Raw genomic sequence first — 72089 nt, 5'->3', positions numbered from 1 at the left:
TTTGGAGGTCCCAAAAAATCAAGGCAAGTGTAAGAAAGCGAGGTTTAAGGGCCCAAATGTGGGCTAAGACTAGAGGTGCATGCCGATGGGAGTTGGACTAGTGGTCTAGGGGTTTGAGGTATTTTCCATGTAGGAAGTTATGGGGATGTGAAACTCCCCTGAAGTTAGATATAACACACAACATTCACATATCATGCCAAGGGCGAAACTTGTGGAGCCATAGGCTAGGTGACATGGAAGGTTCCATGTGGACCCATTCTATGGAAAAGTTGGCACTTGGGGGTTATGCTGCACCACCTAAGAGGGATAGGGTCATCACGCAGGTGCAACATGAATGCCGCATAACAGTTCCTTTCCTATGTGGTGGGGTTTAAATGGTGAAACTTTAAATGGCCATAAATTTTTATCCAGGTATCAGATTCTGATAAAATTTATAGGCTCTCAACAAGATTAATGTGATTGTATTGTCCTATTGTGGTAAAAACACAACACCCCCATTATTCACTTAATTCTCATTATGGGGACCCTTTGATTAAATGGTTAGTCATATTACTATCTGATTTTGAGAATTTAGATTGCTTCAATGTTTTCAATCTGTTACTGTCTTCCTATCACAAAATTTTAATTTCATTTGGTTGTTTGCTTTGTAAATGGTGCCTAATTGAAGTTTGGATATTTTTCACTGCATTGGCTTATTAAAATGTATAAATTGTAAATTAATTTTGTTTTATAAATTTACTTTTTTCGTAAATATTAATTTATATTTTATACATAGCCCCGAGACCAAGATTGATATAATTAAGTGGCTTTAGGTTAGGCCTTAACCATTAAAAAAGTGGTTCTTTTTAAAAATAATCAGAAATATTCAAATTCAGACATCAGAGTAATCCTTTTAGAATTCCCCGATGTAAAAACCTCGATCTATATTATAAGTGGCATGTAGAACATATTAAATTCGAAATATATATGTGGCAAACCCATTTTATGAACTTCAAAGTATTAAAACAAACATATCATTGTTGTGAAGGAAAATCCCCTCTACAGACATAGGCAATCCCTCTAGCCCAATGAGTGGGTCTAGTAACAAACTAAACAATCTAACATATAGTTTCCTAGCTTATGTTTGAAAAATACAGAGAGAAGGAGAAACCTATCTCACTCTGATGCTAATCACTTGATCCTTGGAGATGACTTTGAATCTTTCACTCAAGGCCTCGCTCCTTAGTTGTTCTTCACATCCAGGTAATTGCAAGGAAGTTCAAAGTAATATGAAAGATACAAGAGCATATATATCATACATCAAACATAAACTACTTAACATATCAAGGAACATTAAGCCAATAGCATAAACATTTACACAATTATGGAAAGTGAACATGAGATGTATATATTAAGAAGCTAAAAAGGGAATCATACACCCTATGCCTTGATATTGGAGACCTCCTTTTGGTGGATTTCCAAGTCCAAGCAAAGAATCTTCAAGAACTCCTTCTCCAAGCTAGAATGGGTGGCATGTAAGCATAATATGAGCATAGGGATGCATAAATGAATGACCAACCATTTGGGAATGGAAGGGAGTGAATTTATAGGAAGCGATAGGGAGTTAGGGATCCAAAAAAGAGGGAGGAAGGTCCAAATATCAAGGGGAAAGACCATGATGATAATATCAAGACATACAAATGAGAGAGCTCGACGATATCAAAAACAACCAATATCTAGCTCATTGTTCCTGAAGGTTCTAGTGAGCGAAGATTCTCCTCCAGTTTGGGAAACCTGCCAGAAGAGGTTCAATGCAGGTTTTCATAGGAACCATGCATGTATAACTAGGCAACCTGCCATCAAAATGGGCAGGAAGTGGAACAAAATGCATTGATGCCAAAAATTAGGTTTCTAGGCAACCTTCTCCAGAATGGATTTGGGGCAGTTTTTCTTTGATTCTTCAGGGAGGTTTTGGTCTCTATATCATGATGGATATGTTGCACATTGGTCAATGTTTTGGCACTTCGAGATATGGAATGGGAAGTGAATAGGAGATATGACAAAATATTGTGTAACAGATGCCCCCTAAAGCATGAAGGTAGAATAGGGAGTGATGGCTTAGATGCTTTACAAGTTATTACAAGGATGAGAACAACACTATCAAGATCAAGCATATCCATATACATATACATATCTAACATCTTTGATTATCTTGCCTAATGATACATGGATATGAATACAATAATACATGAATCTGTGGTATGGATGTAGCCATCTGAATAAAAGAGATCATGTGCAAAGATCCTTGGTATGGTCGTAACCATCCAAATAGAAAGGATCATGAATATGGACCCACAGTATGGTCATAGCCATCCATCTAGAGGAACCACGTGTACAATCATGAATGAATCATAACTGCAAGTAACCTAGATTTTATCAGATAAAATCCAATGTCTTTGCACTCCTATCTCAACCTGATCAATGTATGAATTATAATCATGCAAATAGATGTGTTGAAGTCGAACACGATAGAAAACCACCTAATTACTGGTCAATGATATAAACCATTAACAAGAATGAGAGAAACCACCAATAATGACAATGGATCTCAAGGTACAATCAACATAATCCACTAATGTGAATAATGAAGCTGAAGTCAAACACCCGTGGAACTATCCGATCAAAGGTTAATGATGTAAACCTATCATCAAATGCGAAGAACTTACCATTGAGGTTCATAAGATCTAAGGTACTGGAAGGGAGTTTCTAGATCATCTTCCCAGATAATGAGTTGAAGTTGAAAGGAAGTGATCTGTCGAAGGAGGGCCATAATGAATCCCACATCATCGACATGAAACAAAATGATGTAGTAGAGTAGATAAGTGTGATCCATGATTTTGGCAGAAAGTCAGACAATGTATAGGTGGTAAAGAACTGTAGATAGGACATCTCTTGAACATATCGGTGATAAGACTCTGGTGTTTGGAAGCATTTGACTCAACATAGGATCAAAGGTCATGATGTTGAAATAGTATGATCAGATGAGAGGAAAAATCGATTTCCCAAACCTAGGAAGGAAAGTGACCAAGTGAGGATGTCCCAAACCCAACACGAGTAACAGATGAGTGTCATGTTCAAGAGTGACATAGTTCCTTTACAGAATACAAGAGATGAGGGCTTTCACTTATCCCCCCACCATTTCTGCCGAGTACCCCATATATTATTTATTGCAACCTTGAATGGGATAGCATATGATTTCCATATAAGTTCACCCTTTAGATGAATCCATCCTAGTAAGTTTTACGATCCCTAGGAAGGAGGAAATCGGTCTTGTCATGGTGACAAGTCTAGTGTCATTCAAGTTTTACGAGTTCGACAGAGGTAAAACTATACATCTTTTTCATGTTTAGAGAGTTTGAAAAAGAATTGAAAAAGAAAACTCTAAAGGTCCTTTTTCGTAAATCGTCACTTGAACCTGAAAAGGTAGAAACCAATTTCAAGATAACCTCTTAGCCATGTTAGACTAAGGTATTCCTTTTTTTGTACAATAGTCTAGCTCAGTGTTGGGTAGCAGAGGGCCCGCGTAACAGTTTTTGGGCTCAAAGCCCAAAATTTTGGGAAAGGTATGGTAAGGACTCCGCTAAGTGCACAGAGTGCAAAGTGTAATGAATAAAGTCAAAGGGTTGTCTGCCTAGAAATAATGTAAAGTAATAGGAAGAGAGTCGACCCACCCATGGTCCAGAGACCATGGAAATGTATAAATAGACTAAGGCTCTAGAGTTAGGAGTCAATTTTTATGTATGTACTTTTGGATCTGGAATGTAATGGGTTTTTGAAGAAAGAAGTCTTGAAGTGTCTGTAACTTCAAGTCAAAGGTGTTGGTGGGTAGATAGAGGCTCTACAACTGGGTGCGTAGAGGCCTAGTAGAGTCCACAGCTGTGTGTGCGGACTCCTATAGCTGAGTGTGTAGGGTGGATCTGGATGTATTGGCAAAAGAATTGAATAAAGATGAGTTGGTTCTCAATTACTGTGTAAAATCTGAAATATTGTGGATTTGATTAATTTATGGTTGATATATCTGTTTGATCTGTGCGCTTATGATTATGTTATAAGTTTATGAAAATTTGTAACTTTTCTGGGTGCACGAACTGGTTATCCCTATTAAATGTTTGCTTAGAGGGCGTAAAAGTTAGATCTGATCTATAACAGCTCATTAATAAATAAGTAGTAAGGAATTGCCTCGGTCTCGATCTACATGGAAGCAGAGTAACACAAGGACATAGAACGGTGCGTGAACCTTCCATACCACATCAAGACATCCCAAGGGTGCAGAAACCTAGTTCCAGCACCCTCCCCTGCTACCTCGGGTGAGACCTTAGTTCGCGCTCCGCAGGCTATTGCCGAAAGGGTCGGTAGTTGTAGGATTTGTTTGGCTACATAACTCTTCTGAACCTAGGTCAGGCACCTATAAGCCAACAAATGGTTCTGTTGCCAGGACCAAGATCTACCTAAGGGACGTCTGATGTCAGAACACTAAAATCCTACAAAGAAAGAGCTTGAAGATTGGTTGGATCAGAAGCTTCACGAGTTCATGGTTTAGGAAAACAGAATCCTGTAGATATCGTAGGAAGGGTGGTTGGATTGTTACATATACACAGAGATCTTCTTCATGAAATTCCCAATATAGTTGTATGAGTTGATTGCAAGGTTAGTTGATAGTGTGGGAAAGTGCAGACTAGATCAATCTATTGTGTGGACTCCATAATTGGTGCGCAGGTTAAAAGCATCCGAAGATAAAATCACCTGCGCCGTATGTTATCACTGAAAATGCTGTGGAGCCAAAATTTTTTTAGCCTAGCTTAAAGACAGGGTGTTTTCGCAACGCTACATGTTTAGGCGGTTTCGTAGCGCGCTACGAAATTGGGGATTGGCTTGAGCTTTCAGCAGAAGGTTCATATACCTAAATTGTGATGATAAGGTTCCTGCCCGAATGGTGCTTACTACTATTGACACTGCAGTGTTTAGAGCCACACCAGAGCCTTTTTGGTCCATCACAAACAGTTGTTCAGTTGCAGCTCATTAAGATTAATCTTCAAGAGGAATCATGTTTAATAACTACTTCTTTTGTGGCTGAGGGCATTATGATGACTGATATAGGTGAAAATGTCGTGAATCTTATTAAGCACGTTGGTTCATTATTAATGCACATATTGAAGACATGAAAGTGAATTGTAAGGGAATATCTGCGCTAGTATGAAGGGAATTTTAATTGGTGTTAGTTAGTAACATGGATTTTGGAACCAGAGAGTAGATGTCAGAGTGGTATGTGATGATCTATCATTGCAAAACCTGTGTACTAGTTTTTTCTGGTTCGATATCTGTGGCCTGGCGCAGTTATCATTTTCAGTGATTGCGGGAAAATGAGCTAGTTACAGGATGAGATCATGTATGATCCTCGGGGGCGAATTGAAATTGCCTAGAGTCATGTTTTCTACAGGCTTTCACTCCTAAGACAATTTCTGCAACGACAAAGGCATTGGATCCTGAATCTAAGGAAGTGCATATGTCATCTTCAGGTGTACATGATTGTGGGATCGCGTACGTGTCAGTCATGAGTTTTGACAAACGAAACGTTGAAGATGTGGCAAACGATATTAGCTGTTCGTTCATTAGCTCTGCCACCGAAAAAAGACAGAGACACATGGTCGAAATTAGCTTATCGTTGCCAGAAAGGTGTTCATATTATTTAAGGTAATTCCGCCTTGATCGGATTGTCGCAGCATGATCTAGAATTACTACTCCAAATACAAACTGGTAACTGTTAGTGTGTTCGAGACCTATTGTGCATATCTGGAACGAGAAGTTGCTTTGGGAGGAGGTTATAAAATTGAGAAAATGCAGATATCAGCAATGGTAATGGCGATTCGTGGAGTGATCCCGTCAAAACTCAAGCATTCAGTGTTTGCATGTGTAGTGCTCTTGACATTATGCCATCTATGTCTGGCGGCACCGTCATCAGAATTGGTGCTCCTAAAGGTGGAACGCCGGATTGACTTGACATCACCCATTATACGGGTTGTTACATTCTTGAAGGTTGAAAATACTGGTTTGGGCACGACTTCAGAAGTTTTCTTGCCTTTCCTCCTGACCAGGTTGAAAATCTGGCGTATCTGAAAGCAGCTGCCCGTAAAGGAAAGGGTAAAAATAAGGTTTCTGTTTCACTTATAGTGAGCCCTTCTCAATCAGAGGACGCACCTGGTGGTATAGTTTTATTTTCAAGCTCTTTGGTGATGGCATTAAAAAGGGTGACACTGTAACTATAGAAGTGCTTTCAGTCTTTACACATTCAGTGAAGAAGATCCCTTAGGCACAAATTCAGCTTGTTCTTTATCGTGACAGTGCCTACTTTCTTTCTCCTTATCTAGTTAAAGTGCAAACTACAGCCATCAAGACCAAATGCTAGAGGCGCATCATCTTTTAAGAGTCTAGTGGCAAGACTGCCACCTCAAGCACATTCGGTTTATTACCGAGATGAAATTGGGAATATTTCTACTTCACATCTGAACGCCGACTTAGAAAAAACAGAACTGGAAATTGAACCTCTACATCTTATGGTTGGAGGCTGTTGCAAGCATGATTGAAAAGGCTATAATGGCAAATCCTACATATACAGAAGCTTATAATAATCTAGGGATTTTGCACCGGGAGTAGCAGAGATAGTTGTGAATATGTTGGGGTTTCTCATTCCCTGTTTACTGCATTTGGGTATCCCAGGTTCAGCGAGATAATAAGTGGGTATATGTACCTTGGCACAGCGTTCACAAGTAAGCCATTGTCTTAACGTTCTAGGATGGGCCCCTTGTGAATGAATTCAAAGAGGATATGGCACGGAGACTGGAATTGCTGTTGATTAGCAAACACTGGTTAATATGCTGAATGTCAGAAACAGAGGAGATACATTACAGATTGAATGCGCTGTTTTGCTAGCTAACACTAGTAATCATATGACAAACAGTACTGCAGAGACAGTCATCTCCCATTTGAATGGACATCAAATTTATCTTCGTGATGCCTTTGGAACTTATCATCTGTTGAGCTGGAAGATTTTGCCATCTTCGAATAGGTCATGGTTCCAGCAAGCAACATGGTTTAGTGCTCTTTGGTGTTGCTGCAGGTGCAACAGTAATTGCCTCAGTTTTGTTAATATGTTGGTATTGTTAGAGATAAAAGCAAGAAGTACTTGGAAAATACACAGGGTGCAATGTTAGAAGGTTCTGTTTCTACTAATGAACTTCCTGTTGGTCCACTAGATTCTGGTAAAATTGTCATTACCTGCAGTAATGGTAAACCAAACAGTACACAAGCAAAGGTTACAGCAAGGAATGCAGAGCTATTTGTTATTACAGTAGAAATTGAAGGATGGCAATGAACTTTGTTTTAACCTCTTATGTCAGGCAACTATTGAAACTAATCTCTCAAAGCAGTGAACACTTTAGTGGACCTTACGAGGAGGGTTTTGTTTTCATGGCCAATGATTGGCATACATTTCTTCTTTCAGATTTTGAAGTGGAACTGAAGAATAGCAAACAGTAGCTATTCAATTTTGTGAAGAGTTTAGAGGTAGACTGTGTTTTTTTTAAAATCACACAACAGTTTCGTAGCGCGCTACGAAACTGCTGTAGGTGGTGATTTTAAACGCAGAGCAGCTATTGTGATACTGTGAGCGGGATTTGTGGAAAAGAGACACCTGTCTATCAATATCACCTACAGCACATCAGAAACATGGCAGCATTCCATACCTGGGGTTATTAAAGAGCTGGGACAAGCTTGCTGAACTTTCGAAGGATGGTAGGAGACAGGGACCTTAAAAATAGGTGTTTTGATCTTGATGATAAATGATCCATCAGCGCTAACAGGTATCCTAAGTCAGCGTTCCTTGCATCTTTATCTCAGTCATCTCAGCCTAACGGAAGGAGGACAGCTGTCAAAGATCCAAGAAGAATCAAGCATACGAGGAGAATGGAATTAGTGTTTTAGTTTGATTAGGATTTTGTGTTATTACAGCTCAGCATGTTTGTAATTAATGAATTAGTTAAATAGCATGTAGGAGTAGTTAATAGGGCCTTCGAGCTCGCTCTAGAGAGGGAAGAAGGTATTCCTATAAAGGGATCAAATTAGGATGTAATAGGGGTTGGAGATTTTATAAAAAAACAGAGTTTTTATCAGCTTGTGTAAGAAGACTTTGACAGTAATACAAGAGTTACTTTTTCTTCCCAAGATTCATTATATGTTTATGGCTCAGAACATGTGTGGTTTTGTCATTATCTTTTATGTATTTTACAACTCACTAAATATGCAATCACTCTGAATTCACCTAGTGCTCAGACTTCCTGTGCTTATTTATGAGTTGAGTTTTTTGGAGAAATGTTTTGAGTGTTAAACGTTATATGCCTTGGCTTCTATGATTAAGTGATCAATAGTTTACTGCAGAAGTGAATGACTCCATGAGCCCAATGGAAGAAGTGTTGTTTTGTGTTTCGAACCAGCTTTATTTTCATAAAAGTGTGAAGAGTTAGCCATCTGTTGTTGTGATTGATTCTTATCAAAAGTCTGTGAGAGAGCCCTCTCTGACTAAGGAGGCTAATCCTTAGTCTAAAGTCTGGTTGAAAGAGTTACATAAAATCTTGCTTGGTTGCAGCCCTTAGTACTGATTTTGTGATAACATTTTGGTGCGTCTGCCGGGAGCCTGAAGCTTACTCTCTCCCGAAATTTGAAGATTGGATTTCTGAAGGTAGCAGGAGTTCAAAATGATTTTCGAGGCTGCAAAACTACCTTGGCGACTCCATTGTTGAAGAATTCAAGGTTTATACATTCATGGTGATTCCACTGGAGTTATGAAGGACCCAGAAGCTGCCATTCTTTGTTCAAGGTATGCATGCATAGATTTCTCAGGAATTCATGGTTTCCCAAATCATTTTCCCAAGGATGCATATTTTCTAAGGAATGGTCCCAAATACAACGGAGAAGATTTGAGTTTAACCTTGAATCATATATCAGATTTTTGTGAATTTTTAGAGCTTCTGAGAGTTAAACATGAGGATGTTTGTATAAGGTTATTCTATGATTCACTTCAAGGGAAGTGCAAACAGTGGGTTGAATGCTTTCCTGCCAAGTCCATTAAGTCATTTCAAGACCTTTGGCTCATGTTTTTGGAGGAATGGATAGATAGGTCAGAGTTGGTGGCAGACTCTCCCTCAGTTGAAGGTTTCAAACAATGGAATGATGATCATAGTAAAGAAGAAACAAATGAATCTTTTTCTTTGTCATTATCCTCATATATAAAATCTTTTGACTGCAAGGCAGAGGATAGGATGAGATTTTTGGATGAATTTGCTGAGGACCTTGAAAAAGAAATTGAAGGTTTAGAAGGACAAATTCAGGCATATAGTTTTCATGATCATGATCATTATTCTCAGAAGTTTTCTATGGCAGAACGCAAGGAGACTATGCTGGTTCCTTTCTCTTTCACGATGGAGGAACTAAACACTGTGGTTGAAGATCAGTTTGCACAGCTGGAAAGTTACAACGAAAATCAAGCTGATCATGTATTCTGGGATCCTGTAGCTGATTACATGGAAGAGTTTTACTTTTCAGTATTTCAGTTTTTCAAGGAAGATCAGAGGCAAATTTAGTGGCAGCGGTCATCAGATTATCATATTAGCTCTGAACTCCGATGCGGTCAAAGGACTCAAATGTCAGATAAGACAAATGATTGGCTGTATTGGAAATTTCATATTGATTGAGCTGAGGGAAGTTTGAATTGTTAGGGTAGGTAGGTAGGAAATTGCAAATAAGCTCAAGGTTGACTGAGCATTTATTTTTTAGTAGATGTAGTTTTATTTCTCCTTCAGTCATCATCAAGCTTAAGCCCGAGGTGAAGGCCCCAGAAGCTTGAAGGGGATGATTGTCGAGAAAATTTCAGTTTGTCAAAATGGATAAGGCACTGGAACTGCAGGTTCTTAGTGTACCACAAGGGCACACTATCCCAAGTGGAGCCACTGTTATCACTGAAAATGCTGTGGAGCCAAAATTTTTTTAGCCTAGCTTAAAGACAGGGTGTTTTCGCAACGCTACATGTTTAGGCGGTTTCGTAGCGCGCTACGAAATTGGGGATTGGCTTGAGCTTTCAGCAGAAGGTTCATATACCTAAATTGTGATGATAAGGTTCCTGCCCGAATGGTGCTTACTACTATTGACACTGCAGTGTTTAGAGCCACACCAGAGCCTTTTTGGTCCATCACAAACAGTTGTTCAGTTGCAGCTCATTAAGATTAATCTTCAAGAGGAAGCATGTTTAATAACTACTTCTTTTGTGGCTGAGGGCATTATGATGACTGATATAGGTGAAAATGTCGTGAATCTTATTAAGCACGTTGGTTCATTATTAATGCACATATTGAAGACATGAAAGTGAATTGTAAGGGAATATCTGCGCTAGTATGAAGGGAATTTTAATTGGTGTTAGTTAGTAACATGGATTTTGGAACCAGAGAGTAGATGTCAGAGTGGTATGTGATGATCTATCATTGCAAAACCTGTGTACTAGTTTTTTCTGGTTCGATATCTGTGGCCTGGCGCAGTTATCATTTTCAGTGATTGCGGGAAAATGAGCTAGTTACAGGATGAGATCATGTATGATCCTCAGGAGCGAATTGAAATTGCCTAGAGTCATGTTTTCTACAGGCTTTCACTCCTAAGACAATTTCTGCAACGACAAAGGCATTGGATCCTGAATCTAAGGAAGTGCATATGTCATTTTCAGGTGTACATGATTGTGGGATCGCGTACGTGTCAGTCATGAGTTTTGACAAACGAAACGTTGAAGATGTGGCAAACGATATTAGCTGTTCGTTCATTAGCTCTGCCACCGACAAAAGACAGAGACACATGGTCGAAATTAGCTTATCGTTGCCAGAAAGGTGTTCATATTATTTAAGGTAATTCCGCCTTGATCAGATTGTCGCAGCATGATCCAGAATTACTACTCCAAATACAAACTGGTAACTATTAGTGTGTTCGAGACCTATTGTGCATATCTGGAACGAGAAGTTGCTTTGGGAGGAGGCTATAAAATTGAGAAAATGCAGATATCAGCAATGGTAATGGCGATTCGTGGAGTGATCCCGTCAAAACTCAAGCATTCAGTGTTTGCATGTGTAGTGCTCTTGACATTATGCCATCTATGTCTGGCGGCACCGTCATCAGAATTGGTGCTCCTAAAGGTGGAGCGCCGGATTGACTTGACATCACCCATTATACGGGTTGTTACATTCTTGAAGGTTGAAAATACTGGTTTGGGCACGACTTCAGAAGTTTTCTTGCCTTTCCTCCTGACCAGGTTGAAAATCTGGCGTATCTGAAAGCAGCTGCCCGTAAAGGAAAGGGTAAAAATAAGGTTTCTGTTTCACTTATAGTGAGCCCTTCTCAATCAGAGGACGCACCTGGTGGTATAGTTTTATTTTCAAGCTCTTTGGTGACGGCATTAAAAAGGGTGACACTGTAACTATAGAAGTGCTTTCAGTCTTTACACATTCAGTGAAGAAGATCCCTTAGGCACAAATTCAGCTTGTTCTTTATCGTGACAGTGCCTACTTTCTTTCTCCTTATCTAGTTAAAGTGCAAACTACAGCCATCAAGACCAAATGCTAGAGGCACATCATCTTTTAAGAGTCTAGTGGCAAGACTGCCACCTCAAGCACATTCGGTTTATTACCGAGATGAAATTGGGAATATTTCTACTTCACATCTGAACGCCGACTTAGAAAAAACAGAACTGGAAATTGAACCTCTACATCTTATGGTTGGAGGCTGTTGCAAGCATGATTGAAAAGGCTATAATGGCAAATCCCGCATATACAGAAGCTTATAATAATCTAGGGATTTTGCACCGGGAGTAGCAGAGATAGTTGTGAATATGTTGGGGTTTCTCATTCCCGGTTTACTGCATTTGGGTATCCCAGGTTCAGCGAGATAATAAGTGGGTATATGTACCTTGGCACAGCGTTCACAAGTAAGCCATTGTCTTAACGTTCTAGGATGGGCCCCTTGTGAATGAATTCAAAGAGGATATGGCACGGAGACTGGAATTGCTGTTGATTAGCAAACACTGGTTAATATGCTGAATGTCAGAAACAGAGGAGATACATTACAGATTGAATGCGTTGTTTTGCTAGCTAACACTAGTAATCATATGACAAACAGTACTGCAGAGACAGTCATCTCCCATTTGAATGGACATCAAATTTATCTTCGTGATGCCTTTGGAACTTATCATCTGTTGAGCTGGAAGATTTTGCCATCTTCGAATAGGTCATGGTTCTAGCAAGCAACATGGTTTAGTGCTCTTTGGTGTTGCTGCAGGTGCAACAGTAATTGCCTCAGTTTTGTTAATATGTTGGTATTGTTAGAGATAAAAGCAAGAAGTACTTGGAAAATACACAGGGTGCAATGTTAGAAGGTTCTGTTTCTACTAATGAACTTCCTGTTGGTCCACTAGATTCTGGTAAAATTGTCACTACCTGCGGTAATGGTAAACCAACCAGTACACAAGCAAAGGTTACAACAAGGAATGCAGAGCTATTTGTTATTACAGCAGAAATTGAAGGATGGCAATGAACTTTGTTTTAACCTCTTATGTCAGGCAACTATTGAAACTAATCTCTCAAAGCAGTGAACACTTTAGTGGACCTTACGAGGAGGGTTTTGTTTTCATGGCCAATGATTGGCATACATTTCTTCTTTCAGATTTTGAAGTGGAACTGAAGAATAGCAAACAGTAGCTATTCAATTTTGTGAAGAGTTTAGAGGTAGACTGTGTTTTTTTTAAAATCACACAGCAGTTTCGTAGCGCGCTACGAAACTGCTGTAGGTGGTGATTTTAAACGCAGAGCAGCTATTGTGATACGGTGAGCGGGATTTGTGGAAAAGAGACACCTGTCTATCAATATCACCTACAGCACATCAGAAACATGGCAACATTCCATACCTGGGGTTATTAAAGAGCTGGGACAAGCTTGCTGAACTTTCGAAGGATGGTAGGATACAAGGACCTTAAAAATAGGTGTTTTGATCTTGATGATAAATGATCCATCAGCGCTAACAGGTATCCTAAGTCAGCGTTCCTTGCATCTTTAGCTCAGTCATCTCAGCCTAATGGAAGGAGGACAGCTGTCAAAGATCCAAGAAGAATCAAGCATACGAGGAGAATGAAATTAGTGTTTTAGTTTGATTAGGATTTTGTGTTATTACAGCTCAGCATGTTTGTAATTAATGAATTAGTTAAATAGCATGTAGGAGTAGTTAATAGGGCCTTCGAGCTCGCTCTAGAGAGGGAAGAAGGTATTCCTATAAAGGGATCAAATTAGGATGTAATAGGGGTTGGAGATTTTATAAAAAAAACAGAGTTTTTATCAGCTTGTGTAAGAAGACTTTGACAGTAATACAAGAGTTACTTTTTCTTCCCAAGATTCATTATATGTTTATGGCTCAGAACATGTGTGGTTTTGTCATTATCTTTTATGTATTTTACAGCTCACTAAATATGCAATCACTCTGAATTCACCTAGTGCCCAGACTTCCTGTGCCTATTTATGAGTTGAGTTTTTTGGAGAAATGTTTTGAGTGTTAAACGTTATATGCCTTGGCTTCTATGATTAAGTGATCAATAGTTTACTGCAGAAGTGAATGACTCCATGAGCCCAATGGAAGAAGTGTTGTTTTGTGTTTCGAACCAGCTTTATTTTCATAAAAGTGTGAAGAGTTAGCCATCTGTTGTTGTGATTGATTCTTATCAAAAGTCTGTGAGAGAGCCCTCTCTGACTAAGGAGGCTAATCCTTAGTCTAAAGTCTGGTTGAAAGAGTTACATAAAATCTTGCTTGGTTGTAGCCCTTAGTACTGATTTTGTGATAACACCGTAGATCACTGGTTGGATTGGGTAATAGGACATTTTATTACTGAGTTCGCGATAGACACAACTGTGAGTTATAGTGAATGAAGTGAAAAAAGTTCCTTCTACAAATTAATTACTCCACAAGTCTTGGAATATCAAGATATCCATGAGGATACAAATATTATATATTATTATGTCTGAATAAGAATGAATGATAATGATTTACAAATGAGAACGAGAGGCTTGCTTATATATCAGGCAAGTGTCTCTTCATGAAGAGTCATGTTTCATTTAGACATGCCTCTTCAACCTAACTACTAATTAACTAATCGTTATTTATGATTATTATTGTTTACATTATTTATATATATTGTTCATTACATTGCCTCCTTCCTCAAAAATCTTTGTCCTCAAAGCTTGTCGATGAAAAAGGCTTAATCTCTTTTTCATCTTTCAATGTCTTTCTCTCTCGGGATAGTCATCCTCGTCGATACAAGTTGATATGATCTTCTTAGTGACAAACAACATTGTCACACTGAGAAGGGATCAAACCATCCCAAATTAATCTTCTGTGGAGTATTCCGATCACTGGAATTGTGTAACAACTTGTTAGCATAAGACTGGAGTGAGATTACATCACTATTATCTGGAATATCATTTTGCTGTTTCTGGTCTGAATGGTACTGATACTTAGCATGGTTGATTGGTCTAATCTCATGATTCGGATGTCGATATGGAGTTTTTAGATTTTCTTCTGGCGAAGATGTTGTTGAATTGGTTATGGAACATTCACTTGGGATGTCCATTTTCTGAACTGCAACATCTAAGTGTGTCATTTCTTCAACTGACTTGTCTTCTTGAGTTGTCATATTCACTGGATCGGTATTTGTTCCCTTATTTTCAACTTGGACTGTTACGACTAGAGATTTCGATGCTTCTTTTTGAGTGAATTGTTCCAACTTATCTTTTAATGCTTTCTTATCATCCTTAAGCTTCTTAATTTTAGTGAGTAGACTCTGATTATGGTTTTTCAGTCGTAAAAGTTCTTTGATTTCTGATTTATCAACCTTATTTTCAGTGTTTTGAATTTTAAGATTTTCATCTTTTAGATCTTTGATTTGTTCTAATAAATTTTTATTAAGGTTCTTTAAACTCAAAGTTTCCTCTTGTTGTTCTGATAAGCGCTTCTTGAGCTCTTTCTTTGTGACCTTAGTCTTCTTCACCTGCGCAAGTAATCTTTCGACGTGGTCCTTGAGACGAGAATTTTCTTCATCCTTTTCCATTATTTCTTTGTGATGCATATCCACAAATTCAACATATTTTCGCTTAAGTATTGTGATTTCTTTTTTTACCTCTCTTTGGAATTGTTTTTGTTCATTACTTAGAAACTCCATTTTTTTCCACTTGTTTTTATCTTTCTCACTTTTCTTTTTTTTGTTATTGATTTAATAATCCTTTTAAGTATATATAAAATTTATATTAAATTAATATATATACTATATATCTCACCTCTTTTGACTTGAATGGAATTTGGACTTTGTATATTAATTATTATTATTTTTTTAAATATTATAAATTTTTATGATGTCACCACACTTAATAAATATAAAGGTCACGTCTTTTCATATGACAAGGTCATGATGTTCGCCAAACCTTTTAAGTAAAAACTAAAACTTACCTTTCACGTAAAGAGATTTTGTATCCTTTTTGTTTTTTTATTTTACTTTTAAAATACCATGGGCAATTACCATGGGTTGTTTCTAAAACCACGAGCTTCTCCACAAAAAAGGTTTTAATTATCACTTGGTATGAGATTTTGTATCCCTTTTGTTTTTTCTTTTAATTTTAAAATACCATGGGTTGTTTCTAAAACCATGGGCTTCTACCAGGTGATTTTAATTTTATTTATTTTTTTCATATAATTTGATTTTTTTATGTTCTTTTTTTTTTTTTTTACTTTTTCCTCTTCTTCATTTTTCTAATTTATTTACTTATATATATTTTTTGGTTAGTTCTTATTATTATTATTATTATTATTATTATTATTATTATTATTTTTTATGGCCAAAGGTCAACTAGTGAATTGGAGACCCTCCAACTAGTGAATTTTCTTTTAATTTTAATTTTAATGGCCAAAGGCCTAGAAAAATGGAGAAAAGGAGAAACTCCCAAATTCTAAGCAAAATTCTTCAATTGTACGGCAACACGGTTGACAAATTTTGATAGCCAAGGACCTAGATCGAAGAACGAGCTCTGTGCACCGTTTAAGCAACCTAGAGGACCGAACTACTCTGATACCAAATGAAGCGAACAAAGTTGCTTCTACAAATTAATTACTCCAAAAGTCTTGGAATATCAAGATATCCATGAGGATACAAATATTATATAGTATTATGTCTGAATAAGAATGAATGATAATTATTTACAAATGAGAATGAGAGGCTTGCGTATATATCAGGCAAGTGTCTCTTCATGAAGAGTCATGTCTCATTTAGACATTCCTTTTCAACCTAACTACTAATTAACTAATCATTATTTATGATTATTATTGTTTACAATATTTTACATTATTTATATATATTTTATTCGTTACAGTGGAGCAGAAAGGCACTTCCTCCAAGGACCACAGGGTAAGTATATTAAATCATTGAATACTTGGATTAAGATGTTGTTGTGTGAGAAATAGATTATGCGCATTTATTGATGTCTGTCATAATGTGGAGTGGAAGAGGCTATCGAGGAATCGAAGGATTAGGGAACAGTCCGCTGATTTCTATTTCATGGGAAAGCGAGGAGGAGCTCGTTAGGTTCTCTCCAAGAAGTTTGATTAAGCAGCGCTTTCCACTGATACCACCTCCATCTACGCCATCACCTACTTCACCGACATCAAATCCATCTTCACTGACTCCACCCCCGCCACCACCGAAGGTTGGGATGGCGAGCGTAGTTAAGTTGCTGGTATTTAAGGGTGTAGAAAAATGAGGAACCAGGTCAGTTCTAGTTTGTGGTAAGGGCTGTATGGGAAGCCCAAGGCATAATGGATGATAACATCAAAAAGGTTACCCTAGTTAGTGCACTACAGGACCGTGTGTTGACGTGGTATATAAAGTACATGAGCAATCATCTGAATGTGGGAATAGTGGCAATCCAGGACACATTAAACAAAGAATTTGGTCGGCCAAAATCAGAGACACAGTCGGTCATTGGGTTCAAGGAGATCGCGATGTTACCTGGAGAAACCCCATGGGATCTAGATCAGAGATTGAAAAGCACAATCTGCAAGGCTAACATGAAATTGACGGATGCACAGAACTGCGCATGGTTTGTGGCATCATTGACACCACATCTGAGGATGACGTTATCACAGCAAAAGATCTCAACCCAAGCTGAAGCATTAGAGATAGCAATGAGTTTGCACGAAACTCCAATACAGGATCCAGGGTTGGGAGTTCAGCAAATCCATGCGCAACTACAAAACCTGAGCTTAGAAATGCAAAGCTTGAAGCAAGAAAGGACGACCCGACCGAAGATGCGTACTGAGGTAGGACGAATTAAAGGCAAAAGTGAGGTACATGACAAGGACTATTGCCCCATCTTCGCGAACTATCTTGTGGGTGGGGGCCTGATGCCATTAAAACTAGAGGTACAAGTAGGGCCAAGTGCAGCACTCACGCTCTGGTGTGCGATTTGTCAAGTGGGTGGAAAGCACGCAACAAAAAACTACCATCTACTGCAAAAGTATACCCAGACCCCGCAACAGTTGTATTGCAACTTTCGTAGCTTAGTGGATCACGATGATCGAACGTGTCAGAGTTACGACTTGATGATGGAAAGGAACCCAGCCTACCGAGTGCAAACTAAAGTGTGAGGTTTTGACCCAGCAATAGGGCCATGCGATGGATTTCAAGGATGCGACCAAGGAAGAGGAATGGGGCCTGGGAGAGGGGCACGAACAACTGATTTGTTATAACTACAGAGGGCCAGGACACTACGCTTGTGACTTCACTAACTCGACGAGGATATCTTGTCCATACTGTGAGAAGTTTGACCATGAAATGGTAGATTGCCCGACGTTAATTGCCTGAATGCATGAAAGAGGAGTATTATAGCCCACTCCAACTCAAAATGTCCAAATGATGAGGTCAAAACCACGTGAATAATACCCCAGCATAAACATGGTACTGAGGAGTGGTGCACCCATGGGAGGAGATGCGCGGAAAGAGTTTGCAGAAGATGCAAAGGGTCGCGATACCCCTACAAGGGAACCTAACTTTGAGGTGGAACAGGGGAAGAAGATGCCTAAGGAAGCTCAGAAGAGCTTCACAGAAGTCTCTACTCCAGGTAGGAGGGACCCAATTGAGCTAGGGATGGATCCCTCTATGCTTACTACCTTTTTAGAGACATGTATGAAGCTATTGTGCGATAGTAAAGTCATGAAAGGACTACAAGAACTGATCACTAAGTGCGTAGGGTCAGGCGAGCCACACGTAGTCCAGAAACTAGGAGGATATGCTCTGTGCACTGGACGAGAGATGTGTATGATAGTGCAAATCAGCGAGTACGAGATGGACCAAGTCATTCTAGATTTAGGGTCGGATGTGAATGTGTTACCTAAGCAAATGTGGGAATGCATGGGTAGGCCCACACTGCAGTGGTCTCCTATTCAACTAAGGATGGACAACCGGCAAAAGATCTTACCAATGGGCTGACTGTAAGGGGTGGTAGTGGACATTGAAGGCATAAGTACGTAGACCGACTTCGAGGTAATAGAAATTGTTGATGACACTAATCCCTACCCTACATTGCTAGGAATTGATGGCCACGGACATGAAAGGGGTCATCAACTTGAAAAGGCATAAAATGATGTTCAAAAAGAAGTCACTACAGGTAATAGTCCCGCTAGACTCGACTGAAGGAGAATGCTACACTAAACCGGTGCGCGATGAGGGAAGTGATGATGAACTAGAGTGCATCTACCAGATAACAACACAAGATCAAGGTCGAGTGAATCCATCAGCAGACATAAGATTCTCATGGGAGCGCGATAGTTCGTTCACATCGAATGTAGATGAGGAGATTGAAAGATGGCAGAATAGATTGCAGGAAGTCATCACACTCAACTGTAATATGATGATTATATCATTGTGGTGCATAACCACTGAAGTAAGGCAATGATCAATAGATAGCGGCACAACCAGTGAGGGGCAGTTCATCAACCCTGACACCTTAATCATCGCTCAGAAACAACATGGTGCATCGGAAGAAGCGTTGTAGACACCAAGGTGGTGTGCACATAAGAAGTTGAGATGGAGAAGGCAGTTCCATGTACGGATTGGAGGATGTGCGTGGCAGCCATGCTGGACTAGGGTGTTCATCCATCTATAATGAAGGGTATGACCGTATGTTGTGCGACCATTACACCAACAGAATTTTCACATAGCAAGGGTTCATTGGGCAAATACGACCGTCCACAAAGCAGGGTATGCCAAAGGAAATCTATCCACGACTGGACGGGCCATTTTCCCTATGGCTCAAGTTGCACCTGAAGACCTGCGTGATGGGATTTGGCAGTTATGGGAAGCCGTTCAGCGTGGCAAAATGAGACTTCACAAGTTAGCGGAAACGGGGGCTAGACTACGAAAGAAAAGTGCGAGGATGGATGAAGAAATTGATAAAATCAAATTAGAAGTCACCCACATGGGTTGCACACGAGAGCTATTGAAGGGACCGGACATGGCCGACTCTCCTACACTATTAGGACAAGTCACGACCCTGCTATCATGGTTGCGCCTACACCCTAGTGCATAGGGGAACATAGACTGCGATACGCTATCAGACCCAAAGGAACACGAATGGTGCTTGCAGCCCGGGCTACTAGGGAAGCGAAAGGCTCACATGACAGGTGTGACCACTTGATTATCCATAGGAGGCCCAGTCCCAGCGCTCCACGTAGTTGGAAGAGGGTGCGGGACTATAAAACATGCTACAGGAAAGCTGCGTAAGTTGGTCGCAGCACGCAAGGACGGTTAAATGCATAGGATGCATCCACATACCAAGGCATGCACTGCCATGGGGATGGGATGGAAGGTGACTGTTGCAGGTACTATTCATGATAATATGTCCCATTTAAGACATGGAGGAGTGGGCGCCAGGCAATTAAGGCGTAAGGATAACAGCCAAAATCGCATTAATGAACCACGAGGAGGGCGAATAACTGACTTTGAATTTGAAATCATATATAACAAGCAAGCAAAGGGGCATACCACAAAGTTTGATCATTCGAAGAATAAGACACCTTGGGTTCAAGCTGAGAAGAGCAAGATGAATGACAAAGTACTGAAGGACAGCCCGTGGTTTTAGGCACTGTCAAAGGAATACCAAGAGTCATTCCTTAGGTCAATAAACCCTACCACGGAGAGTCCACAGAATCCCATATCACAGGCAGCCAAACTCCCTAAATCACCCAGGAAGCCGTGGACCAAAAAGGACCCCAAGATACCAAAACCAGTAAGGTGCTTGCTGTGAAATCTGCGCTTTAGCAAGCTCACAATGGAAGAAAAGAGAAAAACTGTTACAATTGAAAGTGATGAGGAGGAAGAAGGATCCGCGACATACGTCGAAGAAATAGACCCCTGTGAGGAAACTATCCAACTAGTGCAACATCCCAAGTATGTTCCTGCAAGCAAAGGGAGGGCTAAGGTCCCTACTAATCTAGATGATGTTGACAATATCCTCATTACCCCATCTCTTCCGAAAGGGGTTCCGGTTGAAAGCATGGTGACTGGCCATATTTCGACGATGAAATTTGAAGACTGGGACCTTGCAGATACAAAAAAAATTCCCCATTTGGCGACTAGCGAACTGATGGAGCAGAGCATAGAAGGGATGATTATGACACTTCGGCCAAAGGAATGGTTGTGAAAGGTGGAGAAAGCTAGGTTGCTCTGTCTCCTATCCATTCCCCACTTTCTATGGCCCCCTATTACAATATTGGTCATCAGACAGTTGCTCTGTCTGGTACATGATGGATACTTATGGCTTAGCAAACCCATCCACATCACGACAGAACTCATTCATAGGATCTCACTGCTTCCCTGTGAAGGAAGAGACCCCAAGGAAATTATCGATAAGAGTGGCGATGTGACGATGATAGAAACCCTAAAAAAGAAATATAAGCTGGAGAAAGGGAAACAAGGGTACGTTATTGATAGTATCTCGGACAAAGCAATCCGCATTGCTACCCAATTACTGGCAGGGAAATTTATGCGGAAATTCTGCGGCACCGAGGTTCTAGTGATCGTCATTACACTAGCTGAGGAATGCGCAGCTGGAGAACAGTTCAATTGGGTGCAGTTCCTTTGTGAAGAATTCCTTACCAACTATAGGGATGTCCAAGAGGAGGGAAAGACCTTCCACTATGCATGGTTGCTATTGTCCATTGAGCTGGTTATCACTTAACTACCTGAAGATAGTCAGTTTCCCTCCTTAGACCAAGATTGGCCAGAAGCCACCAAATTTGCGTCGCTCTAGGTGACCAAGGATGCTGCAAGAATCCAGGGCATCAAGAGTTTTTGGATACTGACGAACACATATGTTCGACACTGGGTCACCCAAAAACCCTAGTTGTTTAATGAAATCTATGACAGTGTGAAGCACATAGCCGAGTTTAAAGCAAACATGCACTTTGTCTACATCTGGGCGCGCAAGTACCCAGACCAGATGTGGAACACACTCCCTGTCCTTGCCATTGATGAAGCTATTGATGCGGTACTTGATACCTAGCCACCAGAATGGCGTTGACCAGATGTGGTGGAGCACAATGAGGAACTATCCAAAAATGGAAGATTGAAGTTAAGCATGCAACATAGAAAAAGTGGAACGAATAGCATGCTCGAAGGTTCGGGCGGCTTGGGAGGCGGTGCAGAATTCGACCGACAAAGCACCAGGTGGAGTGGCTGCAAAGGATGAGAGCCATTAAAAGGTGCCCATAGAGATGGCCACAGAGATGGGGTTGGAAGAAACACCATCGACCACCACGGGTGCACCCTTAAAACGGCCACTTCCAATAGAATGAATGAAGCTGTGAAAGAAGGCCAAGGCATCTAAATGGGACGGAGAGCTGAACACCTTGACCGAGGGCGACCTAGGTGACATAGGGGACATAGTTCGTGAAGTCACCTGGGACGCAATCGACAAGGCCATGTCAGAGCAACAAATTGTGTTGTGAGAGCTCTACATGCAACTACAAGAACTTGGGACATGGGCAGTGCAGACGGGAACCACTGATACTCATGGGGTTACGAGTATGTCATCCACTGAGCAGCTGCTGAAGGCCCAAATGGCTCATACTATCGCGATTCTAGTAGGATCATTGATAACAGAAAATGTAGAGGACAAATCTATGGTAGGAAGGCTTACGAGGCTAGGACTCAATTTGGCTGCCCTCTCGTGTGAAAGCTTGTACCAGCTCCAAGAGAGTGCCACGATGGAGCTCCGTGCCAAGGAAGGGCACGCGGAACAGGTACTCAGTGAATAGAGAATTAATATAGAACAATTGAGCCTCCAATGGGTTGAAGCCATCACATAGAGTCAACAAGTGAATCAACTTGTAGGGGAATCATGTTCGCATGCCCCTGAGCTGGAGATTGTAACCGATTTACCTGTTGGCATACGAATCCACAAGTTGGCTAGTGGGTTATAGGAAGCAAAGGAGGAGGTCGGGAGGATTCAGTTAGATCTTAGTTTGCAGATTGTATAACTGAAACTATAGGTACAGCCTTCGACGCCACCAGAGGTCATTGAGCAGTGCAAAAGCATCATTAACTCCGGCTGGGAAAAGATCATACGTTCCATGAAGGAATGCATTGACTTGTTGGCTCAATTGCTTATTATTCTCACTTCACTCCAGGAAGATCCTACCCTACAGTGACTGGAAATAGAGGCAAGAGAGCTCCAGCAAGCCTATGATAATGTCAGAGGGACCACGCAGACAATTGTTGTTACACAACGCTTGTCCAAGATGAAGGAGACCCAGGCCCTGAAAATACAAGTTGATACTGCTCGACAGAAAGAAGTAGTGACTAAAGAATGTCTCCATCCATGGCTTGATGAGGCATTCACGATTCCCACTACCATCGATCGAAAGGTAGCACACATGCAGGAAGAATATGCACCCGGGGAAGTAGCTATGACAGAGAGATGTGTCAGCGGAACGTGTTGAATGAGTACAGTAGATGGCAGAAGAGTTTGCCACAAGTACCAGCAAAGCACAAAAATTGTTGACCGACCTCCACGCGAAGATTGTCACACCAGCCGAGTGACTCGGGATGATTCACGATGATTGTGTTGGGGGACTATTGGGTAGTAGAGGGCTTGTAATAGTTTTAGGGCTCAAAGCCCACAATTTTGGGAAAGGTATGGTAAGGACTCCGCGAAGTGCATGGAGCGCAAAGTGTAATGAGTCAAGACAAAAGGTTGTCCACCCAGAAATAATGTAAAATAATAGGAAGAGATTCAGCTCACCCATGGTCCGCGAACCATGGAAATGTATAAATAGACCAAGGCTCTAGTGTTAGGAGTCAGTTTTTATGTATGTACTTTTGGATTTGGAATGTAATGGATTTTTGAAGAAAGAGGTCTTGAAGTGTCTATAAGTCTGAGTCAAGGGTGTTGGTAGGTAGATAGAGGCTCTGCAGTTGGGTGCGCAAAGACCTAGTAGAGTCCACAGTCTTGTGCAAAGACCCCTGCAACTGAGTGTGCAGGGTGGATCTGGATGTATTGGCGGAAGAATTGAATAAATATAAGTTGGTTATGAATTACTGTGTTAAATCTGAAATATTGTGGATCTGGTTAATTTATGGTTGATATATCTATTTGATCTGTGTGCTTATGCTTGTGTTATAAGTTTATGAAAATCTGTAACTTTTCTGGGTGCGCGAACTGGTTATCTCTATTAAATGTTTGCTTGAAGACCATAAAAGGTAGATCTGATCTATAACAACTCATTAATAATAAGTAAGGAATTGCCTCGATCTGGATCTAAGCTGAAGCAGAGTAGCACGAGGCCATAGAATGGCGCGCGAACCTTCTAGACCACATCAAGACATCCCAAGGGTGTGGAAACCTGGTTCCAACAATGTCCCCTGCTACCTCGGGTGAGACCTCAGTCCACGCCCCGCGGGCTGTTGCCGAAAGGGCCGGTAGCTGCGAGATTTGTTTGGCTACATAACTCTTCCAAACCTGGGTTAGGCCCCTATAAACCAACACTTAGTCTGGAAAATAGTTAAACGTATACTGAGTACATATTATTTCATTTACTTTAATGAATTTAAAATGACACGTACTTGACAATGTTTTCATTTTTCGAGAGTCAGAAAAGAGCTTAAAGATGACTCTAGGGTCTCTTTTTCGTTTATTTTTTACGAGTCTGAGAAAGTTATAAAATAAAACTCGTTGAATCAGTCAAGATAAATCACCATCACCAAGAACATATAACCTGTCACCGCACAAGGAAACACACTTTACCGATTTTGAGGATTTTTTTTTTCAAATGAGAGAAATGTGCCCTAATTTGGTAAAAATATTATTTAAAAACTATAAATAGGGAAAAAATTAAGTTACTTTTACCATTTTACAACTTTTCAGTTATGAGAACAATTTTTACCTCATTTTACCTCGATATTTAGGTAAGGAGCATGAACAATCCAGGACACCATTTGCTGAGCCGCTTATTATAGGTAAGAGATATGTCCCTTCCCTTCATTTTCGTAGTCATTTTATGAATTTTCATCCATAGGATAGAATGCAAGGAAGAATTGCAAAACAATTATATTGTGGGTGACCAGCACAAGTTTCACACATCGAATTCTCACTTCTCACCCTGCGGTCAGTTAGGCCCTCACGCTGGTAGTGCGAGAAAATTCCTAAACAGACACACTGGAACCGAGGTAAAAAATTTAAAGTGAAATCTTCCATAGAAAATAGTTAATATTGGATTTGCTCTCCATGGATGCTCATGAAATGTTGGTTTTTTGATTTTTTGTAGGATAACCAATCCAAAATGGTGATTGAATGGAAAGAGAGGTGTCATGAAACAGAAGATCATCAGGCTATGCAGGATCAAGACTATATTGATTCCCTACGAGCATGTGGATTTCTCAAGTTCTTCATGATTCCCGGGATTAGATCAAAACCCAAGTTATTGTAGCACTTAATCAGTTGGTGGGATGTAGATCACCAATTGTTAATGTTCAGGGATCAGGAGCTCGAAATAGAGGTCGTCAACATTTATTTCATCACTGGGTTGCCCAAAAGGGGACAATGGGTACAATTGTCAGGATCACACACTAGAGGAGAGAGCAATGAGAGCACACACTCATTGCGAGGCATTGTTCAGGGGTCAAGAAGACTTACAACGAAAAAATTGACATATAGACCATTACTAATTTCCCACTGTGAACAATCCTACACACTATGGCCCAAATCGCTGTGGTGAAATAATTTCATGAGGAAAGAAAGTCTCATTTCCAGTATGCGATCGAGTGCCTAAATCCCACAATTTTCAATTGGTGCGAAGGTTTCTTGGTGTGCATGAAGCACAAAATTACCAAGTGAAATTCAAGGAATCTGAAAGAATTTGGTTTCATATCTATTTTGGTGACGTTCATCTTGGAACATGTGCCATTGTTTCGCTATCAGTGGTTGGAAGTGGATCCACCAGTGCCCAAAGATCCACAATTACTCAGATGGGGAGAGTTGATTCCGCAACATGGGGGTGGTCAACAAATGTAATTCCCTCTAACATCTTTTGGATGGTTGTGTGAGTAGCTAATCATTGTCGATGATTGGGCGTATGTGGGCATGGATTTCTGAGGAGATATAGATCTTCCACTTCCTCTAGGGCCATAGTGGACAGATTCAGGTAAAAAACTGCGTATCTTAAGTTTTTTAAGTTTTAATTATTTTTTATATATGTGTAATGATATTTGACTTATATTGCCATGTAGATGTTGGACCAGAGAGACCTCCATGGGTTTCTCCAATAGCTAGGTGAATGGCACACCAGATTAAGGAGACTCCTCCATATGTGGAGGGAGTTGATCCTATCATCGAGGTATAGCTTAACCTAGAATTTTTAACGAGGGAGATTCCAGAGTATGCCTCAATCAATGAGGTTCCATTGTGCTACTAGAGGCACACTATAGGGGTTTCCGCCAGACTGTGTCGGCTGTTGGGCCAAGTCATTAGGGTTGTCTTGCACTATCATGAGCACCATGTGGGTGAATATGAAACTTCTAGTTTAATTTCTGCATTGTTGTAGGTTTACAAATCCATGTGTCTCATAACACAATTTTTTTTATTTTGATGTAGAAAAATATTTTGAAAACACTCAATATATATATATATATATATATATATATATATATATATATATATATATAGATATATACACACACACACATACATTTTTTCCTATTTACCATATCTAATATGTGATTCTTTACGATTTATAAGTTTCGCAACTGTCTATACAACACATAGTTAACCAATGCATATGGTAATATGTTCATGTGTCTTGGAATGTGATGATAAGTAATAAAATCAAATTCTTATTCCAATAAATGAACTCACAAATACATTCTAAAAATTTGAGGGTTTCTAACTGAATATTGTCCATTAAGTTGTAGCACAATGAGCTGTGAATCAATTTTTATGATTAACTCTCTAATGCCAATAGCAATAACTTCTGACACAAGCTTGATGACCAAACAATATTCAGCAATGTTATTAGTCATCTGACCTAAACATATAGCTTATAAATTTACTAACTCACTATTAGGGTCATAGATTTCCCATGCAACGGAAGAATCCCAAGAACCAAGCCAAGGGGACTTTGAATACATGTCTAGATGCATCCTAAGAGTAGTATGACTTTCATAAGTAGCCGCCGAATCCAAAACAATAGCTTGATAAGCTTGTTTAGCTGGGATAAGCAAAATGACATCACCAAAATAATCAACCTGATCAGGAGAAGGAACGATCCATGGATCATAAGAACTAGATATCATGTTGACAGAAGCAACATGAGGAGGTGGGAGGGAAAAGGTTCCCATAAGGTCAGAGTATTTAAAAAGACCCACCCCAACGCTCTCATAAGGAATGTCGGTATTTCCCACATATGGGACATTGTCATTCGAATAATCAAAAGAGAAAAATGCTAACTGATCAACGGTGACTATTTTCCCTTCATGAGCAAAATGGAGCACGAGGAACAAAGAAGAAACCACACAAAACATAGCATGAGTCCAACTTCATCCAAATAGAAGGTTATAATTCAAATTTGCATCTACAAGTTCTACCTCTAATTCAATAGTTTTCCCTTCCAGCTTGATGGGAAAACTCATAAGAATACCGTAAGGACAAGATCCTCTACCATCAAAGGCTTCTAAGGTGTTCAGAGACTGGTTGAGAGGCGGAGAGCCTATAGCTTTCCAGCATGAAACAAACATCATGCAGGGGGAAGCACCCTCATCAATGATAGTTCGATGAATCATTTTCCCTTTTATAATGACTTGGATTAAAAATTCAAGTTGATGGGGAAGATGAGGTACATGATTTTCCATGTCAAAAGTAATCAAATTTGGATCCGTAGGGTCAATTCCTCCTATAGTTCATAGTAATGGTTTCCACTGCATTGGACAAGTCTGGAGAACTTCCAAGGCGGACATCACCGAAGGTGCTTGAGCTAAATCTTTGGCAATATTGTAATGATGGGAAGTTCATGCATTCAGATTGTAGGATGATTTCTAAAGGACACCATTGGGAGGTGGTCGAATAACAAACTTATTGCTAGGTTTCTCAATATGAAGAGGACCAGAATTGGGTGGAGTAGAAGTAGATGGTGTGTTGGTAACTTATTTCTCCATAGTCTATTTGGGCGGAGTTTTATAGTCTTTTGACCAGGTGGCAACAAAAATAGGTATTGTTCCACTCATGTAAACTTGAGAACCGAAGATGTAGAAGATTGCGGTTGTTCTACCAATTGGGTTTGCTATGATGGGAAATATTATTTCAGTACAATCGAATTCCCTTGAGTGCATTTTAACAAGTGAATAACTTCCACATGATGGGGACAATTCTTGATATAGTGATCTTCCTCAAAAATGAATCAAGGATATTTGGGCTTACATTTAGACCCATCATTAGCAGATGACTTTGGAGGATCCTATTTTGGGGTATCATATTTTTCTTTTCCTTTACCCTTCTTTTTACCTTTAAAGGCTTTGTTTTCCATGGTCGAATAAACGACAATAACCTTAGAGGCTTTACTAGGATTTGGAGAGGGATTTGAAAGAGGATTGGATGCAGAATTTGAAATGGATTTTTGCTTCAATGAAGCTTTACTAGAAGTTTGAGTCACTAATCTAATAATACCATCAACATGTGGTATACCCAGAGGTTTAGAAGATGATGGATCCATAGATGGTCTCATAGCATTAGGCAAGAGATCATATAATGTGCCAGATTGGGAATACACCAAATATAAATATTGGGCATGGGAAATGGCTTGATCTTCGGTTACACAACCTCCCATAGCTATGTCTGTAGTAATATTGTTGATGAATGATTTGGTAAACCATTCAGTTAACAAATCATCAAGTATATCAAACTTGATAAGGCAATGTCGTCTCCATTCATGGATATGATCAGATATTTGGGTAGAGGTATTCTATTTCAAAGATGTAAGAAAATGGGTACCAGTTTCATAGTGAACCAACAACTGGAAGTGAGTAAGGAAGGCCATTTCCAAAGAATTGAAGTCTTGATAAGCACCTCGAGGCAACTCAATGTACCATTTCACAGTATGACCCATAAGGGTGAGCTGAAAATGAAGTAGATGAATAGAGTCATCAACCAAGTAATTAGATGAACACCAAAAATGGTAAGCCATAACGTGGGCCTTAGGGCCTTCTCCAGATTTTCCTTCGAATTTCGGACAATTGCCAAGAATCTTAGTGGGAACCGGAGGCAAATAAGGCAAATGAAGTATTGGATCATTAGTGAACCTTGACAAATCTAGTAGTTCCAATGTTGCTAGAAATGTCCATTGTGGGTTGAAAGGCATGGGAGGCCTTTGATAAGGCCCAACTTATGGATTCCATCCTTGTTGGTATGGTTTCTACCCCCAAAGTGGCAGATTTTGACAGTAAGGAGCTTGTTATTACCCCCACTGAGGGGTATTCTAACCACACAAAGGTGGATTCTTCGCGTACAAGGGTGGGTTTTGACCAGGGTAAGGTTGATACTCACTCACCATGAGCTGTTGAGAACCATAAGGTGGATAAACAGGTTGCAAGACATATGGATTATAAGGTTGTTGTTGCAACTATTGACCCTGGTGGTAAAATTACTAGACCTGCTACTTGTGCTACAAGGGTTGACCTTATTGATAGAAGGGTTGGTTTTGTTGCTTGCAAAGGTTGTTGGTAAATCCCTTGTTGCACATAAGGTCCTTGTTGTAGAAAAGGTTGTTGTTGTACATAAGGCTACTATTGTTGGAAAGTTCCTTGTGGAATTTGTTGAGTTCTCGGTTGGTACTGATAAGTTCCAACTTGTATTTTACTAGATGCCTTGAATGAGGGATTTGGACCAGGCTGCATTTGGTGGCATGCCTGTTAAGTAAAGGATGGATTTTGAGGCTATTGAGAGGCATATGGAGGGTACGGTTGCTGGTAGGGTATCTGAGCCAAAATAGGTTGTTGATACGGGATCTGGCCTGATCTAGATGGAATTGATGATCCACCAGGACAAGGTACACTTCCAACATTTTTACTAGCTCTGATAGCATGAGTTTGAGGTGCACTCACATAAGCTCCACCCAAAATAGGAGGTACTAAAGGTGGAGGTGGATGTTGCCCCACATGCAGTGGGATAGGTGGTGGCACATATTTTCCACTTAATGGAGGTCTTGAGGAACTTATAGGGACATTAATTTCCCCAACCATAACTGTTGGTTGTACAGGAACTGACGAAACTACAGCTGATATAGGAATTTGAGAGGCCCCGACGAAACAAATAAACTAGAAGTAGGCATGGCACCTGATGACCAAATGGGATTGTGATAAAGTGAAGATGCACTTGGAGTACTTGAAACCAATTGAGACAAAGATGTATAACCAGCTGGAAACAAGGGCTCACTACTTTCAGGGGGTGGTGGAGGTGCAACACTTACCACATATGGATAACCTTAAGGTCAAAAGTCATATTCATAATCATTGTCAACACCAGGAGAATTAGTGGTTGAGACTTCTGGAAGACCTTTAGAAGAGGTTAGAAACTCATCTTCTGAAGCCATGGGTGGAAATAATTGGCAAGGAGGAATCCGAGATGGCCGTGGAGCTAAATCCAAAGGCACACTAGGATTATCATATGAATTATAATGATGTTGAGGAGATATAACCACTAGATCAAAAAGCAGATTCAGAGGGAATAAAACAAACCTCTGTGGAATCTCAGAGATTTCTAGATCAGATTCTTGAGATGATGAGTCTTGAGGTGGAGGACGAGAAGAAAGGGGTTGAATACTTGGGATAATTCCAAGTTCAAGACCTTGGGCTTCCACTGACTGTGAAAACTCAGGATGAACTCCTTTTGATGATCGTTCAATGCCTGATGATGAAGGGGAAATGTAAGGTGAACTTGATGGTTTAGCCACGATGACCTTTTCTCAAAAATAAATAAGGGGTGGTTGATTTGAGCCTACAATTAAAATTTAGTATTAATCAGGTAATATGAGGCCAAGGATAACTACATAGGTAAGGCATGTTATCATGGGCAGTTAAATTCTATAACTTAAAAACAATAAATAAATAGAAAAGAGTGTACTAGGCAAGAGGGTTTACCAAGTATCCGTGAATCATTATATACACCTTAGCTGAAACCAAGGACTTAACGCACGATGATTGATTTCCCCGAATGATGTGTTCAATGTATCATGTTTACAAGGAAGATGACTCGGTTACCTATGGCTAAAGGATAGAAACCTTGTGGGGTCTCCCAATATATACTTAACAGTACGGGGAGCACAAGTTTGTGTTAGCATTGTCTAATGCATAACCATTCAATGAGAGCATTACCATATACTTGCCATACTAGAGTGCCTCCGATATACCCAAGAGTATTGGAGAACCTCCAATATAATTCTGTACTGGAACAATATTTCACCTCTGGGATACAATGTAGGTAGTTAATAAAAGTTGCTAGGTTTATAGACAATGAAACACATCTCTAGCCTAGACCTCTAAATTTTTTCGTTAAGTTCCAAATGCTCCTTAGGTTAATTCAGTAAATTTTAATGTTTTTCTTGAATTAAGTTTCAATTTTTGGGTCAAACAATGTCACCTAAATCCTAGAATGCACCTACATGAGAAAAATGGAAACCTTTCATTTCAATGAATTCTATACTAATGAGGGAAGAGAGCTCAAGAAATTAATGCATAAAACAAAAGAATGAATCAAGAAATATGCCTCCACTAATGTTTCCAAATGAAAAATGCAAGAGAAAAACTAAATTTCACTTTCACTAAGGAATATGTGATCTATCGAAAGAAAAAATGGCCTTAAGTTCAATAAGATGCACTTTACCTATATGATGTTCTCTTTGATTTTCAGATGCTCACATGTAACTAAGCTTCAACTACATAAAAAATAATATTTTTTATTTAAAGTAATCCTAATGCAAACAAGGCATCAATCAAAGTAACACCAAATTCAAAAGAACCCAATGAAAATGTCTTTCAGTTTCTCTTTCAAATAGATAGGAAAATATACTCATTTTAGTTTACAAACCAAACACTGTAATCTATGTTTGATAAATGACAAAGATTAATTTAAAATGAAATATTACCTAGTACATGTGAAAATCAACTTGGCAGAAGACAAACTGAAACCAACATAAGTCAATGTTTCAAGTGATTTTAACAGCTGAACAAACCTAATCATTTAACAAACCAGAGACCCAAAGACACTCACATGTGGGAAGTGACAATAAAATGACCTATAAACCTTAAAATCAATCCAATTGCACTAAAACACTTGAAAGTTCAAAGAAGTAGTAATTTTGTAAGAAATGAGGCAATCAATCAAAACATCAATAAAATCTAGTCATGCAGGACAAAAAAAGACCTCAGGGGCTCAAACACACTAGGGTTTGATAGAGAAACCCTAGGTTTTTGCCAATCTCAGGGATCAACGTGACTGTTATGGCAAAAATGCACTTAAGAGGGGATTGTTGCGATTGTTTTAATGAAAAATGTGCTAGCAGCATGACTATCAGATCAAAAAACGTGCAAGGCGAGGAATGAGGCAAAAAATAAAAATAATTTCACAAACACTTCCAGACTGAGCACTCTAAGTTAGCAACCAGTGATTATGAATACCTATACAAACCCAAACTAATTGAGAACATTATGGTTGGTCAAACTGATCAAGACATCAATTTAGAAAGGAATATGAAAAGGATATAGCTTCCCTAGCAGAGTTGCCATTTTGTTGTGAAGGCAAATCCCCTCTGCGGATAAAGGTGATCCATCTAGCCCAATGAGTGGGTCTAACAACAAAATAAACCTACCTTACTCTGATGCTAATCACTCGATCCTTGGCTTTGAATCTTTCACTCTAGGCCTCGCCCCTTAATTGTTCTTCATGTCTGGGTAACTGCAAGGAAGATCAAATTACTATGCAAGATACAAGAGCATATATATCATACATCAAACATAAACTAATTAATAGATCAAGAAACATTAAGCTAATTGTTACACTAAAAAATGTCACCATGACTATTTACAGTTAGTATGGCTCAATCAACAGTCATGCTATCCTCTTAGGCAAGTCTTATGCCTCTGCTCTCCATGTCAAACTCCAAAAGAGAGAAAGTCTTTTATAAATGTATTTATCTCTGGGGACGCAGGTTCTCTCAACCTTACCTGCGGGGACGCACCCAATGTTCACAAAAGCTGCGTCTTTGGACGCTCTGTATGTAAAGGGGCAGGTGCGTCCCCCTGTAAAGGTTAAAATGCGCAAGTTTCATCTTTAAAAAGTCACTTGTGGTCATTTCTAGAGCATTCTAGAAGGTTGTTCGACGTGTATTGAGCGCCTCCAGATGGTTCATGCACTCCTACCAAAGAGGAACTTATCCCATCAATAAGGGAGCTATCCCATCCAAAGAGGGGATTATCCCATTGATGGTGGACCTGATTAACTTCCTCTTGAGCACTATAAATACAGGCATTGGGCTAGAAGGAGAGGAGGTTAAAAGCTATACATTTCTAAGGGTAAATGCTGCAGGAATTAGGACTCCCATTTAGAAGCTTGTGAGGAGAGATTGCCATCTTTGCTTGTTCTATTTGGAAGTGGGTGAGCTTTGTCAAAGTAAAGGAGAACTCTTGATGGACCCTGGGAGGGACTTGCACAACACCAAGGCTCAGGTTGTATTTGTTCCTTTTGTTACCTATTAATGCAAATGAGTCCATTCTTCTCAATAACTTGTTATTTATGAGTTGTTTCATGTACTCCTTGGTCTATGTGTTAAATGTGTTTTATTCTATGAGATTATCAAGTGCTATTTAATCGTTTGATTGTTAGTGTATGCAGGTTTCAAAGTGAAGGAGGAGCTCATCCGGATCAGAGGAGCTGGACTGCTACAACAGCGTTGGATTACAGGTAGGATCTAAACACTTGATTTCTTATATAGTAAATGCATATTTAGAGAAGGATTGCTCTTGTTTGTCTTGTTTGTCACTAGAGAGTCTTAGGCTCCTAGGGAGGTTGGTTGTGTCCGTACAATCGACTCTTTCCGCCTGACAAATTGGCGACTCCGCTGGGGACTCCATTGATGTGAAAGTCTTTTCCCTCGTATGAACTTTGCTCTGAGAAAATTGGTTTATTTTTCTGGTTTTTGGCTCTGTGACTTTGTCTTTGGGTGGGTTAGCTTAGGGTTAGATTCATTTTGGTTTTTCTTGAATTTTCCAGTAGGACGCACCCTCTAAGTATTGCACAGTGCGTCCCTGGACGCACTGTCGCTGTGTGCACAGAGTAGGCCCGCACCTGTCTTAACGGGTCGCCTGCGTCCCCTGCTAAAATTTAAGAAAATTCCATTTTTTACATTTTTCCTCTTAGATTTTGCTTTTTCTTAGTTTTTACTGCCCAGATCCATTAGTCTCTTGTCAAAGATCTTCACCTAAGCTTGTTTCATTGGCATTCCTGCTTTAAGCTTTCATCAATTGGGTGTTTTGAGTCTCTTTTTTGAGAAATTCTTGATTTGATTTCCTTTGGTCATTACTTGGAGGTTTGTCTCAGTCTTTTCACAATTTTGCATCTTTTTGCTTTTGTTTTTGCAAAAAAATTTCCCCCTCATTCGCCGGGGGGGGGGCTAAATTGTGTATGAGTGTTAATCGCCTTTGAGTGTTTTTATGTTTTGATCTTTGGAACTCTCACCCAATTTTCTCGACTTGCACTTGATTGGTTCTTAGATTACATTAGAATCATCTTGTGTTTGAGAATTCTCTTGCATAGATCACATTTGCATAATTAGAATTCTCATTTTTAGAATATGAATGAAAAATGTGCATAGATTACATCTGCATACTTTTCAAATGAATTGTGCATAGATTACAATTGCATAGTTTACATTCTGAAAAATCAATCGTAGATTTAGGTCAGTTTTCTTTGATTTGAATTTACACAAAAAATAAAAATAAAAAATGGTTTGGGATTGATTTGCATTAGTTTTTCTTGATAAAATTAGTGCATTAGAGAATTTGTTATATTTTCTCTTAGTGATCAATTTTTGCATTGTCGGAAGTGAATGGAAACTCTCTCCTTACTCTAATTAGGATTCATCGAATTGAAAGGATTGCAGTATCATATTCGATTGCATTCAGTTGAGTTGGGTCATAACACCATTGTTTCATATCCATTTACCCATTTGAGTAATAACAGCCTTAATAACACAGCGCTTAATTAAAATTCATCTAGTAATTTTTACATTTCTAGGGCTCTGATACACCAACATAGCTTAGGCTAGTGTCTTGGAGTAGGAGAGTAATTAACTCTCCAAGACAGCAAAACCAAACAAGTAGCTCATCTTGTGGTAGGATAAATCCAATTGTTTCATTTGTACTCTGGGAAAGCTCCTCTTAAAGGAGTAGCACGAGCTCGTGTCCGAACCAGTGAGGGGATCAATCCTCCCTCGTTGGGAATGACGCGAGACACGCACGTATTACAAACGGTAAACCTCGGATTAACCATTGTCGAGGAGCCAGGGGTCACTTGTCGGTAAACCTTGGATTATTGTCAAGGAGCCGGCAAGGGGATTGAGCTTGATACTCTGCCCTTGCGTGCTGTCGGAGTGTAGACTGTTCCCCCAGGTGAATTTGTTGCTGTTGGTAACCTTAGTGACCATTATCTTTAGGATTCTACCCAAGGTGACGGTGGAGGGAAGATCCCACTGTACCTGGAGCAGACGTCGGCTAGACTCACTTGGATTTTCTGGGGGGTTCACTTCACTCGAGACGGTTAAAGTGGAGGAACTTGGTCCAGTCTATTCATTAAGCAGGTTGCCGGGGTAACTGTTCCACCCACCACTTCTGTACTGAATTCGGCGACGTTGGGCTTCATCACCAACTAGTGTTTTTGGTCCGGAAGGCTACTGTTTGTGTATGGTTTGACTCCTAAATTTGATAGCGCGTGTTAATTTGTTTGTTTTTAGTTTTAGAGACCATAGGTATGAATTGTGAATTTTAATTGTTAGGTGTGAATTGTGAATTGTTAATTTTAGTTTTAAATTGTTAATAAAATTCACTGAAGTTGAATATAATGGCAAATGTTCCGGAATTTATCAACCTAGGAACCCCTCCTAATGAGAATCCTAGTACTTTTCCTTACTTTGGAAATGTTGGTCCTCCTTATATGGCTACTTTGTCATTACCTGGATTTACGATAGGATTACCGATATGGTTATTTTCAACTTCGTTGGCCTAAAGTACTCCAATTGTTCCACCTCAACCGGATGCTTCACCTCAATAGAGTTCACCATCTCAACATCACCAACCTTCTGTTGACCCTTTACCTTCTTCGCCTAATTTTTCTTCCTCCATTTCTTCCTCTTCGCCTGGTAAAAGCCTTGATGCTAGTAACCAGGAGGCTAAGAAGAAGAAGAAAGGGAAGAAGAAGAAGAAGAAGCAAGATAAGAAAGAAGTCAACCAGCCAACCATGGCTGTAAGTGTTAGTTGTGTTGAGGAAAATTCCGACATGCATCGTAAACCCAAATACCCTTGCAGGCTTTGTAAGGGTGACCACTTCCTTGTCAATTGTCCTGGTATTCCAAAGGTCTTGGAAGTATGGTCAGAAAAATCTCATCAACTTTCCGTTGATCCATCAACCAGTGATAGTCAGGTTCCTGGGAAAAAGGGTAAAGTTAGGTTTCCTTGTAAGTTATGCAAAGGGAGTCATCAAACTCACATTTGCCCTCACATGGATGAAGCCTCAAAATTGTTGGAAAACCTTACTGTTCCACAGCAAGAATTTCCAACTGGTTACCGTAAACTTTCTCCCAACCTACCGTCAACTGACGGAGTGATTGATCTAAATTCAAGTACAGTCAATCACACTCTTCCATTGGAGAGTGAAACTCATATCACTCAGGTTGATGATCCATTAGTTGATCAAGTGGTCGATTCAATTTCACATTCAATCGATCACACTTTCCCTTTGGAGAGTGAACTTCATACTACTCAGGTTCTTCTTGTTACATTAGATTCTTCTACGCCGGGGGGCATTTCACCTGTTTCTACAGAACCCCCTCCAAGTACTGAGGTCTTTTCCTTTGATTGGAATAGATTGACAGAACCTCGTCTTCCTTCCTCCATCCCTTTCCAAATCATTGTCAAGGCTGGTGGTAGGGACATACATCGTACTCAGGTAGATGAAGGTGCTTCTGTTAGTATTTTATCCTCAACTGTTTGGAAAGCTTTGGGTTCCCCTTAGCTTGAGCCTATTATGAAGAATCTGAAAGCTTTTAACAGAACCATTAGTGAACCTTTAGGGATCCTTCCTAAGTTTTCTATTACCTTGGAAGGTAAAACTGTCTGTATTGATCTTATGGTAGTTCGAGGTCCCTTGGATTTCAATTTACTCCTTGGGCGAGACTATGTTTATGCAATGAAAGCTGTCGTATCGACACTCTTTCACGTGATGTCTTTCCCTCACAATGGCAGTATTGTGACTGTAGACCAGCTTTCATTCCCTAGTCTTGTTTCAACTACCAATAATATGACACCCCTAAATGTTCATGATTCTAAAGTGGTATCTACCTTGCCACGGGTTAATTATGTGGCAACTGGTCCCATGTTTTTAGTTACCGATGTAAGTGAGCCTCTCACTGTTGATTTAAATCCGGTAATTGACATGGAAAACTCTATGGGATTACTTGAACACGATGTTCTTATCCCTTTTGAGTCCCTTGACATGTGTTCCTTCCAGAGAACTATTCTTCCTTCTGATGAAGATCTCTTGGAAGCCATGATCAAGGTGTGTCAATTGACATGTCTTTCTTCCAGTTGGAAGCCATGATCAGTGTGTGCAAGGATAGTTCTTTTCCTGTGCCAACCTCGTTAAAAAATGAAACAGGTGTCCTCGAGGAAAGTTCCTTTTACTGTGTCAACCTCGTTAAAAAATGAAACAGGGTGTTTGAGGATAGTTCCCGTTACTGAGTCAACCTCGTTAAAAAAATGAATCAGGTATGAGGATAGTTCTTTTCTTGTGTCAACCTCCTTAAAAAATGAAACAACTCCCTTTTCAAGTTAAATATTGAAAGTAAACCTTCATTCCATCCATCTGGTTGAATGCAATGAAGCTTGGGGGGCATGTACCTCGTTTTGCATCATTATACTAGGGGCATGCGAACGTCTTGAGCATAGTTCCTTGTCTTGTGTCAAGCTCATTAAAAAATGAAACAAGGGTAGGTTAAGTAGGTAGATTGTAGAGAGTAGTCATGAGCATAGTTCCTTGTCTTGTGTCAAGCTCATTAAAAAATGAATCAAGGATTTTAGAGCACATTTCCTTGTCTTGTGTCAAGCTCGTTAAAAAATGAATCAAGGTTTTTTAGGTATAGTTCCTTGTTAGGTAGATTGTAGAGTAGTTTTGAGCATAGTTCTTTGTCTTGTGTCAAGCTCGTTAAAAAATGAAACAAGGGTAGGTTAAGTAGGTAGATTGTAGAGTAGTTATGAGCATAGTTCCTTGTCTTGTGTCAAGCTCATTAAAAAATGAATCAAGGATTTTAGAGCACAGTTCCTTGTCTTGTGTCAAGCTCGTTAAAAAATGAATCAAGGTTTTTTAGGTATAGTTCCTTGTTAGGTAGATTGTAGAGTAGTTGTGAGCATAGTTCCTTATCTTGTGTCAAGCTCGTTTAAAAAATAAAGCAAGGTTTTGATGATAGTTCTTTTCCTGTGTCAACCTCACTTAAAAATGAAACAACTCCCACAAGTCTTTCCAAGATCTTGAAAGTAAAGCTTCATTCCATCCACCTCATTGAATGCAATGAAGCTTGGGGGGCATGTACCTCGTTTTGCGTCATTATGCTGGGGGCATGTGAACTTATAACAAGCATAGTTTTTCGTTTCAAGCTTGTGTAAACATGAAACTGAATCCGAGCATAGTTCTTTTCCTGTGTCAAGCTCGTTAAAAAATGAAACAAATCCTCCTCTACTTGAGTCGAGAGATTGACTAGACCTCATAGATGTTAAGTATTTAGGTTAGTTATTTCAGTTTTTGCATAATTTTCTTATAGTTTTAGGTCGAGTCTTTCCGATGATCTCGTAACTCAACCTTCATTTCATCCAACTGGTTGAATGAAATGAAGCTGGGGGGGCATACGCTCTAGCAGTTATGCTTAGTGGGCATCAAGCACAGTTTTTTCTCTGTTTCAAGCTTGTGCAAAAATGAAACTACTTTGAAGCATAGTTTTTATCTGTTTCAAGCTTTTGTAAAAATGAAACCTATTTCGAGTCAATTTCAGTTATTTTCAAGACTCGTTAAACTCATGAAAATACCGAGATTATTTTGCTATCTTTCATTCTCATAAAACAAATGAAAATGCCGAGTTCTTTCCGTCTTTTCCTGCTCGTAAATTAAATTGAAAGTCGGCCATACGAGTACATTTTTATCCCTTTTTCGAACTCATTAAAACTTATGAAAAAGTGAAAATCATGAGTACATTTTTATCATTTTTTCGAACTCGTTAAAACTTACGAAAAAGTGACACCTCAGAGTCATCTTTTAAGCCCTTTTCTGACTCCTAAAATATGAAAATATTGTCGAGCGTTTCTTTTACACTCGTTAAAACGGAATTAAAAGACAGTCCCCTTATAGCTCTTTTCTGACCGTAAAATCAGGAAAAGATTGCCGGGTTTTTGTCGTTTCAAACTCGATACTGGAAATAAAACGACGTGTCCTTGATCGCTTTTTACTTTTCAGGTCAGTGACACTAATTATGAAAGTACTCCTTGGTCGCAAGATCAAACGGTTCTCCCAGGTATTATTTTATACTTTTTCGGGCTTGGGGGACACAAATTTACGAAAAAGTTCAACCTGGAGTCTTCTTAAGTTTTTCAGACTCTCTAAAATTGAAAAACGCTGAGTTTCTCCTATACTGGGCTCGTTAAAATTTCACAGTAAAGGACCTGTTCAATTACAAACAGGAACGAACCACTCCTTCCTAGGGTTCGAATCAAAACTAGGTTGGACTCATCCGAAGGATGAGCTTATAATCAAGCATATGTTATCCTCCTCAAGCTTGTTAAAAAATAAAGAGGTACTTGCCAGAAATAGTGGGGGAAGAGAGAGAAGAATGAGCCTATTTGTTATCTTTTGTCTCAGAAGAAACTTTATTACCACTCTTGGACACGACACTTTTCATTCACCTGGGTTGGGAAATCCTTTACCTCACAGTTGATCAAACCACTTTGAAAGTCTTCAGCCGGGTTCCAGGGATAAACTTTGAGTTATTCATCACCAAGCCATCTGTCGTGTCGTTATGTGTTCAAGAGGTCTGCAAGCAAAACTTTCATCTGCAAAATACTTGTCATCCATTTGACCATCCCTGAGTCAGTCCTTACAGCAACATTTCTTCAACTTGAACAATGATTTCGTGTTGCGGGCTTGCCTGCAACGGGTCGCTTTCTATCGACATCAGCACATTATCTAGAGAGATGACTTAGAAATCGTCAGTACCTTGAAGTCTGCATGCATCAATGGCAGGTTTCTTGCCTTTGACGTCAGTTTACATCATTGACTTTCGATCGAAGGATTCCGTGAAATGTTCGACATCAACTCATTCATTCACATCTCATGGATTGTACTGGGTACTTTGAGAACCATTGAGATTACTGGTGGTCTCTCTCATGCTTGTTAACAGTTTACATCATCGACTGGTAATCAAGTGGTTTCTACCATGTTCGACATCAACTCATTTATTCGCATGGCTAGAATCGTACCAATTCGAGAAGTAGAAATGAAGACCCTGGATCTAGTTTCCACCATCCAGGCTGCGAGGAGTTTTGTATTCATTATCTAAGTAGACTAATCATAAACAGATGGCTGTGCCCATACTGTGTCTACAAAAGTCTATGATTATGATGTAATGCAAGATTATTCCTGTATCAGAGTAGTTAGTCTGTTAGTTAAAGTTTTAATTTGAGTATGGGAATGCCTACCTCAGTGATGATATAATCTTATACATGTATTTTGTGTTGAAAATTGCAGGTTCTGACCAGGCTCTCCACGAGATAATCTTTGAAATGATAAAGCGCTTCACCCTTCCTAGATAATACAAAACCCTAATCTATTACAGACTTCGCACTTTAGGGGGCAATCTGTTACACTAAAAAATGTCACCATGACTATTTACAGTTAGTATGGCTCAATCAACAGTCATGCTATCCTCTTAGGCAAGTCTTATGCCTCTGCTCTCCATGTCAAACTCCAAAAGAGAGAAATTCTTTTATAAATGTATTTATCTCTGGGGACGCAGGTTCTCTCAACCTTACCTGCGGGGACGCACCCAATGTTCACAAAAGCTGCGTCTTTGGACGCTCTGTATGTAAAGGGGCAGGTGCGCCCCCCTGTAAAGGTTAAAATGCGCAAGTTTCATCTTTAAAAAGTCACTTGTGGTCATTTCTAGAGCATTCTAGAAGGTTGTTCGACGTGTATTGAGCACCTCCAGATGGTTCATGCACTCCTACCAAAGAGGAACTTATCCCATCAATAAGGGAGCTATCCCATCCAAAGAGGGGATTATCCCATTGATGGTGGACCTGATTAACTTCCTCTTGAGCACTATAAATACAGGCATTGGGCCAGAAGGAGAGGAGGTTAAAAGCTATACATTTCTAAGGGTAAATGCTGCAGGAATTAGGACTCCCATTTAGAAGCTTGTGAGGAGAGATTGCCATCTTTGCTTGTTCTATTTGGAAGTGGGTGAGCTTTGTCAAAGTAAAGGAGAACTCTTGATGGACCCTGGGAGGGACTTGCACAACACCAAGGCTCAGGTTGTATTTGTTCCTTTTGTTACCTATTAATGCAAATGAGTCCATTCTTCTCAATAACTTGTTATTTATGAGTTGTTTCATGTACTCCTTGGTCTATGTGTTAAATATGTTTTATTCTATGAGATTATCAAGTGCTATTTAATCGTTTGATTGTTAGTGTATGTAGGTTTCAAAGTGAAGGAGGAGCTCATCCAGATCAGAGGAGCTGGACTGCTACAACAGCGTTGGATTACAGGTAGGATCTAAACACTTGATTTCTTATATAGTAAATGCATATTTAGAGAAGGATTGCTCTTGTTTGTCTTGTTTGTCACTAGAGAGTCTTAGGCTCCTAGGGAGGTTGGTTGTGTCTGCACAATCGACTCTTTCCACCTGACACTAATAGCATAAACATCTACACAATTATGGAAAGTGAACATCAGATGTATATATTAAGAAGCTAAAAAGGGAAGCATACAACCTATGCCTTGATGTTTGAGACCTCCTTTTGGTGGATGCCCAAGTCCAAGAAAAGACTCTTCAAGCACTCTTTCTCCAAGCTAGAATGGGTAGCATGTAAGCATAATCTTAGCATAGGGATGCAACAATCATTGACCAACCATTTGGGGATGGAAGGGAGTCAATTTATAGGAAGGGAGAGGGAGCTAGGGATCCACAGAAGAGGGAGGAAGGTCCAAATATCAAGGGAAAATCTTATGATGATAAGATCAAGAGGTCCAAAAGAGAGAGCCCAACCATATAAACAAAAACCAATATCCATATCATTGTTCCAGAAGGTTCTAGTGAGTGAATCTTCTCTTGCAATTTGGGAAAACCTGCCAGAAGAGGTTCAATGCAAGTGTATAACTGAGAAATCTGCCATCAGCATGGGTAGACAGTAGATAAAAACATGTTGATGCCAAAAATTAGGTTTTAGGCAACCTTCTCTAGAATGGCTTTAGGGTAGTTTTCCTTGGATCCTTTAGGGAGGTTTTGATCTGTACATCATGATGGATATGCTACATAGTAGACAATGTTTTGGCACTTTGGGATATGGAACAAGAAGTGAACATGAGATATGACAAAATATAGTGTAAAAATAATATAACCAAAGTTTGACCATTATATAAAGGCATTATAATTTATAAGCAGCTGTTAGAGGGCCCACCTGCCACATCATTACTCCCGCTCCCATTAGGGTCAACACTTATTGGAGATTTTCAATTGAGCAAGCTTTTAAAAACTCTGATACAACACTCCCTCCAATCTCCAACTTTTGATAATCACTCCCTCCGATCTCCAACTTCCAATATTCATATCCCTCTGATCTCTGACTTCCGATATCTCCTAGGCTCCAATAAATTAGATTCAGTATGTGTATTAATGATGGTCTAATTAGAATATCACTTTTCCATGTCTATCATAACTTTTAAATGGTAACAATTGTAAAACTATTGATATCAAATCTTCGATACAAGGCTCTGATATAATGGACCCGATAAAGTTATTAAAGGGAGTTGAATAAAATATCACATTCGCTCCATATCAAAGCTGCCCAATATCGCAAGTATTTAATTTTGTCTCATTTTAAAATTTCTGATGAGCTTACCTCCGATACCACTCAGCTCTTGCCACTTGTCATTATTTGGTACAACCTCTTTTTCATTAGGTAAAAAGCCACTTAGTTGTGAAGTTGGGCATAAGAAAATCTAATTTAAATTTTATTTTTAAAATTCATTTTTAGTTGTAAAAACATTATATGCAACTAATTTTGGTTTTGTTTGACAGAGAAGCTTCCAAGGCCAAAGAAGAAATAGGTCTAGTCAATGTTCTCGAAGGAACCTCACCAAGCATCATAATGTTGGATAAGAATAGATAGAGGTGGTTGAAACAACGAGGTTAAGGTTGGACTTCAACGTGAAAAGTGCAATTATATCCTATCATAAGCAAACAAAACTCATCAGAACTTACCAAAGAGGGTGATTTTTCTCAACTATGGCCATCTACATTTCGCTAGATCCCCAACCGAAGGAATCATTTTGTTTCATTTTCTTGTAATTAACTCAGTTGTTTAGAAATAGAGGGGCACTGTTAATATTTCCACTATGTATAAATACCCATATTTGATTCTGAGAAAGGGGATTCAAATCTGAGATAAAAGAGGCAGAGTAATACTAGAGCTTATAACCTATTTGTATAGAAGGAGTTAAGACTCATTTGCAATATTGTAGTGAGATTAGATCCATCTGTGTAGACATGGAATCCATGTAGAGACAACAGAGGACCTGCACTATTGTAATTCTTTGATGTTTTATGTAATTGATTCATTTTTATAATAATATTTATTTCTGAAATCAGAGGTACAACACTATTTCTTTCTCTATTATTGAAAATAAATTCTTCATATTTAAAATTCATTTCTGGATTGAGTATGTATGTGAATTTTCAACACTACTATTGACTATTTACTCAAATGATCATTTAGAATCTAGTTAAGCTATTGTGCAGGGTTAATAAAAAATGAGCTTCAAAACTAGAACTTGGATAAGGACAGACCTTTATCTCCTTGAGTTGTTAGATATATAACATTTTAATCTTATAGAAGTCTTTCTTTCCACATGTCATGTATTTGAACTATTTCAGTATTGTGACATGAATCTTTTTATTCTTTTGCATATTTTTCGTTAGGAATTGGAGATGTTTGTAGTTGGATGTCTGTTAAAAATTTAATGGGCATTTATTTGTATACATTTTCTCGAACAAGGATTAGGTATTGGAACTATTTCCCTAGCCTATTTCCTTTATCTCATTCCAATTTCAATATGCTTCTGTTTCTTTTCCCTTTCTTTTAGCTTTCTCTTGATTGAAATAAGGACTAATCCTTCCTTCAATCAAGATAGGTCTAGTATTAGATGCATCTTAGATTAATCTTTGCATGCATTTGTACTTTCTGCATCCTAGAAGTCCCCTCATACAGGGGAAATCTTTAGAGAGGTTTGGTTGGGCCATAAAGTCAGCTTAAGGATCACTTTCTTTCATAATCAGCAAGAAGAGTCAATCTGATGTCTCTTCTCTATTGGTAGGTGAAAGTCATACTTTAAGCTACTAGAGATACTAGATAGAGGGTAACTAGACCCAATTGAACCAATCAGAACCACCATTTCAAAAGAAAAGGAACTATTTTGAGTTCCCAACCAAGTGGTCTCCCTTAAAATTCGGAAAGGTCATTTTTGTCGCTCAACATTTTTGGCGCTAGGAGGACCTGTTTTAAATTGTTTGCTAAAGCTTGTTGCAGAATTTTAAACTTTGAATTATGGGTTCCTCCAAACAAACTCCTTGGAGATTCTTTAGTTTATCACAATCAAACACTACTCCAATCAAGGGATTTAAAACATCGTCAAAGGTAAAGTTCAATGGTAAGTCTTCTGCCTTCAATCACCTTTTTCAATTCATTTTAAACTCTCAAAAATTTAATATTGATGAGGTTGATCTTGGCAGGATTTTCACTTATACATTGACAGGACAAACAAAATACTAGTGTCTTTCACTTCTAGTTGCCTCAGTACATATCTGGGATGCATTTGCAGTGATGTTCCTTTAGTCTTTTCACTGATACAACTACAAAAGGGTGTGCAAACAACTACTTGAATTGCGTAATCCAGATGGTGAGCCCTTGGATCAATTTTCGGTTAAATTTAAACTGACATTAATGCTCTTTAAGTACAAAGAATTACCTCCTGAACATGAATTAACGGCTTGGTTTAAGTATTTGATTTCTCTTCCTTGTAATTCTATTGAAGAATTGGATACCAAGGAAGACACTTAAAGTTATTTATGAGAATGAAAATATTGAACTTGGTTCTTCTTCATCTTCAAAAACTATTTTAATTGATTCCCAATTCTCAAATGAATTTGTTTTTTAAAGTGAAAAAAGATAACAGTTAAAACACTTCCTCTCATAGTCACAATGATTTCAATGATTATAAATCAACTTCGATTTCTCAATTCTACAATGATAATGTACCTTATTGTAGTTTTAATATTGAGGATAATTATGATTTTAAATTCATAATCACTTGTAAAAAGGAAATATCTGTAAACAAATTTCCACTATGTTGTAACATAATTTGTAACATAGATGTATATTACAAATTACCTTTCTCTCATTCTTTCTAATTTCTTTCCTTTTTCAATTTTATTTTTCATTTTGTGCACATATTACGCTGGCATTATGAAGTTCATAGCATGAGACTCTCATCAAATACATTAGTCATCGTATTTGAAAATCCATTTAAGAAATTCAATCATAAACATTGGCTACTTCTAATTTTGTGGTTCTATTTTATGATTATGAGTGGCCAATTTGTTTCTGATTTTCAAATTATTTTTTCACATATGTTGATATACATAGGCTCACTAACAATGCATTTTGGCGAGCCCTATAATCAATCTAGAAATCTTTTACATTATTGTCCATGATTTATATATTCATTTGAAAGGAATATTTTTAGTCATTGTTTACAACAACCTTTGATATTTAAAGACATACCATTTAACATTGGCTTGTTGTTTCCTCTTTCTTTGAAAATCTTTCAAACATTGATTGAAATACAATCCGAATTCTATGATCATGTAGGAAAATGTTTGTAAGAATTCAGGGAAAGTATTTTGTAAATACGTTTTTGCCAAGTTTAGATGTAAATAGTAGGATGAGTTTTCTTTTCAATGATTTAGTTATAATTTTATTGTTTCTGATATTTGATGTCTTCATATTTGTAGAAATAAAGTTGAGAAGATGGTTTCACTAGAAGTATGATTATACTTAGTCATGCGCCTTCTCAGCCATTAGGATTAGGAATATATTAGATTTATTTTTTTTAACCTTTTCTGATTAAATAAAATTATGATTTTAAACATTCTTAATAAAAACATGGAAGAAGATGAACACCCAATGAGGTAAACTGATTATTAAATTCTTCCAGGTATGCATTTGCAATTTTATTATCATCTGTTTGTGTGTGTGTTTTTTTTTATTCTTAATTTTTCTTTCTTATATTGTGTTATTATTTTTGTAGATTTTAGTTTGATCCCACTTTTGCAAATAAGACATTCGTGATAAAACAAGCATTTTTCAAGACTCACATAGGGAGATTTCCTTAACATTAAATTGTTCTTATCATTTTTGTGATATGTTTTAAAGAAAGATTTGAGTAAGGAAATAAATCTCTGACAAGCTCTCAAATGCAATTGTTAATCACAACTCTTCATTGGATAATTTTTAATAAACTAATGAATAAGAAAATCATTTAACAAGACAACATTTTACTTGACAAATACATAACAAGATCTTAAATTCCTTATGTGAGGATATTTGTTTTATCTTGTTTGAGTAGTTTATATTTCATGATTTTTCTTGTAGTAGTATGATTTTATTTTTTATTTAATTGTATTTTTCTTTTCTCCTATTTTCGGATTTGATTTCATGGCATTTCATTTTGTTTCCCTTTGAAAATCCCCTTGTGTGCTTTTGGTGATATTACCAACCTTTTAGTTGGAGGTTTTTTTCACATCCATCTTTGGTCTGATACATGGGAAATTTTTACTCTTAGTTAATAAAATTCATTTCTAAAAGGAATAATATCACAATAATCATCAAATTGCTATCTTTTGGATTCAGATTTGAAACTCTTATTATTTTGTTAAATTTCTTTATCATTTTGATAATCTCACTTTATAACATAAGAGATAATTATGTTTTTGCAATCAACTTATATTATAAAATAGCTCTTTCTAAAGCAACAAACAAGTTTAGCATTTTTACAATTATTCTAAGTCTTCGCAATCTCTTAAGGAGAAGATTTGTCTCCCAATTTATGATAAAGTATCATAGTGTAAATTAAAAGTTGTGTAGAATAGCTGAAAAATAGGGGGTCTTAGTAATGAGCCAACCATGGAATATTTTAGGGGATAATATTCGCAGGTGGACTATTTCCATGATTTTTCCAAAAAAAAAGATTCGCCAATTTCCATTTTTTATAAAAATGATTTGCCCAAATTTGACAATATAAAATTATTTGACCTTAAAAATCACCAACATTGTAGAGAGAGTATATATTAAATCATTATAAATTTGAATAATTTTATAAATACATCAATAACATTTTTATAGTTTGTATATTAGGGACTAGTGAGATTCGCTAATGTTTTTAAACTTCAAGACAATTTTTCATCCTTAAAATTTTTCCTAGAGCCATCCTACCATTATCATGGGTCTTGATGGTTATGACATTATCGTATCTGGTCACCAAACTAGGATAACAACTTATTTAAATTTGTTGTGATATGAGAGGTCTCATCATGGGCCGACTTGTTCATGACAATTAACACTTGTGAATGACATTGTCAATATCTAGTTATCAAGCTAGGACAAAGGTTTTTAGAGTTATTAATGAATTATGTCTCCTATGAAATATTTAAACATAGATGGGATACTGGCATTTATTTTGGGCTAAGAGGTAACCCTGTCAGGGATATGAATGCCTACTGGCAGTAGTGGCTCTACCTATGACAATGAGAGTTCAACTTTGTTACTAAACAGAATGATAAGCTTTTTTCTTTAAGTTTAAGTTGTTATCAATTAAATAATTGTTGTCAAACATGACTCTTATAATCAATTTTGGAGATATACAAAATGATAAAACTCTATTATTTTTTATTGGGGTTTCATTGAAAATATGAATCCTAGCACTTTGATTGATTTAACCTTATTCCTTTTTCTTAGAATTTCATCATTTTTCTAGAGATAACTGTTTCATTTTAGTGTGTTGTCATTGTTGTGGTAAAAACATGACCCCCCCATTATTCATTTAATTCTCATTATGGGGACCCTTTGATTGCATGGTTAGTCATATTACTATCTGGTTTTGAAAATTTAGATTGCTTCAATGAGTTCAATCTGTTCATATCTTCCTAGCATAACTTTTTGATCTCATTTGGTTGTTCAGTTTGTAAATGGTGCCTAATTGAAGATTGGATATTTTTCACTTCCTTGGCCTATTAAATGTATAAATTGTACATTGCTTTTGTTTTATAAATTTATTTATTTGTAACTAATTAATTTTCAATTGTAAATATTAATTTATATTTTATACATAGGCCCCGCGAGACCATGATTGATATAATTAAGTGGCTTTAGGTTAGGCCTTAACCGTTAAACAAATGGTTCTTTCTTTAAATAATCAAAGATATTGAAATTCTGACATCAGAGGAATCCTTTTAGAATTCCCCGAGTTCAAAACCCGCTCTATATTATAAGTGGCATGGAGAGAATATTAAATTCAAAAGGTATATGTGGAAAACCCTTTTTATAAAATTCTGAGTATTAAAACAAACATATCATACAACCAAAGCCTTACCATTATATAAAGGCACTATAATTTATAAGCAGTTGCCGGAGGGCCCATCTGCCACATCATTTCTCCCGCTCCCATTAGGGTCCACATTTATCTGAGATTTTCAACTGAGCAAGCTTTTAAAAACTCTGATACAACACTCCCTCCGATCTCTAACTCCCAATAATCACTCCCTTTGATCTCCAACTTTTGATATTCATATCCCCCCGATCTCTGATTTCCAATATCTACTAGGTTCCAATAAGTCAGTCCCGATATGCATATTAACAATGGTCTAATTAGAATATCACATCTGCTTGTATATCAGAACTTTTAAATGGTAACAGTTTTGAAACCACCAATATCAAATCTCTGATACAAGGCTCTGATACAATGGAACCGATAAAGTTATTAAAGGGAGTTGAATATGGCATCACATCCACTCCATATTGGAGCCCCCAAATATTGCAACTATTTTGTTTTGTCTCATTTTAAAAGTTCCGATGAGCTTACCTCCGATACCACTCAGCTCTGGTCACTTGTAACTATTCTATACAAGCTCTTTTTAATTAAGTAAAAATCCACTTAGTATGAAGTTAGTCATAAGAAAAGTTAATTTGAATTTTATTTTTATAATTTGATTTTCATTGTTAAAACATTATATGCAACTAATTATGATTTTGTTTGATATAGAAGCTTCTAGGGACAAGGAAGAAATAGATCCAGTCAATATTATCGAAGGAACCCCACCAAGTGGCATAACGTTGCATAATAATAGATAGAGGTGGTTGAAACAATGAGGCTAAGGTTGGAATTCACCATGAAAAGTGCAATTCTATGCTATTACAATGTAAACCAAAATCATCATCATGTACCAAACCAAGTGAATTTTCCCTACTGTGGCCGTCTACATTTATCCATTACCCCAACAGAAGGAATCATTTTCTTTCGTTTTCTTGTGATTAACTCAGTTGTTGAGAAATAGAGGGGGGATGTTGATAATTCCACTATGTATAAATACCCATCTCTGATTGTGAGAAAGGCAATTCGAATTCGAGAGAAAAGAGGCAAAGTAATACTAGAACTTACAACCTATTTGTATAGAAGAAGTTAAGACTCATTTGCACTATTGTAGTGAGATCAGATCCATATGTGCAGATAGGAATCAATTTAGAGACAACAAAGGACCTACACTATTGTAATTCTCTGATGTTTTATGTAATTGATTCATTTTTATAATAAGATTTATTTTTGTAATCAAATGTACAACATTATTCCTTGCTCTATTATTGAAAACACATTATTCATATTTCAAATTCATTTCTCGAGTATGAGTATGTATGTGGCTTTTCATCACTACTATTGACTATTTAATGAAATGCTCATTTAGAATTTGGTCAAGCTATCATGCAGGGTTAATTAGAAATGAGTTTCGAAACTGGAACTTGCATAAGGACAAAACTTTATCTCCTTCAGCTGTTAGATATCTAACAATTTAATCTTTTAGATATCTTTCTTTCCACATGTCATGTATTTGAACTATTTCAATATTGTGACATGAATATTTTTTTTCTTATGCATATGTTTTATTAGGAATTGGAGATGTTTGTAGTTGGATGTCTGTTAACTATTTAATGGGAATTTATTTGTATACATTTTCTCGAACAAGGATTAGGTATTGGAATTATTTCTCTGGCCTATTTCATTTATCTCATTCCAATTTCAATATTCTTCTGTTTATTTTCCATTTCTTTTAGCTTGCTCTTGTTTGATAGAAAGTCTAATCCTTCCTTTAATCAAGATAGGTCTAGTATTAGATGCATTTTAGATTATAATTTGCATGTAGTTCTACTTTCTGCATCCTAGAAGTCCCATCATACAGGGGAAGTATTTAGAGTGGTTTGGCTAGGCCATAAAGTCAACTTAAGGATCACTTTCTTGTCTGATCAACAAGAAGAGTTGATCTAATGTCTCTTCTCTATTGGTAGGTGAAAGTCATATATTAAGCTAGTAGAGATAGAGAGAGGGTAACTGGACCCAATTGAACTAGTCAAAGCCACCATTTCAATGGAAAAGAAATTGTTTTAAGTTCTCGACCGGGTGGTCTCCCTTAAAATGTTGAAAGGTCATTTTTGATGATCAACATGTCCAATTTTTTTTTTTATAACTTTGGGAAAGGAGTAATTTTGTAACCACATTTCCATAATAAGACCATGGAGGTTAGGTCAGAGTAAAATAACACCTCCCATTCCAACTATAAGGAGCTAGGGTGATATGAAATGGAGCAGATTAGTAATGCTATGCTAATTCCCCATTCAGAATATAAAAATGTGTTTGAGGTTGTACTCCAAAATGGCAAGTAAAAACATGAATTTTATGTGTGTTCTACTTAAGTTAGTTTCATGAATAAAACTTAAAACATTAAATGGAAGCATGCATCAATCAATAATAAACCAGCCATTGATAAAGGAGTTCACCCCTCCTAGGCTACATCTCCTTGGATTAGCTCTAAAGGCATGACCCCTTCTCATTATGCTCAAAATTATTTAGTAGTAAAGAGTATATAAATGTGTTGACAAAAATAGTGGCTAGTTTCCCCTTCAAGGAAGCATTCTTTTGGAAATAACTCTCACTCTAAACACATGTCAACCAACAGTTAGTCATGAAAGAATCAACAAGCTAAGGGCTCTCAAATAAATACCCCATACTCCAAATTCCAAGAGCATAAACAATACTATAAAACACTTGAAGTACTTAAACAAGTCTCTTTCTCCATAGACATATAGAGAAAAGAAGAAATAAAGCTACAACACTGTTGTAATGGTTGCTCCAGAAAGCACATGGAGGCTGGAATACCCCTGTAAGGTCATATCCATCTTCATAATCCTCCTTAAACTAAATCAACACTTTGGTTGACCAGAGCACCCATAGGCTTCACTTTGCAAAAGGCCTATCCAGAAATGTTCCTTTGATCCTGAAACATGTTCTAATGAGTTCAAAATATCCAAAAATGGCTATCTAGCCTCTTTTCCATCCCATTTGGTTGAAAATTTCCTTAGTTATGACTTTTTTCAGTCTTTCCACAATTTTCTCCTCCAAATCTGGCTTACTTCCAGTTAAATTCATTATCCGCAACTAAAACTAGTGGTTTTGCCAAAATCGGTGTCCTGCCATCTTTCTCGCCTATCTCACGGTTAAGGCCAGAGTGGTCACATGCAGAGTGGATTTGCTGGTAGTAATGGCGATAGTTTCGCACCCTGTCAGATATCACAATTGCAATTGGCTATCTATATTGCATTGCCTATCTTTATCACATCTGTGCCCTATCATAGTCGCAATCAGCTATCTATATTGCAATCAGATATCTTTATCGCATTCGTGCCCTATCGCAGATCGTAATCGGCAGATGTCCTAGGTTTTTGTTTATGCGGGACTTTGTTTTCCTACGAGTTGTGATTGCGATTGCATTTATTGCATCACAACCTGGGTACATGGGGGAATATTATTATCCACTTGCAATATGTGATTGTGACCGCATCACAACCTATTTGTGTTGGGGCCGATTCTTCATGTTGTTTCCTTCGCTGATGTGGGAATGTGATATATCACTTCACAACTCTGATTGCTCTGGAGGATGATTACCTTAACTCCTCCGCTATGCGATATGTGGGACCTAATGGCAACCTACCACTTGGAGCTTCCCCATTTGCTGATACCTTTTCCATGTCATCCAATCCTGCCACATGTCCAGGTCAAACTTGAATTTTGACTTATTCTAACTTCTGTATACAAGCTCAGATTTGAGTGTCATTCACATCGTTTGATTTAGAATGGTAAGCTCTTTGATATGAATCTAAGCTTATCAAGATTCTGACACTTTGATTTTTTTGGAAAAATTTGAGCTCCTCATCATAGCGGGTGGGAGGGAGTTTTACAAAGTGGTATCAGAGCATGGTTTAATATCTGGACCTAGATGGGCTCAGGAATAATTTGATTTTGAGCCATGTTATGGATTGTAGTACGTTAAATATGCTTGTCTTCTATGTCTGATGATTGTGGATTATGCATTGTATGCCTGTATATGTTAACATTAAAATGATAGGATGATACGAGATTGGCATTACAAATTGTCAATTTTTTATTCAGTTTCTAACTAGCATGATAACTTGAATTTTTTTTCTTTAGATTGTAGAATTTCCTGTAGATTCACAAGCTCGTGCAATTTACTAAAGCACGGGATAAGAATCTACTTCTACTTTCAACTAGCAGAAGCCAATAGATCTATGAAAACAATATGAACAAGAAAAATATAAATCAATGGCACATAACACAATAAGTGTCCGAGGAAAGCCTCAATAGAAAAACCCCACTATCTCTATTGCATTAATCAGAAATACAATATGATAATATAATGCTTGTTCTCATAAGAACAATCCCAACACTTAGTAAAATCAATCTCCAAATCACAAGCAAGCTCAAGCCAAATCTAGGCCTCTTCTCTGCTCTCCAAGCCTCCTATTTCCTTATGTCCTTGGTCAAATAATTCAAATGAATACAATATGATTTTCTCAACCTTGATCCTAACCTGCACAAGTATTTCGTATCCTCCACTTGATGAATTCCTTTGGCAATACTTAGACAAATTTCCAAGCCTCCAATCTTCTAATTCTTTGCACAATTCCTGAGAGAATTAGCCCATATTTAAAGGGAAATTTCTCATCCATAACTGCGAAATCCAAAATTAGGTCCTTCTCTGATTGCATGCATGATATTTACAACTCAGTAAATCATACAACTAATAGTACACTATCCTGGCACTCTAGTCTCAACTGGGTCTTTCTATAATAAACTGACATGCATGTGTTTCTGATGAGTGAATCTACAGTTAACTAGAGTAACACTTGTGGATGCACCAGTGCACCAACTCACTACTAATCCTCTATTATTTCCATAAATAGTTAGAATTAATTTAACTAAACATAAATCAGTAAATTGAGTTATGTACTTACAACTCATAAAAATAATCTTGGACCCCTAAGACTTAGGGAGAACATCTACATGACTTCTAAAAGACGTCCAACTCGAAATTCCTAAGTTAACTAAGTCAACTTAACTTAGTTAACTATTACAAGTTACTATGAGAAAAGAATTACAATTTTAATTCACAATTTAATTCATGGACAAATTAAATTGGAATTTTTGGATTCTATTGTTAACATTTCTTATTGCTATTTTCAACACTCCCTCTCAACAAGAAAGGAATTCAACTCGATCCAGATCCTGAATCTTTGGAATGTTCTGCATGCAACACTTCTCTCTAGTGTTTTTTCTATAGAAACTCTAGAAACAAAAAAACATCCAACCTGAATTAGAATGATGCCTCTATCATCAAAGTTTGTGACTGCTATTGCCTCTGCCAACTGAAAACTCTGTGCTTCTGTTGACTCTGCCTTTCTACATTGTTGTCAACCCTATCTATGCTTCTTCAGTATCTGACTGCTCTAGCCTCTATCAATTTTATCTCTGACTGCATCAATCCCACTGATCCCTCTCACAACTGTGTACTTTGGGCTCTCGAAGGTACAATCCATGAGATAAAACCACTCAATGGACCCTGCCCAATTTCACTTCAAATCGCCCCACCTCACACCTGGAGGTATGGATGCATGTGATTCGTCTACCTAATTGGCTCGAAATTCCCCCCTACTAGAGGTCTCTACATGAATGAATGCCTCCACTCGGTCTCCTCTCAACTCCTCCAAGTGTGGCTACTCCACAACTGTCTGAGACTGCTTCTTCTCTGCTTGAGTGGATTTCTCCACGTGGTCTCCTCTCAACTTCTCTAGTTGTGGCTACTCCACAACTTCTTGAAGCTGCTTCAGATGCTTCTTTTGGGGTTGCATGCTAAGAGGTATTTTACTCTCCCTCTCAACCACCAAGTCTCTAACCTTTTCCTTGCTCCTCAAGGCTTTGCATGCATATTGTACCTCAAGTGCATATATATTCTCCCCTAGCACACCAATTTGTTTCATCTGTCCTTCCACCACGAAATTTTCTGGAAAAACAACTCATTTTAAGTCAGTGATATCTCCAACATCTGAACTCCGATTCGACTGATTTTTTTTTTTTTTTTTTAATTTGGGTATTTTTTCATAAAGAATCCAAATCTGCTATTTCTTTCTGAAAATTTTGCACAAAAAAATTCAGATATGCTCTGCAAACTTGCGGACCAAAACCAAAAACTTAAAAATCTCCTCTAGTATATTATTCTTATCTCTGATACCATGTAGAATTTCCTATAGATTCATAAGCTCATGCAATTTACTAAAGCGCGTGACAAGAATCTACTTCTACCTTCAACTAGCAGAAGCCAATAGATTAATGAAAACAATATGAACAAGAAGAAGATATATCAGTGGCACATAACACAATAAGTATCCAGGGAAAGCCTCAACAGAAAAAGCCCAGTATCTTTATTGCAATAATTAGAAATCCAAGATGATAATACAATGCTTGTTCTCACAAGAACAATCCCAATGCTTAGAAAAATCAATCTCCATCTCACAATCAAGCTCAAGCCAAATATAGGCCTCTTCTCTACTCTCCAAGCCTCCTATTTCCTTGCTCCCTTGGTCAAAGAATTTGGATGAATACAATATGCTTTGCTCAACCTTGATCTTAACCTGTACAATTATTTCCTATCCTCCACTTGATGACTTCCTTTGGCCAATACTTAGCCAAATTTCCAAGCCTCTAAGAATCTAATTCTTTGCGCAATTCCTAAGAGAATTAACCCATATTTAAATGGAAATTCCTCATCCATAACTACGCAATCCAAAATTAGGTCCTTCTCTAATTGCATTCATGATATTTACAACTCAATAAATCATACAACTAATAGTACATTGTCCTTGCACTCTAGTCTCAACTGGGTTTTTCTCTGAACTAACATGCATTTGTTTCTAATGAAGGAATCTATAGTTAACTATAGTAACACTTGTGGATGCACCAGTGCACCCAATGACTACTAATCCTCTATTAGTTCCACAAACAGTTAGAATAATTTAAATAAATGTAACTCAGTAAACTAAGTTATCTAATTAAAAATCATAAATAAACTCATATTGGACCCATAAAACTTAGGGAGAACATATACATGAATTCTAAAATAATTCCAACTCAAAATTCCAAATTTAACTAAGTCAAATTAATTTATTTAACTATTACAAGTTTCTATGAGAAAATAATTACAATTTCAATTCACAATTTAATTCAAGGACAAATTAAATTGTAACTTCTGGATTTTATTGTTAACATTTCTTGTTGTTTTTTTCAACGCAGATAACCTTATATCCATAGGCTTATTGCAATTAATCCAAGGTGATGGGTAAATTTGCTTAATTATATTTTTATTGGCTAACAATTATTTTTACAAACAACACATAAGAAGACATCAATGAATAAAAAGAGGATAATGATTGAGCATTAAAATGGTGCAACACAACACTAATAAATTCCGACATCATTTGGAAGAAGAGTCAGTTGGGAAGAGGGTAGAGGAAGACTCCTATAATTGGATGAAAACTCTTAGAATTATAAGAGCTAATATAAGAAGTTACAATGCCGACAATGAAAGAATTATCATGGCCTAGGAGCAACAAGAAGAGGTAAACACAATTATAATGTGAAGTCTGGCAAATTTGTAGATGTAGAGGCAACACGATCGGGTGCCCACCACTTTAGCTAGATTAAGGGTAGGAAAAGTCGATTAGGACTTGGAAGGCATGAATTGAAGTCAGATGGTGTAGAGGTAAAAATTTCTACCAAGAGGCATAGCCAAGCAAGCGAGGACATAGTCAGAGGTGGAACTCCTCTTAGTACTCTAAATAGAGGAATAAACAATCACAAACAATTTTCTAGTGCTTCCACCAAAAGGAATTTTTAGTATAAAAAGAGAGGAAACTATTTGATGCCAAAAGAGTTTAAGAAGGAAAAACTTCCTATACATTATGGAGAGGTGAAGAAGGTAGAGGAAGAAAAAGCATGATTTCTAGGAATGAAGAAATATTTCAGAGTGCACGATTACTCTGAGAATATGGAAGCAAGATTATCCATATTCATATTAAAGGGAAGAGTTGATATCTTGTGGGAATACAAGAAGAAATTCAAGAATATTAATGACAAGTAGTTGTATGATAGAAGGGCCAAATAATTTTATGAGCACAAGTTATGGAAGTTGATAGCTGATGAATACAAAACCAGATTATTGGAGCTGTTGAGATATGTGCCCTGCCTTAAGGATGAAAAGGTAAAGATTCAAAGATATCTTAGTGGGTTTACACAAGAATTTAGGGAAAAATTAGAGTTTGATGATCCATAAACTCTAGAGGGAACCATCTGAAATATGAAGCATTGTTATGAATATTCCAATCATAGGACTGAATCTTACACTTATTGGAAATAAAAATGAAAGCCCAACTTTAAAGGAAAATGGTAGAAAGTTGCAAGACAACATCTTGGAGGAAAGAATGTGAAATTTCCTAATCCTAATAAGGGTTATTTTAGTAGAACTCCACTACTATTGGTAGAGAATGGATCTCTCATCCTATAGGAGAGGAAGTTAAGGGTTTCTAAGGAGAGCCTCTAAAGTGTTGTACTTGGGGAGAAAACCATAGGAAGTGATATTATCCTCGGTGACATAATAATGGCCTGAGAGTGTACAATGTGTAGGAAGTGAAGACAGTGCATGATGTGGCTTGGATTATCCCACACATCTATGCAGCGTTAGACAATAGGCAAGCCAATCACCAAGCCTCAGTGATCGAAATGGAAGGTAGATCAATAACTAGTTTGTTTTGATTTTGATTGAAATTGGTTCTAATTTTAGTTATGTGAGTCCACAAGTTGCAGAGTAGTGTGCACAACATCACACAACCCATGATAGGTTGTGGTTGATCCAATTGGCCATGGGGACTAAGAAGCGAGTTGATAATGTGGTGAAGTCATTCCTAATCATAATAAACAGCATGACCACATCTGTAAACTTGAATGTGTTGAAATTGGGATCATATGATGTGATCATAAGCATGGATTAGTGATCATCCCATAGAACCAAGGGCGAATACTACAAAAAGTTGATAAAGTATCTCAATCAGGAAGGATAAAAACACAATGTTACAATGAAAGAGAAAAATTATGATGGTGAAGGAAATATCTGCATTGCAACTAAATAGGTATAATAGGAGGGGTTGTGAATTGTGTGTTGTTCAAGTGAATATTGAAATGGAGGTCGGTAAAAATAGAATGGAAGAACACCCATTAATAAAATAATTCAATGATGTGTTTCCCGCAGAGATTAGTACATGCCATTTTTTCACACTAAAACAAAAGACCCTAAATATGGATCTCTCACTATCTAATGAACCCTTTTTAGCGTTCCCCTATAAATATGGAAGAAGAGCCATTCTAAGAAATATAAGAATCCTATATTACATTTCTAAAAGCCATAATTTTAGCCATCATGGCATTTTTCCTATTGTCAAAGTGCGTTGTTGCACTTATAAGTGCAATGACAACTATACATGGGAAAAAGTAAAAAGTTAATTCTAGAATCCTTGTTCAAGAATATTATTTTATTGGATGAGCTTGAGTTCGCACCTATGTAGGTATTATCCCCACTTTAATAGATCCTATCCCACTCATTATGGATCCTATCTCCCCTCCTTCTAGATCTCACCCATTCAGAAGTGGGTTTACAACCTCTTCTCTTCTCCTAGAAATAGAGAGTAGACCAAGAGGAGGGGGTTGGATTTTTAAGTTCTTGGATTATGCCCTTAAGTTTTCCAATTGAGGTTGGAGGATTTTTTGCAAAGGAAGTATTAGAGATATTTAAGGTTTCTAGCTTCTTCATGCTAGTAGCCAAGAGGTTAAGAAGAAGAAGAAGAAAGATTAGAAAGGGGTAAACTAACCAACTATGGATGTGAGTATTGATAATGTTGAGGAACCTGTTAGTGTTGGTATCTTCATCCCTCCGTCATTGATCAAACACTCTTGTTGCATTGCATGTTAGGTGTCTCACCCAATCAGCTACATTCCATTAGGGTCATGGATCATCTGACGGTAGTGGCTTATTATACATTTTCCCTCATGTGCTGGCTTACATTCAGAACCGCTATAGTCAATTTTTGTCTTTAAATCTATAAAAGTCATTTTTAGGGTTTTAGGTGTCTTTAGGTATAGGGTTTTCATCAATAAGGTCTCAAAATGCTTAGTGATGGTTAGAAAGCACATGGGAGGTCGAATAAAGTTCCAACAACAATAATTTTCATGATCACTCACTCAGTGATTGATTTTTCCTCAAAACCCTGTTTTGAGGAAAAACAGAGTATTTTATATTTTTATGCATAAATTTGATGTAATTTCAATTTTTTTCATATGTAAGAAACTTCAATGGCAACCTTGGTCACCTTACCAAGCTTCTGCAAATCCATTCCCTACAAGGCAACCAAAAAAAATCAAATCATTCAGTTCGTCAAAAGAAAAAATAAAGCAAACTACTTAAAAACAGAGTTTGAAAGGCAATGTCAAATGCAAACATTATAAAAGTGGGTTTTATGAGTGAAAAATCAAAATCTCTTTTATATAACACATTGGTCATGTTCAAATAGCTCATTTGTATTCAAAGGAGAAAATTTGAGCAAGAGAAGGTTGTGTTGGAGAAAGGGAGCAAGTTTGAAGCAAAATGGTGCAAGTTCAGGGGGCACGACACATTGGGTCATGGGCGCGGTGCATAGAGCAGGCGCGGAGCATTGGGCCACCCTCCATAGTGCAGAAAATACACTAGCGCGGCACATGGAGTAGGCGCGGCTTGTTGGGTTGGTGGCACGATGCATAGAAATGCAAGCCTAATTTCACCCACGAAATTCATTCAAACGCTAAATTTTCTTGATTGCCACCTCTCCAAGTAAGTCAAACATTCTTCCAATGCCAATGTGTGTCTCTAGATGTTTATAGAGATTAGTAAGAATTTTTTCAAACCCTACCTCCTTGCAATGTTTGCTCAAAAATAATTGCTTAGGGTTTACAGTTTGAGTTTTTGTTGTCAAGTCCATTTCATCACTCCTTCACCTTTTGATTCCTTGAGTTATTTTTCACTTTCATCGACTCATTCCCTAATCCCCATATCCCTAATTCTCATTATCCCAAACCCTAGCTAAAAATTCCTAAACCCTAATTTCTATCCCTAAGCCTACATACTATTCCCTAAATTCCCTATTCCCAAAAAACTTGGCAATATCATTCCCAAAAACCCTCATACCCTCTCCCTCCACAGTCCCTCATACATTTTCATACATTTGGCAGCAAAATTTAAAGACACCTAAAATCTCTTCATACTCATCTAAAAGAAGCTCAAATATTTGGCAAACATGGAATCTGATCCTTCCTATGACCGAGATGAGGAGACACACAGTGACTCTCCTAGAGAAATGCATGCACCAAGAAGACCTCACAAGGGTGGAAAACATATAAGAGAGGAACCTACTTCACTTGCCGAGATGCAGGCCTATCCCCTTGCTGTCACATGTTTTCAGCACCAATCCTATTATTAGTTCTGTGAGATGGTTGAGAGAGTCCAGTACCATCATCAATTGGCCAGGTTGTTTGTCCTCCATCTTCAAAATGGCCAAGTCACTCTAGCAGGTGTGACATTCACCTTGACACCAGAGTCTATTTCTCTAGCAAGTGGCATTCCCAACATCGGTGAGCAGTGGAATAAGAGGCAGCAGATTGATAGGGAACATTATGAGCCTTACACTAAGGCTGGCTATTTGAGACATCTGAGCAGAGTTTTTCCTTTTCGGTAGCTAAAAGACTCATATGCTCCCTTGATGAAACTCATAATCAAGTATTTCAGTTGTGAGGGCCAGTTTTCTCACTTGTATGCCTACCATATCAGACTGTTGATGCACTTCACTAGGGAAAGAATGATGAACCTCCCCTATTTTATTTGCTAGAACATTGAGAAGATGACCACCATAGTGCACAAGAAGACTCCTCAGCAGGAGTATAACATCATATATCATTTTACACTAATCAAGATTGTGGTCATGCATCAACTTGGTTTATAGAACATATCATGGGAGGATTTCATTTTGCATGAGGTCTTCACCGCTCCTCAAGTACCTCCAGTAACGTTTCATGAGACAAGTGAACCTTCACATTAGCAGGAGCTTCATGAGACACAAACCGCTAGTGTGCCAGTATATGTCACCTACCAAAAGGGCACTAGAAGGTTGTTTGTAGAAACAAATCGAGTATTATCTCCACCCGGGGTGGAAGGGGTCTCACTTCCTCCATTAGCAGAGTAGGTATAGGACAAGTGCAAGTAGCCATTACAGGATGAGGGGCCTTCAGGAGAGCAGGAGACAGATTTTATTCTTATTCAGGATGATGACATTGATTTGGGCTCACAAAGCTCAAAGCTTAGAGAGATCATCCAGGAGCAACAAGCTGACATTCAACATTTGTCTCTCAACCTAAAAAGAGCTAAGTGGATCATCAAATATCTGGAGCAAAGAAACAAACAACTAGAGGATCAACAAGCCATAATGGAGCTAAGAAACATACGAGAAAATCGGCAAGCTGCTAAAAGGAGGAAAGTCAAGTTCACAACACTTGAGCAAGAAATCAATGTTGATCGTGAGTCTTGGTTGGAGAGGACTAATATGTACTTGGAGAGGATGCTATTGAAGGCCATCAATGAAAAAAATATGTTGAGAAACATTGCATATCACTATTTGTCAAGAAATATGGTGTGCCAAGAAAGAATTAGGAACTTGAAGGCCAAGTTGAAGAAGAGATCGAGGAGGAAAAAAGTGCAAGATAAACTTCAGATCTTGGCTGAGGATTCTTTGGCCTAGCATAGCACCTAATGGTGGAAACTTAGCTCAAATTTCAAAAAATTTGGGGCACTTTTTGTAATTTTGGAAATTTTGCCTTAAAAAACAAAGTTTTCTACCCAATGCGCTACGCCACCTGGCACTCGCTTTTGATGGATGCATCATTTTAAGGAAAAATCAACATATTTGGATTTTTCATGAAAAAATATGCATGCTCACAAATGGCACAGAAATTTTGATAGGTTTTGAGCTTCCAAAAAGGTCAAAAACACCCCAAAAATGACCTTTCTGCCCCTTTTTTGACACACAGGAAGCAGTCTTAGGAAAACTCAGTTTTGGAGGGGCAAATGGAGGCCAAATTCAAAAATTCCACTTGTGATAGAAATTAGATAGGCAGACCTTTCCAAAAAGCCCACTTGGAGAAAATTTTTACATCGGGAAGGCCTCCAAAATCAGCTGCAAAAAGGTTCTATGCATAGGGAAATCGGCACGGTGCATTGGAGGAATTTTGCTTAGTTTGACCAAGAATGCTCTGTTTTTCCCCTAGTTTCTTGACAGTTTGACTTTTCTTCTTCTAGATGTCAAAATCATGATGTAATTTAATATGAACTAATGGATTTTGATGTAATTATGCTATATTTTCACTCTTAGAACTAGATTCATCCATCAAAAGGTAGTTTGCAACTGAATGAATCAGTTTCCTAGTTTTTAGAGGCAAGCTATTCCACTGCCTACTTTTTAGTTCTCAGTTTAGATTTTGTTGGAACAGCTCCTAATCTTATGAGCTCGACCCCTAGAAACTATGTTAGGCCCCTATACTACTAGTGTATCCCCTTATTGTTATTAATACAACCCACTTATTATATTGATGTACCCTGTAGTGCCCATATTGTTACTATTGTGCCCCATAGAAGCCCACTATTGTTATTATTATGCCCTTATATTATTATTGTTATGTTGACTCTGATTATGTTATGACCCCTTAGACTCCTATATATAGAAAGGAGGTATTTTCATTTGTATCATCCAATAATTGTTCATTTGTGTAATGTAAAGAAGGTTGCCCCCTCGAAGAGGCTGAATTCTAAGGCGTTGATTTCTCTTTTCTATCTTTTTGTGAGCTGGTTTCATAACATTTGGTATCAGAGCTTTGGATTCTAGGGTTTCGCTGCTCCAAATAGGTCATCATGGCATTTTAGCTATAACGTTTTTCTTGCAACGTTTCAGAAGCTAAAATAAAGCCCATTTGAGAAGAAATCGCACTAAACCTCAGGTCCAAATTTTAGAGCTTTTTGCACTATATTTGTAGAGATATGATCTGAGGAAGTTGGTCTTTTTGTAGACTCCTAAATTACATTCCAAACAGGTGACCTAGGGAAAATCGTCATAACTTTCTCTCTGAGCATTGGATTGAAATTTCGTAAGAAGTCACAGAAAGGGGACGAACTGTAGTTTCTTGTAGATATTTTTCAGAGCCAAAGCTCGAAACAGTGACACATGGCACTTCATACAAGTTCGCTCTTCTGGAAAGGTCTATAATCAGGTCATCTTGGGAGATTGTGTATAGCTCTTTCTTGGAGAATCCAATTTGGATCAGACTGGTGGCATTGGAAAGAGGACACAGAGTGCTACTACAGATCACAATTTTAGAACTCAAAGATCCGAAAGTACAGAGTTACAGTCGTTTCAAGATCAGGCTCCTAAAATCAAGAAAAAGCAAGATGAGGAAGTTTGATGGCAAGGATCTGGTAAATTGGATAATTTATATGGAGCAATATTTTGATCTACATGATGTACCACTGTTACAAAACGTATGTATTGCATCTTCATATTTAGAACCAGATCAATTTTTATGGTATGAAGGGCTTTTTTCTGGTAAAAAACTTGTTACGTGGTCAATTTTCACGGAGGAAATGATAGCACATTATGAGGATACAAAGTGCAACACCTTCTTTAGAGCAACACCACAACAATTGGAAAGAGTAAAAGGGCTTTGTGACATAGTGGAAAGCAAAATTATGGAAACCATGAAGCATACCCCTCACAACTATAAAGATGTAAGTGTTGTTTCTCCTAGCCTTCCACAACCTACAACGGTTACACCACAACAATTGGAAAAAAAAAGGGAAAAAGGGCTTTGTTACAATTGTGATAGCAAATGCACTAAAGGTCATAAGTGTGCTGAGAAGAATTTATTTTACATAGAATATGAAGAGGAGGAAGAAAAGGATCAAGAAACATCAAAAGAAGAAGATATACACCAGGACCCCACCCCAAAGAAAGAAGAAATGAATCAGACCATATCTTGTAAAGCATTGGTAGGAATTACCACTCCTCAAACTCTCAAGATAGAAGGACATATCAAGAAGAAAAAGGTGCAAGAAGTGAAAGATCACATCGAGAAAGAAGAAATGAATCCAACCATATCTTGTAATTCATTGGTCGAAATTAGCACTCCTCAAACTATCAAGATATAAGGACATATCAAGAAGAAAAATGTTCAAGAAGTGAAAGATCACATCGAGCATCAAGAAATGAATCCGACCATATCTTGTAAAGGATTGGAAGAAATTACCACTCCTCAAACTCTAGAGATAGAAGGACATATCAAGAAGAAAAAGGTTCAAGCAGTGAAAGATCACATCGAGCATCAACAACGAGTTATCCAAATTTTAAAGGATAACGCCACTTCGGTGAAAAATCAAACGAAACAACAGGTAGATCAACATTGTAGTGAAAAATGTTTTGATTTAGGTGATTGGGTATTTTTACTGCTACATCTCAAGCAAGCTATTTATGAGAAGGAAATGTTGGCAATACTACATGCACTTAAAAAATGGCGACCTTACTGAATGGGAAGACTCTTCAAGGATGAGGATGTGGAAGCATTGTTTTGTGCTATTTCTATTATCCAACCAAATTGGATAAACGAAGCAAGGGGTGAATGGAAGAAGGGCAAAGAAGTATGGCCAGTTATTAAAAAGCTGCAAAAAATCCCAATTCAAACAATATTGCTAGAAATTGAAGAGGAAGGAAAAATCATATTGGAACCTGGAGCAGTCACAGAAATAAGAACCCGACAGCTACGAAATCGATCAATTTTAGAGTATCTCGTCAAGTGGAAGAGCTTACCCACTGAAGATTCCACATGGGAGGACAATAATTTTATACAGAAGCATCAAGAACTACTCAAGTGTTGAGGACAATGCTTTTTGAAGGAGAGGGGCATGTTAGGCCCCTATACTACTAGTGTAACCCCTTATTGTTATTAGTACAACCCAGTTATTATATTGATCTACCTATGTAGTGCCCATATTGTTACTATTGTGCCCCATAGAAGCCCACTATTGTTGTTATTGTGCCCTTACATTATTAATATTATGTTGACTCTGATTATGTTATGACCTCTTAGACTCCTATATATAGAAAGGAGGTCTTTTCATTTGTATCATCCAAGAATTGTTCATTTGTGTAATGTAAAGGAGGTTGCCCCCTCGAAGAGGCTGAATTCTAAGGTGTTGATTTCTCTTTTCTATCTTTTTGTGAGATGGTTTCATAACAGGCTAGGATGAGTTGTTGGTTGCCTATATCTTGTAATTTTCCAGTCATTAGCATGATTGGACTTTTGGGAAATCTTGGAGCTTCATTGTATACTCATTTCAGTAGTTTGGCTAAGGAACAAACCAACGGTTTGTAGCACTTTATGGGATTCATGTGGCATCTTGCTCTGGTATTGTATTTTCTTCTATAATTGTAAGTTTACATGTGTTTTATGTATGCCATTATCTCTCTTTGCTTCATCTTAACTAAATCAAACAAGGATAAAGGTAGAATACATTGAAAGTGTAGTGCTCTACCTAGGGTTTGTTTAGTTATCTATGTTTTTAGCTGTTGGAAGAGGATCCCTAAGTTTTTCATGCCCTATCCAACTCCTCACCTATCTAAAAGCTCTCCATCTCACTCAATTTGAAGTTCCAAACCATTTTCCTACCTTGCCCCATAGAGATCTCTGCAAAACTGAGCCTCATTCCCCGGACCCAAATCTGCCTTTCACATTTGAGCCAACAAAACATCATCAAATTTAATCAAACACCTTTGTATACATAGCTAGCCTAAAATCAGTCATTACATCAGTCATCTCAAGCTTTCATTGGCCATCTTTTTTTAGATTGACAAGGAGAGAGCCCTCTCCTGACCTGGTAGGGCAAGCTACTAGGTTAAGTGTGGTTTGATGTTACCCTAGATCCTACCTTTCTTAGCTTGAGGTAGATTTAGGCCCTAACATAGTGGCGACTCCAATGGGGATCGAAATTATTATCATTGTTTTGCTTTGTAGACTATAGATGGAGCTTGAATTTAGACAGGTAGCCTTTGAAATGCTCTTGCTTTGCATTAGCGAAAGTAGATGAATGTTGCTTCAGTCAATCTCCAGTCTAGTTTATGAACTGAACATCTGGTTTCCTCAGCAAAATGTAATCAATTTCAGATCTGATTGTTGATGGTGGACAAGGATCAAACACCGCAAGGCTGAAATCATTCACCTGGTGACTCTAAATCAGTTTTGAATCATATCCAAGGACTCCACTGGAGGATGAACCTGACCAGCAGAAACATGAATGGAAAATATGGAAAAATCAGGTATTCAAGTTGGAATTTCATCCAAGACATTTTATTCCTTGTTCTAAATTATTTCTTCTCGTTTCTCAAGAGTGTCAAGAAGGCTTTGCAAAGTATATTGTATTTGAGAAAAGATCCTCGGCCTACAGTTGACTCTTTCCCTTTGAAGATTGTAAATACCAAAGATTTGCATGCCTTTGAGCTTGATCAAGACCCTTTTTCTAAATCTTGTGATGACCATCTTCAAACTGATGAGCCTCAAGAGACCAAAACGGATTCTATACTTTCTGTACATACCCATATACCTTGTAAAATTATAGATCGATACAAGCCTCTGATTTTACCTCCTATATCCCATGCTTTCCCTAAAAATCATGATCTATATCTACCAAGATTTGATGGTGAATGTGACAACATCACTGCTGAGAGACATGTATTGAATTTTGAGTCCTTCCTTGACCTCTTTGAAGTTGATGAAGAAGATGTCAGTATTAGGCTTTTTTCTCTTTCTTTGCAAGGCAAAGTCAAGAGTTGGTTCAAAACCCTACTTGATGCGAGCATCTCAAATTTACAGCAGTTCGTCAAAGTTTTCCTCGATAGGTGGGTGATCAAACAGAACCCTTTCTTGATTATAGAAGAGTATAACCAGCTAAAAAGATAGCCAGGGGAGATAGTACAATAGTTTTCTGCTAGGTTTAACCAAGTTTATTTTTTGATGCCGGTTAATATAAGACCTCCTCTTAGATCTACTCTCTTGCACTACCCGAGTGCCTTTGATCTCGAAATGGAGTTTCAGCTGAGAGAAAGGAATCTTGCAACACTTGAAGAGACGCAGAAAAGTGCAGTAGATGTAGAGGCTCATTTGTTGATCTGAAGGGCAAAGTCGAAGGAAGAAGAGATGAAAAACATAGATCCAGAGGAATCGACATCTCTAGAGGTAAAGCTTGACATTTTGGTAAGTGCAGTAGAAGAGATGATGCAAAGGATCACCAAAAGGAATGAGTATAATTTTCAAGCCCATGGCTCATTGATTGAAGAAGAACAAGTTACTAATCCAAAACATTTTCTTTCTTATCCCAGTTGTCATAGATCTGATAATGATTGTTTTATAGATCATCTTGGAGAAGAGAGATCTATTGATATGACATGTATGCTTGATGATGTATTTTATACTAATGATTTACCTCAGTTTGATCAGTATTATGACGATTATGTTCTCCAAAAAGAAGCTAATCTTGCAGATGAATTAGCAGCTAATTTGTGGAAGGAGGAAGTTCACTTTCAGCGACTCGAATATAGTGATCAACTGATGCATATCAGCTATGGAAATGAAAAGGAAAGTGTAGAAAAATTTGAAGTAAGTGAAGGATATTTGCCTTTTTGTTTTTCTTCGTTCCAGTTCATCAGAGACAATTTTCATGCAATCAGAAATCAACTGTCGACAAGTCTTGATTTGGACCTGTTAGACTCCGTCTTGTATGTCAAATGTGAGATTGCTTCTTCTTCAAAACCCTGTTTTGAAGAAGAAATCATTAAATGTGTTTTTTAGAATATGTATCAAATTCTCCAGCTCTTCAAAAGGCAGCAGCTTCCTTAGCTCCTATCTCTACAAAAACACAAACAGAAGAAAACAAAACATCATCAGCGATCAGAGGCAAAGCAAGTTACAAGCGATTTGGAGAGGTCTCACTGGAAATCCCAAACAACTTCTGTATTATGAAGACAAGAAAGATTATGGTAAAGCACACCAGTTTTCAGGGAATATAATTTTTGATCAATCAATTGTCATAGTTAGGTCAGCTGTCCGGCTGTATAACGCTCATCAGGATTGCTTCATTGATATCTGTTCTCCAGAAGTGCTCCTTCTCTTTACCGATAATTTTGACTATCAACAGCTCAGGCGTGACTTTGTTAAAGGATCGCAAAGTGATGATGGTGAGATTTCGAAAGGTTAATGAAGCTATTGTTCATGGGTGCCGTTTTGCAGGAAGTTCGATATAGAGACAAGGGCACCATTTGTGTATTTTTCCAAAGAAAGTCCCCAGCATAGCAAGAGCTTTGATCCAAACTATCTCCGAGAAAGGAAGGAGATGGAGGATGAATATGAGGATATGAAGAGTAGGATTACAAAAGTATTGGAGACGCAGGAAGTCCCATTAGAGTCGATATGTCTCGATGGTGTTGATGGTTTCGCTCATGGAAGTTCAGATGTTCGCAATTACTCCAATGTAGTTAAGCTGGGAATGGCAAGCGCCGTGCAGACTATGTGTGGGCAAGCTTACGGTGTTAAACAGTACAGTATGCTTGGTGTCATCTGCCAACGATCGATGATAATAATGACAGCAACTGCAATACTTTTGGCAATCCTCTACTTATTTGCAGATCCTGTGTTGGTTGCCATAGGGCAGAGCAAAGAAATTGCTGCTGCTGGAGCTGTTTTTTTTTTAAGAGGCCTTATTCCTCAGCTATTTTCATTTGCCATCAATTGTCCGATGCAGAGGTTTTTGCAGGCTCAGAAAATTGTGGCTCCCTTGGCCTATATTTCTGTTGGTACATTTCTCCTCCACATTTTGTTGACTTGGGCTGCAGTAGACAAGCTGGGATATGGCCTGTTAGCAGCAGCCTTAGTACTGAGTCTGTCTTGGTGGATTCTTGTAATTGCTACTGCATTATATATATTCTACAGCCCATCTTGCAAGGAGACATGGACTGGCTTCAGCACAAAGGCCTTTACAGGACTCTGGTCCTACTTCAAGCTAACTGTAGCTTCTGCTTTTATGCTAACTTTGGAAATATGGTACACTCAAGGACTGGTGCCTATATCCGGTTTGCTGCCAGACTCAGAGGTTGCTCTGGATTCAAATTCTGCTTGCAGGAATTATTACAACTGGGACTTTATGGTAATGTTGGGTCTCAGCACAGCTGCAAGTATAAGAGTTGGTAATGAGCTAGGAGCCCGACGCCCGAAAATTGCCAGATTTTCAGTTGTAGTTGTGGTGATCACATGCTTCATCATAAGTGTCATTCTTGCTGCAGCAGTCATGTTACTGAAAAAGGAACTTGCTATGTTATTCACAAGCAACACTGTGGTTATGAGCGTTGTTTATGCATTGATCCCTCTCCTTGCAATATCTGTAATCTTGAATGGCACCCAACCTATTCTCTCAGGGGTGGTGATAGGATGCGGATGGCAAGTTGTGGTAGTGTATGTGAATTTGGCAACATATTATGTCATTGGCCTACCTATTGGAATTGTTTTAAGGTTTAAGGTCAACATGGGAGTCGATGGAATATGGTGGGGAATGATAATCGGAGTGACACTCCAGATGTTGGCTCTAATTATTCTTACAGCACGGACTAATTGGAACAAAGAGGTCCAAATAGTATCAGATAGAGTCGAGCATTCCCAATATGAGGAAAATGATTCCTCAGATATACTGCCCGCTTGACTAGGCTCTTTATGAAGTGCAACTTGTCAGGGGTTTAGCTACAAAGTGTTGTGTCGAATTACAGAAGCAATATAGTTAAATGGCATTTGAATAACCAGATGGCCCCAAACTTAAAAGCCAAATCACCATCGTAAACAGTAAGAACAGGACAATTAAGCAATAATAGGGTGGCAGGATTGCCATTTTCTTTCTCTTTATTTGGCAACTTGGAAATACAGAATGGTATGGCCATGTCAAAGATGTGGAGTTACATTTCAAGCAAACCGTCCATGAAGCATCGAATCATACATTTATCATGTCACTAGTTAAGTACAAGAACCATTAAAATGAGTTGTGTTGTTGTTATCGCCTGGGCGTTAAGATATCCATCATAGCAGTAGAAATAGGATTCGATCTTCTATTAAGGGCTTCAGTTAATGATCCAACGGGATCTGCACTCCAGTTTTATCTCTTAATTAGCCAATCATCAGAAGATTTAGAGGGACGATGTTCTATGTTTAGAATAGATGAAACGCCCTTTTCTAATTTTTATAATTGCAGTTGAAACAACACCTTTGTTGTTGGAACGATTTGTTTTTCCCTAGCAGATTTTTATTTAATGTATTAAAAAAAAATCATTGGTAAGAGAAGAAGAGAGGGAGAAAGAATGTTGAGAGCTGGTGGAGAACAAAGAGCTTCATTGCATAGATTTTGACAGAGATTTTAATTAAAAAATGCAGCTCTGACCCCTGAGATTCCTGTGGTATGAAATTTAACATTTGTGTCATCTTTTGTTTCATATGTAGCCTGTTATGTGTTCATGTCATTTCATGATCGTTTCCATTTGAACAAATGAAGTGTTAAGGTAGAATTCATAATTATATGCTCTGCCTTTAAGTTTGTTCAGTATTTAATGTTTTCTTCTGTTTGACAAGGATTCATCCTCTATGCCCTTGTCAGCTCCTCAGCAGTCTTGCCATTCCATTTAATATCAATTTGATGTTAAACTTTCTTGCCTACCTTGCCTTAGGAGATAACCTGTGTTTTTGATTACATTTCTCTGTTCAAGCTGTTACTTTGCCCATGGAGCCCAGAAAAACCCCATCATTTTATTAAAAACCCTTTTTATCAGTTTACTATCCTAAAATCAGTTTCTTTTAAAAGTCATCTTAGCCCCTTTTGGAAAATTTTTTGCTGAGATAGACTAGAGAGAGCCCTCTCCTGTCCTCGTAGGGCTAGCTATGAGGCTAAGTGGTTTGATGTTGCCTTGGATTTTTCCTTCTTCAGCCTGAGGCCAAATTCGAGCGCTAACATATTGGCGACCATACTAGGGAGAACATTCGACTTGTTGATTGTCTTGTCCCAGTACATGAAATCAAATTGTAGATCTGATGCTGATGGTGGACGGCAGTCAGACACATATGCAGGCTGAACCATTCACCTGGCGACTCCAATTCGATCCAGACATTCCAGTGCTTGTTGATTCACTCATGCAATGGTAGGGTATGTGGCAAACCCTGCCCTGTGTGAAGCTGTAGAAGAAATAAGAAATGAGTTAGCAGATTCTGAAATTGATGAAGATTTTGTCAGTGCCTTGCTTCATTGGTTGAAATCTCCAAAGTTCCCTTGTTTCATAACTAGATTTTGTGAGTTAATTGTTGAAAGAATCGAAAAGGAGATTCAACGTTTAGATGAGCAGATCCAGTCCTAGGATTTCCAAGACCCTAAAAAGTTCTTGGAAATCCTTCCTCCTTCGCAACAAGAAATCACAAACTTGCCTACAGATGTTTATACTGACAGTGTGCAGCTGGAGGTATGTATTACAGAGTTGGGGCAGCCAACAGAGTCCGGCTTCCGCGATCCAATGGCAACATACATGGACACATTTTTCAGTTTGATTGATAGATCAGGCTGTCTTGTACGTGACCAGGCTCACTACGTGCATGAAGAGCTGCCAGCAATAACATCTCTGTCCTAGTGGAAGCATTCTCAAGCGGCATCATTTTTAGGTTTACTTGAATGGTTGATCTGGCATTTTAGTATTACCTGATCTATTTTTGCAGCAAAGTAGGGTAGATGTTGTAAATAAATAAGCAGCCAAAGGGCAGCATTTTGTTCCAGTTTCATTACAGCTTTAGTTTGAAGTTAGTTAAGTCAGTTTTTCAATCATTTCAGTCACGTTTCAGTCCATAAATGAGTCGGAAGTCTCATGTTGTCTGTTGAAATCATGACTCCATTGCCCAAT

At 38.1% G+C, this 72089-nt stretch overlaps 1 protein-coding gene across 1 annotated transcript; it reads left to right on the top strand.

The window, feature by feature from the left end:
• Positions 1-22164: 22164 nt before the first annotated feature.
• Positions 22165-69865, top strand: LOC149141569 (protein DETOXIFICATION 41-like). The gene is made up of 4 exons (XM_089451265.1): positions 22165-22449; positions 68208-68272; positions 68404-68618; positions 68649-69865. Exons 1-4 carry the CDS (start codon positions 22165-22167, stop codon positions 69863-69865), a joined length of 1782 nt encoding a protein of 593 aa, XP_089307391.1.
• Positions 69866-72089: the final 2224 nt, after the last annotated feature.

The sequence above is a fragment of the Pinus tabuliformis genome, chromosome X, assembly GCF_031772625.1.
Source record: "Pinus tabuliformis cultivar Carrire ecotype Pingquan chromosome X, CPIR1, whole genome shotgun sequence".
Classification (NCBI taxonomy): Eukaryota; Viridiplantae; Streptophyta; class Pinopsida; order Pinales; family Pinaceae; genus Pinus; species Pinus tabuliformis.
This window is presented reverse-complemented; position numbering and strand designations above follow the sequence as displayed.

Coding starts and splice junctions, on each gene's coding strand:
- LOC149141569 (XM_089451265.1), top strand. CDS start 22,165: ATGCAACTACAAGAACTTGGGACATGGGCAGTGCAGACGGGAACCACT. Junction 68,273..68,403: donor TTGATATCTGTTCTCCAGAA/GTGCTCCTTCTC, acceptor GCCGTTTTGCAG/GAAGTTCGATATAGAGACAA. Junction 68,619..68,648: donor TGATGGTTTCGCTCATGGAA/GTTCAGATGTTC, acceptor ACTCCAATGTAG/TTAAGCTGGGAATGGCAAGC.